Below are 72,089 nucleotides of genomic sequence, written 5' to 3'. Positions count from 1 at the left end.
AGGAAGAGAATTAGAATTCTGACCAAAATTCCTCGGCTGGAAGGCAGGAGTAGGGTAAGGAGCAGGTCTAGCAAAATGCCGATCGGTGCGGTCTACAAAGCCAGGGGGCCTAGATTGCCAGGGTCTCTGAACTCGAGCACTTTCCTTCTCATTTTCTTCAAGTTTCTTCAAGTTTTGGACCACCTGAGCATATCCTTCAAGAGGCAAGACAGTGAGATATGCCTTGATAGAAGGCCGCAAACCCTTGAAAAACTTTTTCTCCTTGGCTTCATCAGACTTAATGGATTCGGGGGCGAAGAAGAAAAGTTCTTCAAATTTTTGTTGATACTCAAGCACAGACAAAGTACCCTGTACTAAGGCCATGAACTCGGCCTCCTTGGCATCTTTCACGGCTTCTGGAAAGTAGTTCTTGCAAAATGCTTCTTTAAACTTCTCCCAGGAGACAACACCGACATTCAAAGTCTCAAGGATAGGCCTAGTGGAAGCCCACCATGCATCAACTTCATGCTGAAGCTTCTACTCGGCAAACAACACTTTCTGAGCATCAGAACATTGTAAATGTCTGAAGGCTTTCTCCAACTCTCGAAGCCACTTGTTTGGGAAGAGAGTGTCCTTTGTTACTCCAGTAAAAGAAGGTACTTGTAACTTTAGGAAGCTTTCCATCAAACGGGTGTGGGGTGTCCCGATGAATCTTTCCACAAGAGGGGCTGCGGCATTCGAAGTTCCAACTCCAGCACGGTTCACATTGGGAAGAGTAGCAAAACCAGCCATCATCTGGTTAAATTGGGCAACCTGCTGTTGCATCATGTTGCTCATGACGCTGGCGATATCTCTAAAACTTCCAATATCGGGGGCACCAGGAATGCCATTCGTGGTGTGGCTATCTTCCTATGTCTGCTGGTCAAAGCCCCCATCAAGGGTTTCCTCGTTTCCGGCGCTACCGGATCCAACGAAACGGTTTCTAAGAAGGACCATTCTGCAAGAATCAAAGATAAGGACACAAAAATTCAAATCCATCAAAGGCAACTTGATCAAAGGATAGGATATTCAAATCATGGTTAGAATTATCAATATAGCAATCAAATAAGTCAACATGGGTCAAAATTTCAAGGAATAAATTCAAAAATAAAAAATTTCCAAAAACAGCCCAAGGTAGCGAAATTACCAACTTTGGTCGATGCTTCTTGGTCGATGGCATCGACCAAAGAGGATCGACCAAAATAGTTCTCCGCGAAAAATCAGATTTAAAGGGCCCACTTCTCATTTCATTTTCATTTCTCACTCAACCATTTCGAGTTTGGCTCTAGGGAAAGCGATTTTTCTAGGGTTCTTAAAGGTTCTAGGACTTGATTCAAGGCTTCAACCACACTTGCAAGTCTCTCTTGATCATCAACACAAGTAGGTTCTCTTTCTTTCTCTCTTTTCTTGAAAACTTCATTTACCATTGACGTGTTCTTCATTAAAACTGAATAATGCCTGTTGCTAATGGTTAGAATCATGCATGTAGGTGTTTAGAAACATGTTTCCATAATTTTTCAAGTAAGACAAAGCTTCAAACACAAGATTGCACTCACTTTGGTTACCAAATCACTATTCATTTCACAAAAATCCAACTTTACAAAAACTAGTCTCATTTTCAAACCAAAATGAATTTTAGCATGAAATAAATTTCTACAATACTGATTTACTATAGGGGAGGTGTTCCCACTCTCTGTTCGGTCAAATTCCAATTTTTCAAAAATCACAATTGCAAGCCAAAAGAGGGATTTTCTCTCTTCTACTTGCTGAATTTTCACCTTGAGAATGTCAAAAAGATGAATTTTCACCAAACGAAGTATTCTAGCATGTTTGTACAGGTCTTATGCACATGTTAGAATAATCAAAACAAATTTTTACCAATATCGAAATTTTCCAAAAATTTACGAAAATGCCCTTCATCTAACAATTACACACTAAGACTAATCCAAATGAATTTCTTTCTTTGTTTCAACAGATTCACCATGCCTAGAGGAGGGCGACGGGTGGATAGAGGTCGAGGACATGCTCTGATACCATCTGTAACATCCCGCCTTAAATCCACCAAGGGGGGGTACCCTATTTGGATTACCCGAGGAGTGAATCACAGTCCCGCCGATCAAGTTTAGGAACGATCATAGCCACTTAGCACTCTAATATGATCAAAAGCAAGAATAATTCCTTGTATTCAAATAATTTAATAATAAAAATCTAGAAAAGATCTCAAAAGGTTTCACAAATAATATCAGAGTGCGGAAATGATACAAATAGGACAAATAGTCAAAGTGTGAAAAGGAGGGGAAAACCCGTCCTATTATAATAGCGGAAGGTAGATCGACTAAAATTAAGGGTTACAACCGGTTCCCAACATGACAAGGGAACAGACTAAACTACGGTCTCAACAAATTAACTAAAAGGTTAAAAAGAAAATGGGACGATATCCCAACACTAGCACACAAGTGCAAAGGCCGAACTGCTCCAGATAAGTCCCATTCTCGGACTACTAGTCTTTATCAACTTGTACACCGTGATCAGTGGGGTACGGGTCATCAACTTGGTCTTCAGAGTGTTGACCATCATAGTCAACAGTGGTGGTACCTGCAGTAGAGTCTAACAAAAATGTTGCAAAAAGGAGTGAGTTAAAAAGAACTCAGCAAGGCAGGTTATTCCACAATAACATAGATACATGATACAAACATAGCATGATGCAATAAATGAAAGGTTAGAAAAGAAATCGGGAAAATCGGAGGTCAAACGGGTCAAAACGGAGAAAGGTTGCTGTCAGCAACAAGTTTGGTCGATGGTCCTTGGTTGATGGCATCGACCAAAGAGGATCGGCCAAACTTGTCTTCGGGGCTGCATATTGGATTTTAGGGATTTTGGTCCGAAATCGGTCTTTCGGGGCTCGGATCGATCCGAAACTTGGAGGGGATGCTAGGAACAGTAGCAGGAGACTACGCAACAAGAAATAACATGATCCAATGGTCAAATTGAAAACCTCCAATTTGAAACCTTAGGTTCAAACTTGCAAGAACCATGTTCTTTAATGAAATCAATTCTAATAGCAAGAGAACTTAGGAATTCAACTAAGGGAATGATGGGCAGTAGATTAGAGATACATACTAACATATAATCAGACCTAATTGAAAGAGAAAATCAGATTAAAAGATGAATTCATGTTGTGAAGAAGAGAAAAATCAAAATAAGAAAGCAAGAACATCATGTATGAGAATCATAGCATGGAAAGGGTGAAGAGAGGTTTAATCAAAGCAAAAGAGCTTGTAGAAGAGGTGGTTGCAAGGTTGCAGCACCTTCTTCACGAACTCAGTAGCAAGAACAAGATGAGGTAGAAGTAGATTAGAGAGAGAGTGAGAGATTACATACCTTGGAGAAGAGATTAGAGAAGAGAGACAATGATTCTTGTAGAAGATCATCACCCAAGCTAAGGAGGAGCCTAAGAGGAGCTTTCCCACGTTCTCAGGTGTTGAAATGAGTAAAAGATCATTCTAGGTTCGAGGTTTCACTTAAATAGAGGAAGGAATATCCAAAAAGCATCTTTTTCTCAAATTTGGGCAACTTTGGTCGATGCTCTTTGGTTGATGCCATCTTTAAAGATGTACCTCACCCTTCTCCCTCTTCAGAGTTACGCCCAGGTGGTTCAGAATGCAAAGAAGCTGGAAGAAGCCAAAAGAGAAAATGCTCGAGTTCAGAGGCCTTGGCAGCCTAGGCATCCCGGTCTTGTGGATCGCACCGAGCATCAGTTTGTGAGGCCTTCATCATATCCCACTCCTACCTTCCAGCCTAGGAGTGTGGGTCAGAGTTCCGGTACTACTACTGTGGGCCCCCGTGGCCAATATAGTGGAGCTCGACCTACGGGATATGTGCAGCCTTCCCGGCCTGGTGTGGTTTCCCCTCGGCCTGCTCTTCAGAGACCCCCTTTGGCAGCCGCCCCTGTTGGACAGAGAGATCTTGTGAGCTTCCTTTGCAAGCAGCTCGGACATTTTGCTCGCTTGTGTCCGAAAAAGTCCGCCTTGCCTAGTGTTTCTGCTCCTACCATGAGAGGCGCTCCCGCTTCTGTTCCTGGCCCCGCCCCTCCTTCTGGCAGAGTATTTAGCATCTCCGATACTGAGCAGGACCCTTGCCATGAAGTTGTAACAAGTACATTGTTAGTCGCTTCTTTTCCAGCATTTGTGTTGTTTGATATGGGTGCATCTCATTCATTCATTTCATCTACTTTTGTTGTGAAGACTAACCTAACACCCAGATGTTTATCTAGTTGTTTGTCAATTTGTACCCCTATTGGGTCTGCTGTTAAACTATATAAAGTGTTAGAGGAATGTCCTGTTCTTGTTTGTGGGTTGAACTTGAAGACAAATCTAGTGTTGTTTGATATGAGGGACTTCGGTCATCTTGGGAATTGACTGGTTGACATCCTACAACGCTGTGATCTTGTGCTCTTCGAAGAAGATCCAGTTTCGATTGGGTAGGAATTCAGTTTTTGAGTTCCAAGGAAAGAAGGGAAGAGTGAGCAAGAAGACTTTGACCGCTTTAATGCAAGTCCACGCTTTGATAGAAGGTGCTTCATCTGGAAGCAAGGTCAAGGAAAGGAAGAGACTTGAAGATGTCAGTGTTGCTTGTAATTTTGGTGATGTATTTCTAGACGATCTATCAGGACTACCCCCTGATAGAGAGGTTGAGTTTTCCATAGACTTGATTCCTAGAGCATCTCCGATGTCTAAGGCTCCATATAGGATGGCACCTACTGAGCTTAAGGAGTTACAAACTCAATTGAATGAACTCCTGGATAGAGGTTTTGTGCAGCCAAGTGTGTCGCCTTGGGGAGCTTCGGTCTTGTTCGTTAAGAAGAAAGATGGTAGTATGCGTCTGTGCATTGACTACCGAGAGTTGAACAAGTTGACGATTAAGAATATATACCCGCTGCCCCGGATTGATGATCTGTTTGATCAGTTGAAAGGCACGGCTGTGTTCTCAAAGATTGACTTAAGGTCTGGGTATCATCAGTTGAAAGTAAAGTCAAGTGATATCTTTAAGACGGCGTTCAGGACAAGGTATGGACATTATGAATTCAAAGTCATGCCTTTTGGTTTAACCAATGCTCCTGCTGTGTTCATGGACCTCATGAACCAGGTATTTCACGATGTGCTCGATAAGTTTGTAATCGTTTTCATTGATGACATCTTGATATACTCGAAGAACGAAGAAGAGCATGTGAAGCACCTGAACTTCACATTGCAAAGGTTGAGAGAAAAGAAACTCTATGCTAAATTTAGCAAGTGTGACTTTTGGCTCTCAAGGGTTGTGTTCCTTGGCCATGTTGTTTCAGCCGAAGGTATTCGTGTTGACCCAAAAAAAGTGCAAACCGTTACCGATTGGGAAAGACCGAAGACCGTGACTGAGATAAGAAGTTTCCTTGGATTGGCTAGATACTATCGAAGATTTATTGAGAATTTTTCTAGGTTGGCTGCCCCTATGACTAAGCTAACTAGGAAAGATGAGAAGTTTTTTTGGACCGAAGCCTGTGAGAAAAATTTTGAAGAGCTGAAAGTTAGATTGACAAGCGCCCCGGTTTTAACTATACCTGATAGTTCCGGTGGGTTGACAGTCTACACTGATGCTTCCAAGATCGGTTTGGGTTGCGTGTTGATGCAACACGGCAAGGTTGTGGCTTATGTCTCTCGGCAATTGAAAGATTATGAGCGGAATTATCCCACTCATGACTTGGAGCTTGCCGCCATTGTTTTTGCTTTAAAGATTTGGAGGCATTACCTGTACGGTGAGAAAATCGCTATTTTCACAGATCACAAGAGTTTGAAATACTTCTTCACACAGAAAGAGCTGAATATGAGACAAAGAAGATGGTTGGAGTTGGTTTCCGACTATGATTGTGACATTCAGTATCACCCAGGTAAAGCAAATGTAGTTGCGAATGCTCTTAGTAGGAAAGATCAGAGGAAGGATTTGAACTTATGTGCTTTGAATCGGCCTTTTCTTTTGTCGATGGAAAGATTTGGTTTGGAAGTGGTTCCTGAGGGTTTGGATGGTATCCTTTATGCCATGACCGCAAGATCCACCCTTAGAGACCGCATTGTTGCCTTGCAAAGTTCTGATCTTGAGTTGAAAGAAAAGATTGAGAAGATCGCCACGAATTCAGAAATGGACCCTGCTTTTAGTACATCTTTAGATGGTACCTTATTGTTTAGAGGTAGACTTTGTGTGCCTGCTGTTGATGAAATCAAGAAGGAAATATTGAAAGAAGCACACCAGTTGATCTTTACAATACACCCTGGAAGTACCAAAATGTATAAAGACTTAAGGGAACATTTTTGGTGGAATGGTTTGAAAGCGGATGTTGAAGACTTTGTTACCAGGTGTAAGACTTGTCAACTTGTGAAAGCCATTCGTCAGCCTCCATCTGGATTGCTTCAGCCCCTTCCTATTCCTAGCTGGAAGTGGGAAGATATCTCCATGGACTTCATGACTAGCTTGCCGCGGACAAGTAAGGGAAATGACACTGTGTGGGTGATTGTCGATAGGTTGACCAAATCAGCCCATTTCATTCCGATGAAGATCACTTACACTTTGGATAAGCTAGCTAGGCTTTATGTGGACAATGTGGTTCGTCTGCACGGAGTGCCTGTGAGTATTGTTTCTGATAGTGATCCTAGGTTCACCTCAAGGTTTTGGAATGGTTTGCAGAAAGCCTTGGGAACCCAATTGAATCTTAGTACAGCCCATCATCCACAGTCTGATGGACAATCTGAGCGTACAATTCAAATTTTAGAGGATATGCTTAGATCCTGTGTGGTGGTCATGGGTGGAAACTGGGATGAACACTTAGCTTTAGTTGAGTTTTCCTATAACAACAGTTATCAAGCAACAATAGGCATGGCTCCATTCAAAGCTTTGTACGGTAACACTTGTAGGACACCTTTGTATTGGACTGAGACAGGTGAAAGAAAAGTCTTAGGTCCGGAAATGATTGAAGCTACAAGTGCAATGGTAGACATGATTAGAGAAAGAATTAAGTCTGCCCAATCAAGACAGAAATCTTATGCCGACAAGAGAAGGACCAATTTGGAGTTTTCAATTGGAGAAAAAGTTTTCCTTAAAGTGTCACCTATGAAAGGGGTGACGAGATTCAATGTAAAGGGAAAGCTTAGCCCTCGCTTCATTGGACCTTATGATATCCTAGAGAAGGTTGGACCTGTTGCTTATCGCTTGGCCTTGCCCCCATCTCTTGCTGGAGTTCACAATGTGTTCCATGTTTCTATGCTTCGAAAGTACATAGAGAACACAAAGCATATATTACAGCAAGCACCCGAAGGACTCAGTGCCGATCTTTCTTACGATGAAGGACTAGCCGAAATTCTTGATAAAAAGGACAAGCAGCTGCGGAATCGCACCATCCCTTTGGTGAAGATTTGGTGGAAAAACCATACCCTGGAAGAAGCCTCATGGGAGAAAGAAGAAGACATGAGAGAGAAGTTTCCTCATCTTTTTGGAAGCACAAGTATGCTTTCAATTTCAAGGACGAAATTTCTTTTAAGGGGGGGAGAATGTAAAATCCGGCCTTATCCTAACCCTGACCCGGCCCGGATTTTATACTGTTGCAGGTCTGAAGACCCTAAGTGGTGGTAGAAGAGACTTGTTGGCCTTCTTAGTGGATGATTCAATGCTTGATACAGAGCCTATGGACATTGACAATGATGCACTTGAGCACATTGTCAGTGTTGAGTGAAAATCTGCGCATCAATGAAGATTGAATTAGTTGAAGCACTTCTTGGAACCCCATGATCAATCTGAAGGTATTTTCTGAAACTAAACGTGTTGATTGACTTGTACGAGAAAACCCCGCTCGATTTGACCCTGTATAGCCTCCAGAATCCACTCCTGAAGTTGCTGTCATGGCTTGGTCGACTGCTTGGTCGACTGACAGTCGACCAGCCAGTCGACCAAGAGTAATGGAATTCGAAAATACACTAAATCTCTTCCCATTTTGCCCCTACCTTTTTGGAACTCGTGAATGAGGACCTAAACTAATCATTGGCACTCCAAAGCTTGAGGTTGGACACTCTCTTGGGCTATTCCTTGATGTTTGGGAAGATCTATGACTCCAATCATTAGTGTATACATTAATCATCAACTCAAGGTATGACTTCTTCTACTCTTCTTCTAATCTATTCATTTTTCTATCAATTGATGATCTTGAAACCATGGTTGAAGTGCTGCAACCTTGCAAACACTTAACCATGAGTTTCCCTCTTTCAATTCCTTGATCCTTCCCCACTCATGCTAGTTATTATTCAAATGAGATTAATTGCACTCCATCACTTTGATTCTATCCAATTTAACCTATTTTGATTCAAATCTGATATGTAGATGCATGTTAAGCTTAGACTATAATGAAATTAAGATTCTAACTTGATTCTTAACACTCATTTGATTGATTCCTATCATCCTTTACAATTTCTATCAATTCCGATTTATTTCTTGTTAAGTATCATATAGAACCTAAGATTTCGATTTGGGTATTTTTGATTGAACCGTTGGCTCATCATGAAAATTAGTGTGTAGTATCCTCTTACTGTTATAAACATGCCCGCCACATTTCGTGACGATCGGAGCACCAGAAGGGCAGTTTCGGATCAAGTTTCCATTGTTGTCCTGTAGTTAACAAGTCTTGGTTGACTGCTTGGTCGACTGATAGTCGACCAAGCCAGTGAACCAAGAGCTGTTAAGACCCATGTACTCAGCCGAATTGATCCTTTTGAACCCCGATTTGATTGCTTTCTTCTCTGACATTACTTGTATGTTATCTAGGGTATCAACACTGATTTTGGGACCATACTTGGTGATCATTAGATCTATTTACAACTTGATTAAGGTAAGGACAGTCGTTAACTTAAGTATGTTAAGTATACCAACATGATTACATTATGGGAACTTAATGGTTATGTTCATATGAATATTCCTTTACTATACATGACTGTTATATGTTTTCTTATCAGTAATAGAATGTATATATCATTTAGAATATCATGTTCAATTTTACTTTATGATTTTATATATGATCAATCATGTTATGATATGTATTGTTTATATGATGAATCATCGATTTAATATGATATGATGAGATTGAGTTTGTGATTGACTACGTATGACTTGGGATTGAGAAGTGTCCTCCCAACACTTCTGTCCTTGGACATCGGAGGGAGTAGTATGGGGTATTCCCCGAAGGTGTCCATCGACGCTTTCCCGGGTTGTTGGATGACATGTATAGAATTGTCTAGGTGTATGGTTAGGATATTTTCCTTGTCGTATCAGACCCGAATCGGAAGGGTATTGAGACCGAACGACCCGTGGTAGAGTATGGTTGAAGGGCGCTCAAGACCGGTATCCACTCCGTGAGAGGACTTGAACTATACTGTGGATACCCGAAAGGGGCCATTTATTGGTAGGGTTGCAAATGGATAGACCTGGGCTCATAGGCGCTCAAGACCGGTAACTAACCCGTGAGAGGACATGAGAGCTTCCCGTTTACCATTTGTGGATGACCAATATGGTTGATGAGTCCGTAGTCCAAGTTGGTCGGTGCCATAGGATACGCTGACTCTAGTGTGAAGGATACGGAACCGAGTTAGTCGGTGCCATAGGGAAAGTATCCAGATCTGACATGATACGACTAAGTAGATGACTTGCATTGGCCTAGGCTTCGCCGCGACATGCGCCAATACTTATACCAATGGTGATGTAAGAGAGTGGTGACTAAATCCCCAACCATGGCTTGATGAGGACCTTACCCAATTACCACTGCAGACCCAAGATATCTTATGATTGAGGGGAAGTGACTGACGACCCGAAGAAGTATGGTGCTATGGCTTAAAGCATGTCTACCTTAGAGACTAGCATACTTAAGATTAGAATCTTATTTCATCATTGTCTCATATCATATTGCATCATATTGTGACTTGTATCGAATGAACTGTGTATTATGAAACGACTTGCCTTGCTGAGTTCTTTTGAACTCATTCCGTTTGTGCAATTTGCTAGATTATACTACAGGTATAGAAGACCTCGATGGCACGTCCTATGACCCAAGCTATGATCCCGCATACTACCCTTCAGGTGATGGCTACGCGGAGAGTCAGGATTGCTATACCGAGGAGGATTATGGTGCGTACTAGGGTTAGCCCCACCTTAGTGAGGGAGCGGCCACGTTGGATTTACTTCATCCACACTTTTGAAGAAGAAATCATTAGGATAGAAGAAACCTATGTGTAGGCCCCATTTCCTTGGATGACTGTAATCATTTGGATATTTTCACTCTAGTTCTTATGGATTTGCTCTTGACACAGATTGTAATTTAACTTAACTAACCACTTTTCCGCTATTGCTGGAAGGAGTGACTTCGATCACTTCTTCTCTTTGAGATTACCTCTATGTGAAGTTGATACTTAATATTTCCGCACTCTGATTTACTATCTTTTCTTATTCAATTGATCTATTTATTGCTTGTTTTATACATTGATTATATTGTTCATGATTATGCTATCGTGTATGTGGGAGGCATGGCCGCTCGATTTGGATCTTTGGGCTGTGGATCACATCCTAGGTATGCCAGATAGGATACCGGCTGGGCGGATGTGACACCAGCGGTCGGGCCACATGTGACGTTCGTTTTTGCAGGTCATCCACAGGAGATCTAAGGGTTGAACAAATTTTGGACGCATCAACGAGTCACCAACTTGGTCTTCAGAGTGTTGACTGTCATAGTCAATAGTAGTAGTACCTGCAATAGAGTCTAACAAAAGATGTTGCAAAAAGGAGTGAGTTCAAAAGAACTCAGCAAGGCAGTTATTCCATAAAACATAAGCCATATGATACAAACCATAACATGATGCAATATGATATGACACATGATGCAAGTTTGATTCTAACTCTATGAATGCTTGTCTCTAAGGTAGACATGATTTAAGTCTTAGTCACTCAATCACTGGGGGGAATTGTGTTCTGCATCCCTCTCAGACAAATCCATGGTTGGGGTTTCAGTCACCGCTCTCTCACATCACCATTTGGTCTAAATATTGGCGCATGTCACGGCAAAGCCTAGCCCAATGCAAGTCATCTACTTAGTCATATCATGTCAGATCCAGATACATCCATTCCTCCCATCCCGGGATCCTTTCTGGTATCCTTCACACAAGAGTCACGAATATTAGCCACTAGACTCATACCCTATTGGTCATCCACAAATAGTAGACGGGAAGCTCTCATGTCCCCTCATGGATATGACCCACCAATCCTCGAGCGCTTGTGAGCCCAAGTCTATCCATTTGCAACCCTACCAATAAATGGCTCCCGCAATGAGATTTATTGTCACATCCTCCCAGCCGGTACCCTAACTGGCATACCCGAGAGTGTGATCCACAGCCCCGAAGATCAGGTATCGAGTAATCAACCTCCCACATAAACAATAATAATCGATGTGCAACAGATAAACCAAAGATCCAAATAAAGAAAGAGTAAATCGTATATATAATCAGAGTACGAATTATAATCAAAGTGTCTAAATCATTAAAGTAAAGTGAGGCGAAATCCCACTCTACAACCAGCGAAAATGTAGTTCTAAAAGAGAAAAAAAAAAAACAGAATGAAATCTAATCCCAATAGCAGGTACAATAGGTAACTAAATTGTTCTCAATCTTATAGACAACATCTCTATAAGAATAAATCTCATAAATGGCACAATGGCGCTTCCACTCTATGGTCGGACTAAGCATCGTACGGAGCATAACCACCCGCGGAATCTTCAGTGTAATTGTCGTAACCGTAATCACTTTCCTGGAGATATGCCTCTTCTCCTTGCGCTTCTTCATACGAGTAGTCATGATACTCAGAACCTGTAGAGTAATCTAACAAAACATTGTACAAAAGGAATGAGTTTCAAAGAAACTCAGTAAGGCAGTTAAACCATGACAACAGATATAACAGGATTTCAAACAGAGTAAATGCTATATGGTATGAAGCACGTGATGCAATATGATTCTAACTCTATGTATGCTGGTCTCTATTGGCAGACATGCTTTAAGTCATAGCACCGTACTTCTTTAGGAAAGTCTCATTCACTCATCATCAGTGGGTAATGGGTCCTTCATCCCTCAGGATATTCCATGGCTGGGGGTATAGGTCACCACTCTCTCACATCACCATTGGTCTAAGTACCGGCGCATGTCAGGGTCAAAGCGTAACCAAATGCAAGTCTCCTACTCAGTTACATCAAGTCAGATCCAGATACGTCCATTCCTGGCCCCTGGCTGTCACGCCCTCCCAGCCGGTACCCTATCTGGCATACCCGAGAGTGTGATCCACAGCCCGAAGATCAGGTATCGAGTGATCATCCTCCCACATAAACAATAACATAATCATGAACAATCATAATAAAAGTGCGGAAGATAAACCATAGATCCAATAAGGAAAGAATGAATCATAAATGAATCAGAATAATAGATATAATCAGAGTGTCAAACAGATAAGTAAAGTGAGGCAAAAATCCCACTCTACAACCAGCGGAAAAGTAGCTCTAAAAGAATAAACTAGACAAAATCTAATCCCAATAGCAAGTACAATAGGTAACTAAATTGTTCTCCACTTTATAGACAACATCCTTATAAGTGTAAATCTCATAAATGGCACAAGGACGCTTCCACTCAATGGTCGGACTAAGCATCGTACGGAGCATAACCACTCGCGGGATCTTCGAGTAATTGTGGTAACCGCAATCACCTTCCCCGGAGATATGCCTCTTCGCCTTGCGCTTCTTCATAGGGACCGTCATAGTACTCAGTAAGACTGCAGGGATAGTCTAACAAACATTGTACAATAAAGAAATGAGTTTCAAAGAAACTCAGTAAGGCAGTTAAAATCCATGATAACATAAATGGCTCCAGAACAATCATAAATGCAATATGATATGAGACAAGCAATGAATGAATGAATCTAACTCAATGTATGCTGGTCTCTATTGGTAGACATGCTTTAAGTCATAGCACCGTACTTCTTTAGGAAGGTCCACTCACATCCTCAACCATTTAAGATATCTTGGATTCTCTCACGGATCATTTCACCGGTCTTGAGCAGCCGATTGGTAATGGGTCCTTCATCCCTCAGGACAAACCATGGCAGGGGGTTAAGTCAACACACTCTCTCACAACCATTTGGTATAAATACTGGCGCATGTCAGGGTAAAACCTAGCCAAATGCAAGTCTTCTACTTAGTTACATCAAGTCAAATCCAGATACTTCCATTCCTCGTCCCTAACGATCCTTTCCGGTATCCTTCACACTAGAGTCCTCATAGTCCCTGACTACGGACTCATCAACCCTATTGGTTATCCACATATGGTAAACGGGAAGCTCTCACGTCCTCTCACGGGTTGGTTACCGGTCTTAAGCGCCCGTGAGCCCAAGTCTAACCATATGCAACCCTACCAATAAATGGCCCCCACAATGTGATTCCTGTCCTCTCACGGGTTGGTTACCGGTCTTGAGCGCCCATGAATCCCCATTGCTACCACGGGTCGTTCGGTCTCAATACCCCTCCGATTAGGGTCTGACATAACAGGACATCCTAGCCAAACACTACTAGACAATCCTAGATATGTCATCCAACAGTTTAGGAAGGTGTCCAGAGGGCATCTCCGGAAACATCCCATAATATTCCCGTAGTAGTCCAAGGACAGAAGTGTCAGAAGGACACCTCTCCTTTACAAACCATACTTTAGCATTCACATGCATCAATTCATATCATCACATATATGGTAACTTCATATATGGAAAGAAATCAATAATTACAATCACTTGTATAACATTGGTAAGTAAATCATACATGAATAAATTTAATATGAATAAGTAATGCTATTGTAATCAAAGTTATGCAACAGTAGTATATCATTGTAAGAATCTAATTTAGGAATCATATCAATGATATGCAAATATAGAAACTAGATTCATGCTATCTATGTAATTAAGGAAATAACCATCCTTACCTTTTATAACTCGCAAAGGAATCCTAAGAAATCAAGTAAAATCTTGGCAAACTTGAGAAGAAGGTCCTAAACAAGTATATACAACATATTAGGAAAGATTCCTAACAGAAAAGATACCAAAACATCCAACACAGACCAATTCTGAGTTGTTTGTACTCATTGGTCGAGTGGATTGGTCGACTGGTTCAGTCGACCAATCAGTCGACCAATGCAGACAGTAGCCTAAAAAAAACAGAGTTTCAAGATATGAAATCCGAATTTGGTGGTTCAAAAGGGTACTAATCAAGGGGTAAACTACATCAGTAGTATTCTAACATATAGGGGACCTCAAAACACCAATCAAATCAAGATATCAAGATCCAATTAGGAAACAAAAAGTTACCATAATTAGATCAACCATGGATCTTGATGAATTCGAAATAGAAATCAAAGACAAGAACAATAGGAGGATGGATCATTGCTTCAGGTAAAGGTATCATGAAAACATACTTAGATCTTCAAGGAAAAAGCTTAGAAGCATAAATCTAAATAAGGAAATAAAACCTACCATATATGTAACTACCATGCTTCATGAAGAACACATAGTATGGTAGAAGAGAACAACTAGAAATTGATAGATTATGGATCATGGAAAGAAAACACAGTAATTAACTACTAACATGATCAATATCGAAGATCCAAAGAGATCAGAATTCAAATCAGAAGTTTAACAAGACTAGATCATGGTTTGATCATGATTCCTTCAAAAGCTTGCAATTATCATGGTTAAGATCATTGTTCTAGCCTCAAATCCTTAGGATGATCATGAGAACATGTTCAGAGATGTTTGCAACAGAGAATGCAGCATCTCTTCTACTGTCTCAACTCAAAAAGGAAAGAAAAACAAAGATGGAGGAGAAGAAGAGAGAGTAGACATACCTTTTGATGCAAAAGGAAGAGTTTCGACGAAGATCCGTCAAGAAAACACCAAGGATGCAAGGGAGATGACTTGCAGAGGTCTTTGGTTAGTTCCAGAGAGTTTGGAGGCAGCAAATACGAAGTAGACTCGAGATTGGGCTTAAATAGAGCAAGAAAAACCTAATTGCCAAAGACAAGACTCATTGGTCGAGTGGATTGGTCGATCGGCCCGATCGACCAATCAGCGACCAATGCCGACAACAAATCCAAAACGAGGGAATTGAAGGCCCAGATCAAATCCAATCCTAAAGGGGTTTTGCACACAAGTCAAGTGACTTACCTAATAGGTAGAAATGCCTTCAAACCAAGATAGAGAGCACTCCAAGTCCATCAACTAATCAGATCTTCATCAAGATTCAGTTTCCATAAATAGAACTTCATCATCAACTTTCATGGATTCAAAGCCAGACACCAAGTCCTCCACTGGGATGGCCCAAAGCTGACTTCTTACTTTACTCCGGGTCATCGGACCTACAAATAACAAGGTTTCCGGGTCAAGGTTAGGGCTGGGTTTTACACTGGCGATCCTTTCTGGTATCCTTCACACTAGAGTCCTCATAGTCCCTGACTACGGACTCATCAACCCTATAGGTCATCCACATATGGTAAACGAGAAGCTCTCACGTCCTCTCATGGGTTGGCTACCGGTCTTAAGCGCCCGTGAGCCCAAGTCTATCCATATGCAACCCTACCTATAAATGGCCTCTTTCGGGTATCCACAATGTGATCTATGTCCTCTCACGGATTGGTTACCGATCTTGAGCGCCCATAAATCCCCATTGCTACCACGGGTTGTTCGGTCTCAATACCCCTCCGATTAGGGTCTGACATAATGGGACATCCTAGCCAAACACTACTAGACAGTCCTAATATGTCATCCAACAGTTTAGGAAGGTGTCCAAAGGGCATCTCCGGAAACATCCCATAATATTCCCGTAGTAGTCCTAGGACAGAAGTGTCAAAAGTACACCTCTCCTTCCCAAACCATACTTAAGCATACACAAGCATCAATCCATAACATCACATATATGGTAACTTCATATATGGAAAGAAATCAATAATAACATTCAACTTGTATATAACTAGTAAGTAAATCATACATTAGTCAATTTAATATAAACAAGTAATGCTACTGATATCAAGACAGTACAACAGTAGTATAACATTGTACTAATCTAATTAAAGAAATAAACTAACAAGATTCAAATATAGAAAATATACAATTTATGTTGTTAAGGGAGTAACCATCCTTACCTTTTATAACTTGCAAAGGAATCTTAAGAATTCAAGTAAGATCTTGACAAACTTGAGAAGAAGGTCCTAAACAAGTGTATACAACATATTAGGAAAGATCCCTAAAAGAAAAGATATCAGAACATCCAAAACAGACCAAATCTGGAGTTGCTGTACTCATTGGTCGATTGGATTGGTCTACTGTCTCAGTCGACCAACAGAGACAGTGGCCTACAAAATCAGAGTTTTAAAAATAAAGAACCGAATTTGGTGGTTCAAAAGGGTACTAAACTAGGGGTAAACTACAATGGTAGTATCCTAACATAAAGAGGACTTTAAAACACTAATCGAATCAAGTTTTCGAGTTACAAATTAGGAAATAAAAGTTACCATAATTAGATTAATCATGGTTCTTGAAGAATTCAAAATACAAATCATAGACAAGAACAATAGGAGAATGAATCATTGATTTTGATAAAGATATCATGGAAGGCATACACAGATCTTCAAGAAAATAGATCTAAGAACATGAATCTAAATAAGGAAAGAAAACTTACCATAGATGTATCAGTCATGATTCTTGAAGAAAGCATGGTATGATAGAAGAGAAACAGCTAGAGATTGATAGATCATGGATCATGTAAGGAAAACACAGCGATTGACTACTAATATGATTAGTAAAATAGATCTAAGAAGATCAGAATTTAAATCAAAGACGAACGAAGACAAGATCATGATTTAGATCATGATTCCTTCAAAAGCTTGCAATGATCATGATTACGGACATTGCATTTAGCCATTAATCCTTAGGAAGATCATGAGAGATAAGTTCAGAGATGTTTGCAACAGAGAATGCAGCATCTCCTCTACTGTCTCAACTCAAAAAGGAAAGAAAACAAGGATGAAGAAGAAGAAGAGAGTGTAAACATACCTTTTTGTGTAAGAACACGAGTTTTGACGAGGATCCGTCAAGATAAACACCAAGAACGCAAGGGAGATGACTTGCAGAGGTCTTTGGTTCGTTCCAAAGAGTTTGGAGGCAGAAAATACGAAGTAGACTCGAGATTGGACTTAAATAGAGCAAGCAAAACCTAATTAGCAAATACAAAACCCATTGGTCGATTGATTGGTCGACTGGTTCAGTCGACCAATGAGTCGACCAATCAGTCAGCAAGTTCAAAACAGGGAATTGAAGGCTCAGATCAAATCCAAACATAAAGGGGTTTTGCACACACACCAAGTGACTTACCTAATAGGTAGAAATGCCTTCGAACCATGATAGAGAACACTCCAAGTCCATCAACTAATCCGATCTTCATCAAGATTCAGTTTCCATAAATAGAACATTATCATCAACACTCATGGATTCAAAGCCAGACACCAAGTCTTCCACTGGGATGGCCCAAAGCTGACTTCTTGCTTTACTTCGAGTTGTTGGACCTACAAACAACAGGGTTTTCCGGGTCAAGGTTAGGGCTGGGTTTCACATTTATGACCTCTCATGGATCATTTCACCGGTCTTGAGTGCCCACAAATCCCCACTGCTACCACGGGTCGTTTGGTCTCAATGCCCTTCCAATTCGGGTCTGATATGACAGGGACATCCTAGCCAAACAACTAGACAATCCTATGTATGTCGTCCAATAACCCGGGAAAGTGTCGATAGGCATCTTCAGAGAACATCCCATACTATATTCTCTGCGATGCCCAAGGACAGAAGCGTCAATAGGACACTCCCCAATCCCAAGTTATACCTAAGCAATCACATACTCAAGTCCATCATATCGCATACATTTGATACATCATCATGATAGAAGTTAAATCATAACATCGAAATGATCCATCATATATACAAGTAGCAAGAATAATAACTCATTATGACAAGAGTATATGAAATCACAATACTACTGTTCTAAAATATGTATAGCAGTCCTATGACATCCAAAAGCAATTAAAAGGCTATGTTCACTAAGTTATGAGCATCAAGACATAAGTATATAGCCTATGTATTTATGGTGATAACCATCCTTACCTTAAGTTGAGTCGATGACTATCCAAGAGTCACAAAGGAATGATCCAATAATAGTGTTAAGACCCTAAACAAACATAAATAAGAGATTAAAGAAGAAATCGGGAAGATCGGAAGTCGAACGGGTCAAAATGGAGCAAGGTTGATGTCAATAGCATGTTTGGTCGATGCCCTTTGGTTGATGGCATCGACCAAAGAGGATCGACCAAAAGGGTTTCGGACAGCAAGTTGGATTTTGGTGATTTGGTCCGAAATCGGTCTTCCGGGGCTCAGACTGATCTGAAACTTGGAGAGATGATTAATAACAATGTAAGAACACTACCTAGCAAGTATTATCATAATCCAATGGTCCAAATGAAAACCCCCAAATTGAGGTCCTATGTTCTAAGGACAAGAAACCTAGCATTCATGAGAAGTCGATGTAATTGAAAGGGAAGCTAAAGAATTAGTTGGGAAATGGGTTAGGAACAAGATTACAATCATTTGCAAGCCAGAGATTTGACTAATCATACTCCACGATTCAGTCTAATATAAGAAATCAAGTTGCTAAGCAAGGAATCATGGTAATGCATATGTAAGGATCAAGATGCAAGTGATGCATAGCAAGAATGGAGGAAAATCAATGTAAATGGGAAGAGACCTTCATGGCAAGGTGTTTGCAAGGTTGCAGCACCTTGGCCATGGTCTCATCAAAAAAGAGAAGAAGGGAAGTGAGTAGAATAGAGAGCAAGAGAGAGAATCATACCTTAGAAGATGATAATGGAGCCAAGAGACAATGATTGCAATGATTGGGGGCAAGAATCCTTCACAAACACCAAGAGAGTGCCTTGAGAAGCTCCACTCTCATTCTCAGTGGTCTAAATGAGTGTAATAGGGCTCAAAACACGAGGCTAGCATATATAGATGAGAGAATATTCCAACAGCATCTTTTACTCGAATCTGGGAAACTTTGGTCGATGCTCTTTGGTTGATGGCATCGACCAAAGAGGATCGACCAAAACAGGTTTCAGCAGAAAATCCAGAAATAGTTAGCAACTTCGAATAGGGATTCGGAGGGCTATACGGGGTCAAATTAAGTGGGGTTTCTCCTACAAGTCAATCAAGAAGTCTAGTTTCAGGAAATATCTTTGGATTGTGCATGGGAGTTCATTAGGTACTTCAAATAGTTCACCCCTCTTCGATGCGCAGGTTCTCACTAAACACCAACAATGTACCCAAGTAAGGGGTATCATCGTCAATGTCCATGGGTTTCGGGTCAAACACCATGTCTTCCACAAAGAGGGCCCACAAGGACTTCTTCCTTCACTTTGGGACATTGGATCTACTCTAAGGAAAAGGTCAGACATAACCTCCTAAAGCTTTCAAAGATAAAAACACTGAAATCAAGGTCTAATATTAATGTCTAACATCAAACAAGTCTTTCTTTATCTCAAAGCAATTAGGGTGTTCTAGTTAGGTTTGGGCTGGATTTCACACATAGCACCATACTTCTTTAGGTAGGTCTCAAATCACACATCATCGGTTGGTAATGGGTCCAGCATCCCTCGGGACATTCCATGGCTGGGGGTTAAATCCCCGCTCTCTCACATAACCATTGCTCTAAGTACTGGCGCATGTCAGGGTTAAGCCTAGCCCAATGCAAGTCATCTACTCAATTACATCAACTCAGGTCCAGATACGTGCATTCCTCGCCCCTGGCGATCCTTTCTGGTATCCTTTCCACTAGAGTCCTAATAGTCCCTGACTACAAACTCGTCAATCCTATTGGTTATCCACATATGGTAAACGGGAAGCTCTCATGTCCCCTCACGGGTTTCTTACCGGTCTTGAGCGCCCATGAGCCCAAGTCTATCCATATGCAACCCTCCAATAAATGGCCCCCACAATGTGATTCCCGTCCTCTCACAGGTTGGTTACCGGTCTTGAGCACCCGTGAATCCCCATTGCTGCCACAGGTCGTTCGGTCTCAATACCCTTCCGATTCAGGTCTGATATAACGGGGACATCCTAGCCAAACACTGCTAGACAGCCCTAGGTATGACAATCAATGATTCGGGAAAGCGTCAATGGGCAACCCCAGAAACATCCCATACTATTTCCGATAATGTCCAAGGATAGAAGTGTCAAAAGGACACCTCCCAATCCCAAACCAAACTTAATCAAGCACATTCTCAGATCAGTCATGACATACATAATCAACAACTTATCATACAATGAGAATGAAACAACATAACCTAATCATTAAACAATATATAGTAATAAGCATTTCATATAGACTTAAGAAATGAAAAAGAATAAACAAGTGAAGTGGTACTGTACTTACAGCAGTACATCAGAAATATAAAATACAAGAACAGTAGTTAAACTCAGAGTTTCTTAAAGTAGAAACCAAAGAGTACGCGATCTATGTTATTATGAAATAATTGTCCTTACCTCAATTATCGTCGAAGATAATCCAAAGATCAAAGAGAGAGACTCCAAACTTAGCAAATAAACCCCTAACAATCATAGATGCAACATTAGGAAAGATGCCTAAAAGATCAAAGAGCAACGAATCAAACTGAGCGAAAAATGAAGTTACTGCCTTCATTGGTCGATTGATTGGTCTACTGACCCAGTCGACTAATCAGTCGACCAACAGAGTCAGTACGAAGCAAGTACGAGAATTCTGATCCGAAACTCAACTACAGGGTTTGGAACTTCACAAAACTTGGAGGAAAACTATATGATAGTATTCTAACACTAAGGGAATAAAGATCGGGCACTAATAGTGATCAAAAACATTACCTTCAATTAAAATCATGGTTTTCCCCAATTGAGAGAAAAACCCAGAATTCGATGAAAATACACTATGGAAATCACAGCAAAGGCAAAGGATGATTTAAATCTCATCCAAGAAAAAGGTAATCAGAATTAGATACAAGTACACCATGAAAATTAGATTCAAATAGTTACAAAATCAGATCCATGAGAAGAACTAGGGTTTCAAACGGATCTGACAAGAATTAGGGTTGAGATCTCTATGCTGATCATAAACCCTAAAGAAAAGAATCAGATTACGGAAGAGATGGTTGCAAGAATGCAGCATCATCTTCCCAATCTCAGTCAAGAACAAGATCGAAGAAAGAAAAATTACAGAACAGAAGAGATACTAACCTTAGTGTAAAATCCGGCTTTATCCTAACCCTGACCCGGCCTGGATTTTGTACTGTTGTAGGTCCAAAGACCCGAACTGGAGGTAGAAGAGACTTGTGGACCCTTGTAGTTGAAGATTCAATGCTTGATCCAGAGCCCATGGACATTGACAATGATGCCCCTTACTTGAGCACATTGTCAGTGTTTAGTGAAAATCTGCGCATCGAAGAAGATTGAATTAGTTGAAGCACCTATTGGACCCCCGTGCTCAATTCGAAGGTATTCTTGAAACTAGACTTGTTGATTGACTCGTAGGAGAAAACCTAACTCAATTCGGATCTGTCTGGCCTTCCAAATCCACTCTTGAAGTTGTTGTCAAGCCTTGGTCGACTACTTGGTCAACTGACAATCGACTAGCCAGTCGACCAACAGTAATGAAATTCGAAAATTCACAAAATTACTTCCCATTTTGACCCTACCTTTTTGGAACTCGTGAATGAAGGTCTACCCCAATCATCGGCACTCCAGAGAACGAAAAGTGTCACTCTCTTGGGCTTTCCTTGGTGTTTGTGAAGATCCTTGACCCCAATCATTAGTTTTACACCTCAATCATCAACTCAAGGTATGATTCCTCTTATTCTTCTTCTAATCTATTCATTATTCTATCAATTTATGATCTTAAGACCATGGTTGAAGTGCTGCAACCTTGCAAACACTTAACCATGAGTTTCCCCTTTCAATTCCATGATTATCACCCCACTCTTGCTATGTGATGCTCCCATTAGGATTGCTTACATTTCATTGCTTTGATTCCCTTCATTTTAACCTATTCTTTAGTTCAAACTGATATGTAGTTGTATGCTAAGTCTAAATTACAATGAATTCATGATTGCAATTTAGTTATTATCATTCCCTTAATTGATTCACCATCATTCCTTACAATTACAATCAATTCCAATTCGATACATGATGTTTAGCATATAGAACATAGGGTTTCAATTTGGGTATTCACAATTGGACCATTGGATCGTGATAATTTTTTGTGTGTAGTGTCCCCATATTGCCATAATCATGCCCTCCAAGTTTCGTGTCGATCGAGCACCCGGAAGATCAGTTTCAGGCGAAATCCTCAATTCTGCCCATTACTATCAAGCTTTGGTCAACTACTTGGTCGACTGAAAGTCGACCAGCCAGTCGACCAAGATATGACAGCAAGTCTGTTTGTTGCCGAAATGCTTCGTTTGACCTCCGATTCGAATGCTTTCTTTTCTAATGTTGATTCTATGTTGTCTAGGGCACAAATACTAACTTTTGGGCTATTCTTGGTGACTCTTGATTTATTTCCCGACTCGATTAAGGTAAGGATGGTCATTAACTCAAGTACATTGATTATGCAAACATACTTATACTTTGAGAACTCAGTAGATATACTTCCTATGTGTACTCCTTAACCATGCATGATTATTATATGCATTTTTATCAGTAATTGTATGTTACATGTCATTCGGAATATCATGCTTAATTATCCTTTATGATTATGTATATGATTAATCATGTTATGACATACCTTTAATTATATGATGAATTATTTGTCACATCCTCCCAGCCGGTACCCTAACTGGCATACCCGAGAGTGTGATCCACAGCCCCGAAGATCAAGTATCGAGGAAATCATCCTCCCACATATACAATAACATAATCATAAACAAAAATAAATCAAGGTTTAATATTATAGACAAAGGTTCAAAACAAATAATGAACAATCAGTATAATCAGAGTGCAGAAAGATACCAGATATCCAATGATATCAAAAAGGAGTAAAGTGAGGCGGAAACTCACTTCACCAAAAATAGCGGAACATAGTATGAAAATCAAAAGGAATTACAACTGAAACAAATGTACTAAGAAATAAACTAAGATCAAGCGTCTTCAAGTTTATAGATAACGTCTTCATAAGTATGGACTTCGTCAATCCAATGAATCCGTTCTAACTCTATGCAGTTATCAAAAGTAGTGTGCAGCTTGATCCGTCGGGGAATCATCAAAGTAATCTTGATCGTTGCCAGCACTTTGCGTGTAATACGCTTCATCAACTTGTGCTTCGCTGTACTGCTCGTCATAATAATCTGTACCTGCAAGATAATCTGAACAAAGAATATACAAAAAGGAACGAGTTTCGAAGAAACTCAGTATGGTAGTTAATCCATAACATCATAGATAACATGTGGCAAAACATAACATGATGCAATGCAGTATGAAACAGATAAAGTATGAATGCATCTAACTCTATGTATGCTAGTCTCTATGGCAGACATGCTTTAAGTCATAGCACCGTACTTCTTTGGGTAGGTCACGCATACAGCTCCTGTTGGTAGTGGGTCCGGGCATCCCTCTCGGACAAACCATGGTAGGGGGTTAAGTCAACACACTCTCTCACAACCATTTGGCATAAGTACCGGCGCATGTCAAGGAAAAGCCTAGCCCAATGCAAGTCATCTAGTCAGTTACATCAATTCAGTTCGAGATACTTCCATTCCTCCCCTCTCGGGATCCTTTCCAGTATCCTTCACACTAGAGTCACGGATATTACTAACCGGACTCATCAACCCTATTGGTTATCCACATATGGTAAACGGGAAGCTCTCATGTCCTCTCACGGATATAACTCACCGGTCTTGAGCGCCCATGAGCCCAAGTCCAGCCATATGCAACCCTCCAATGAATGGTCCCCACAATGTGATTCCCGTCCTCTCACCGATATAACTCACCGGTCTTGAGTGCCCGTGAATCCCCATTGCTACCACGGGTCGTTCAGTCTCAATACCCTTCCGAATCGGGTCTGATATAACAGGGGTATATCCTAGCCAAACACTACTAGACATCCCTAGGTATGACAACCATTGATTCGGGAAAGTGTCGAGGGGCAACCCCGGAAACATCCCATACTATTTCCGATAATGTCCAAGGACAAAAGTGTCAAAAGGACACCTCCCAATCCCAAACCAAACTTAATCAAACACATTCTCAAATCAGTCATGACATACACAACCAGTAGTTCATCATATAAAAGAGAATGTAAAAGCAACATCAGATTAAGCAGTAATAAGTAATTCATATAACATAAATAATGAAAAAGATGATATAAACAAGTGCTATTGTTCCCACAGTAGGAGATCAGAATTAAAATACAATAACAGTAGGTAATCTCATAGTTTCATAAAGTAGAAACCAGAGAACAAGTAATCTATGCAGTTAAGGAATTAACTGTCCTTACCTTCTAACTTGGATAGGATCTTAAAGAATCAAGTATGATCTTGACTAAACCTGAGAAGACAGTCCTAAACAAGTGCACACAACATGTTAGGAAAGATGCATAAAGGAAAAGATCATAAATCAATCGAAACAGACCAAGATTGAGGTTGATGTACTCATTGGTCGATTGATTGGTGTGCTGGACCAGTCGACCAATGCAGACAGTGGCCTGCAAGAATCCGAATTTTGAGAATCTAGAACCGAATCCGATGGTTCAAAAGGGTACAAATCAGAGGGGAATTATCATGGTAGTATTCTAGGGTATAGAGGATATCAAATCATAAATCAAAACAAGTTCTCAAGTTACAACCTAGAAATCATGAGGTTAACCTAATTAGGTTGAACATAGGTTAGGAGGGAAAAATAGAAAAATTAAAGATAATGAACTAGGATATGAAAGAATTCATATCTAGTAAAGAAAACATAATAATTGGGTTAACATGATTAACAAGGGGGTTCCTTGGTTTGATCCAAGAAAATTAGGGTTTCACCCTTTTTGGTTCCCTCGGAAAATAATTGTGAGATCTGGTTGAACAAAGACAAATCAAAACAAGAGAATATAGATGATTAAGTTTTAGGTTAACACAATGTTACCCAAAAAGGATTTCCCTTTCACAAGGTAGGTTACCAAAAGTTCTCCAGACAATCACACAGGTTAGGGTTTCAAAGAATTAGGGTTAGGTTTTCAAGAATTCAACAGTCAGGGTTTAAGATCATGATGATGATCATGAGTCTTAAAGAATATGGTGAGATCAGAGAATTGATGATTACAAGAATGCTTCATCATCTTTCTGATCTCAATGAAGAACAGAATAAAAGAAAGAAAATCAGAGATAGAAGAGAGAGTGAGTGAAATCATACCTTTGCCGTAGGAAGATGAAGAATTCTTCAAGTCTTTGCAAGAAATCACCAAAGAATGCAAGGGAATGGGTTAGATTAGGGTTCTAACTCGTTCCAGAGGCTTAGGAGGCAGAGGAGGCGGAGTATTCCCGAGATTAGACTTAAATAGAAGAGACAGGATTCAAATTTCAAAAACAGAATCAATTGGTCGATTGATTGGTCGATTGGTCCAATCCACCAATGAATCAACCAATCAAGACAGCAACTTCAAAACAGGGAATTGAAAGCTCAGATCAAGTCCAAACATTAAGGGGTTTTGCACACACCTAGAGTGACATACCTAGGAGTTAGAAATGCCTTAGAATCAATACAGAGACCACTCCAAGACCAACAACTAATCCAATCTTCATCCGAGTGTAGTTTCCACCATTGGGACACTAGCATCAACACTCATGGATTCCAATCCAGCCATCAAGTCTTCAATAGAAATGGCCCAAAGATGACTTCTTGCCTTACTTCGGGTCACTGGACCTACAAACAACAGAGTTTCCAGATTAGGGTCAGGGCTGGGTTTCACATTATTGATTTGATATGATATGATGAGATTGAGCTTGTGAATGACTACGTATGACTTGGGATTGAGAAGTGTCCTTCCGACACTTCTGTCCTTGGACATCGGAGGGCATAGTATGGGATATTCTCCGAAGGTGTCCATCGACACTTTCCTGGGTTATTGGATGACATACATAGGATTGTCTAGGTGTATGGTTAGGATTATCCTTGTTGTATCGGACCCGAATCGGAAGGGTATTGAGACCGAAAAACCCGTGGTAGAGTATGGTTGATGGGCACTCAAGACCTGTAACCACTCCGTGAGAGGACTTAAACCATACTGCGGATACCCAAAAGGGGCCATTTATTGGTAGGGTTGCAAATGGATAGACCTGGGCTCACGAGCGCTCAAGACCGGTAACCAACCCGTGAGAGGAAGTATGAAACCCAGCCCTAACCTTGACCCAGAAACCCTTTTGTTTGTAGGTCCGACAACCCGAAGTAAAGCGAGAAGTTAGCTATGGGCCATCCCAGTGGAAGACTTGGTGACTGGCTTTGAATCCATGAGTGTTGATGACAATGTTCTATTTATGGAAACTGAATCCTGACGAAGATCGGATTAGTTGATGGACTTGGAGTGCTCTCTATCATGGTTCGAAGGCATTTCTACCTATTAGGTAAGTCACTTGGTGTGTGTGCAAAACCCCTTTATGTTTGGATTTGATCTGAGCCTTCAATTCCCTGTTTTGGACTTGCTGTTCTGATTGGTCAACTGGACCAGTCGACCAATCCAATCGACCAATGGGTTCTGTCTTTGCTAATTAGGTCTTGCTTGCTCTATTTAAGTCCAATCTCGAGTCTACTTCATATTTGCTGCCTCCAAACTCTTTGGAACGTACCAGAGACCTCTGCAAGTCATCTCCCTTGCGTCCTTGGTGTTTATCTTGACGGATCTTCGTCAAAACTCGTGTTCTTACACAAAAAGGTATGTATACACTCTCTTCTTCTTCTTCATCTTTGTTTTCTTTCCTTTTTGGGTTGAGACAGTAGAAGAGATGTTGCATTCTCTGTTGCAAACATCTCTGTACTTATCTCTCATGATCTTCCTAAGGATTAATGGCTAAAGCAATGTTCTTAATCATGATCATTGCAAGCTTTTGAAGGAATCATGATCTAAATCATGATCTTGTCTTCGTTCATCTTTGATTTAAATTCTGATCTTCTCAGATCTATTTTATTGATCATATTAGTAGTCAATCGCTGTGTTTTCTTTACATGATCCATAATCTATCAATCTCTAGTTATTTCTCTTTTATCATACCATGCTTTCTTCAAGAATCATGACTGATACATCTATGGTAAGTTTTGTTTCCTTATTTAGATCCATGTTCTTCAGTCTTAGATCTATTTTCTTGAATATCTATGCATGCCTTTCATGATTTCTTTATCACAATCAATGATCCATCATCCTATTGTTCTTGTCTATGATTTGTACTTTGAATTCTTCAAGAACTATGATTGATCTAATTATGGTAACTTTTGTTTCCTAATTTGTAACTTGAAAACTTGATTCGATTAGTGTTTTAAAGTCCTCTATATACTAGGATGCTACCATTGTAGTTTACCCCTTGTTTGGTACCCTTTTGAACCACCAAATTCGGTTCTTTATTCTAAAAACTCTGATTTTGAAGGCCACTGTCTCTGTTGGTCGACTAAGACAGTAGACCAATCCAATCGACCAATGAGTACAGCAACTCCAGATTTGGTCTGTTTTGGATGTTTTGATATCTTTCCTTTTAGGGATCTTTCCTAATATGTTGTATACACTTGTTTAGGACCTTCTTCTCAAGTTTGTCAAGGTCTTACTTGAATTCTTAAGATTCCTTTGCGAGTTATATAAGGTAAGGATGGTTACTTCCTTAACTACATAAATTGTATATCTTAGTTTCTATATTTGAATCTTGTTAGTTTATTTCTTTAATTAGATTCTTGCAATGTTATATTACTGTTGTACTATCTGGATATCAATAGCATTACTTGTTTATATTAAATTGACTCATGTATGATTTACTTACCAGTTCTATACAAGTTGAATATTATTATTAATTTCTTTCCATATATGAAGTTTCCATATATGTGATGTTATGGATTGATGCTTGTGTATGCTTAAGTATGGTTTGGAAAGGGGAGGTGTCCTTTTGACACTTCTGTCCTTGGACTACTACGGGAATATTATGGGATGTTTCCGGAGATGCCCTTTGGACACCTTCCTAAACTGTTGGATGACATATTTAGGACTGTCTAGTAGTGTTTGGCTAGGATGTTCCGTTATGTCAGACCCTAATTAGAGGGGTATTGAGACCGAATGACCCGTGGTAGCAATAGGGATTCATGAGCGCTCAATACCGGTACCCAATCCGTGAGAGGACAGGAATCGCATTGTTGGGACCATTTATCGGTAGGGTTGCATATGGTTAGACTTGGGCTCACGGGCGCTCAAGACCGGTAACCAACCCGTGAGGGGACGTGAGAGCTTCCCGTTTACCATATGTGGATGACCTATAGGGTTGATGAGTCCGTAGTCAGGGGCTATGAGGACTCTAGTGTGAAGGATACTGGAAAGGATCGCCAGGGGCGAGGAATGGACGTATCTGGATCTGACTTGATGTAACTGAATAGGAGACTTGCATTTGGCTAGGCTTTGACCCTGACATGCGCCGGTACTTAGACCAATGGTGATGTGAGAGAGTGGTGACTTATACCCCCAGCCATGGAATGTCCCGAGGGATGCTGGACCCACTACCAAAAGGCGTTGTGTGATGAGACCTTCCTAAAGAAGTACGGTGTTATGACTTAAAGCATGTCTGCCAATAGAGACCAGCATACATAGAGTTAGAATCATATTGCATCATGTGTTTCATATCATATAGCAATTTACTTTGCTTTGAAATCCTGCTATATATGTTGTTATGGATTAACTGCCTTACTGAGTTTCGTTGAAACTCATTCCTTTTGTACAATGTTTTGTTAGACTACTTTACAGGTTCTGAGTATCATGACTGCTCGTATGAAGAAGCGCAGGAAGAAGAGGGATATCTCCAGGAAGGTGATTGCGGTTACGACAATTACACTGAAGATTCCGCGGGTGGTTATGCTACGTACGATGCTTAGTCCGACCATAGAGTGGAAGCGCCCTTGTGCCATTTTTGAGATTTATACTTATAGAGATGTTGTCTATAAGATCGAGAATAATTTAGTTACTTATTGTACCTGCTATTGGGATTAGTTTTCATTCTTTTCCTTTTCTTTAGAACTACTATTCCGCTGATTGTAGAGTGGGATTCCGCCTCACTTTACTTATTGATTTAGACACTCTGATTATCTTTCGTACTCTAGTTTGTAACTTTAGTCATGATCGGGCAGATGATGAAGTGGTGATACTTGACGATAAAGAGATTCCTCAGAGTGATTGTTTTAGGTACCTAGGTTCAATCATAAGTAAAAGAGGTGATTTAGAAGATGAGGTTTCCCAAAGAATTAAAATAGGGTGGATGAAGTGGAGAGGTGCATCCGGGGTCTTATGTGATCGGCGTATTCCATTAAAGCTTAAAGGAAAATTTTATAGGACTGTTGTCCGACCAGCTATGATGTACGGTGCAGAGTGTTGGGCTGTTAAGAAGAATCATATAGATAAACTCAGTGTAGCAGAAATGAGGATGCTAAGATGGATGAGTGGCAAAACTAGGATGGATAAGATAAGAAACGATCATATTAGAGTTGGTCTGGGAGTTGCTCCTATAAGTGATAAGCTTAGAGAAAGTCGTTTGAGGTGGCACGGCCACGTTCAACGGAGACCTATAAATGCTCCTGTTCGGAGAAGTGATATAATCCATATTGAAGGAACTAGAAGAGCTAGGGGTAGACCTAAGATGACCTTAGGAGAAGTGGTGAGAAATGATATGTATAGCTTAGGCCTTGTATCTAGCATGGCCTTGAACAGAACCGATTGGAGGGCAAGAATCCATGTAGCCGACCCCATTTAGTTGGGAAAAGGCTTATTGTTGTTGTTGTTGTTGATTATCTTTCGTACTCTGATTATATACATGGTGTATTCTTTCCTTATTTGGATCTTTGGTTTATCTTTTGCACATTGATTATTATTGTTCATGATTATGTTATTGTCTATGTGGGAGGTTGGTTACTCGATACTTGGTCTTCGGGGCTATGGATCACACACTTGGGTATGCCAGGTAGGGTACTAGCTAGGTGGATGTGACAGGACGTGAGAGCTTCCCGTTTACCATTTGTGGATGACCAATAGGGTTGATGAGTCCGTAGTCCGAGTTGGTGGGAGCCATAGGATATGCTGACTCTAGTGTGAAGGATACGAAACCGAGTTGGTCGGTGCCATAGGGAAAGTATCCGAATCTGACATGATACAACTAAGTAGATGACTTGCATTGGGCTAGGCTTCGCCGTGACATGCGCCAATACTAATACCAATGGTGATGTGAGAGAGTGGTTACTTAAACCCCAACCATGGTTTTGATGAGGACTTTACCCAATTACCCCAGCAGACCCAAGATATCATGTATGATTGAGGGAGAGTGACAAACGACCTAAAGGAGTATGGTACTATGGCTTAAAGCATGTCTACCTTAGAGACTATCATACTTAGGGTTAGAATCATATATCATCATTGTCTTATATCATCTTGCATCAGATCGTGACTTGTATCGAATGAATTGTGTATTATGAAATGACTTGCCTTGCTGAGTTCTTTTGAACTCATTCCTTTCGTGCAAATTGTTAGATTATCCTGCAGGTGTAGAAGACTCTAATGGCGCACTCTACGAGACGAGCTATGATCTCGCATACTACCCTTCGGGTGATGGCTACGATGAGAGTCAGAATTATTGTGCCGAGGAGGATTATGGTTCGTCCTAGGGTTAGCCCCACCATGGTGAGGGAGCGGCCGTGCTGGGTTCACTTCATCCACACTTATGAAAAACAATCATTAGGATAGAAAAAACCTTTGCTTAGTGCCCCATTTCCCTGGATTATTGTTAAACACTTGGTTATGTTGTATTAACTCTTTGAATTTACTCTTGATATTGGGATTTGTAACTAAAGTGATTAACCATCTTTCCGCTGCTTTTGAGGAAGAGTGACTTCTGATCACTTTCTTTCTCTTTTGAAACTTTATTGATATGTATTTGATCTTTGATAATTTCCGCACTCTGATTGATTATCTCTTATTCACTTGATCTATTTATTACTTACTTTAAACATTGATTATATTGTTCATGATTTTTTATCGTGTATGTGGGAGGCATGGCCGCTCGAGCTTGATCTTCGGGCTGTGGATCACATCCCGAGTATGCTAGATAGGATACCGGCTGGGTGGATGTGACACTTAGACTGGCAGATGGGAGATGAGAGGCTTCAGATCTGGTAGAGGGATCTTCGAAATCACCGAAAAGAGTTTCAAACGAGTCTTCCCACGTTCTCAAAGTGTTCGGAGGCCAGAGGATACTAAGAAACACGAAGTGTGTTTAAATAGAGAGTGAAAAACCCTAAAATTGGAGTTTCTCGAATTTAACAAACCATTGGTCGATTGATTGGTCTACTGACCCAATCGACCAATCAAGTCAGCAAAGTTCAAATAGGGAAATGAAGGATCAAATGGACACTAAACCTCAAGGGCTTTTTCACACACATCAAGTGACATACCTAGGGTGTAGAAATGCCTTCAAACCAAGTCAGATAATACTCCAAGTCCTTCAACTAATCTCATCTTTAGACAGGTGCAACTTCCTTTCTAAATCTGCACTGACCTCCAAGTATGGAACTCCATCATCAACTCAATGGGTTCAGAGTCAAACACCATGTCTTCTATTGAGATGGCCCATAGTTGGCTTCTTCCTTTACTCCGGGTCTTCGGACCTAAAAACAACCGGGTTTTCGGGTCAGGGTTAGGGTTAGTTTAGGGCTGGGTTTCACAACTCCATTCAAATGGAGGATTCGTCACCAGGAGATTATCTTGAGAGAGAGATTGGAGAGGAAGTAGATATGAATGAAGCTTCGTGCTCGTGTCGTGGCTACTCCTATGGAATTAGATTCCAGTAGAGACCTCGGCATGCTTAGGGATTCTCTAGTGTCATTTATGGCACTATTTTACATTTATACTTTGATATCTTTTGAGAGAAACAAGGGTATCTTCTATCAAGATATTTAATCATTTTCCACTGAAAACAACTATTTTCTTATTCCAAACTCTGATATTTATTTGAGTAACATTAGACATGGATGATTGTAAACTTAATATTTCAAATTTCATGATAGGATATCTAAACTTGATATATTCTTGTCCTTGGATTATACTATATCGTATACTTGTATTGGTTTGTCACTGAATGTTGGTCTTGTAGTGTATCACCCCACGGGTATCGGGCATGACCAGATCTAGTTGGGTGGGGTGTGACATACACCCCCATGAGATTCTAAAGGTAATGAATTGGCACTAAATCGTAATGACTCACCTCCCTCACAAAGGGGAGAATCAATTCCCTACTAATGAAGAGTCAATAGACTTGTCCCTTCTCCACTAATGAGAATAAATCATGTTGACATAACCTCCCCAATAAATGGATAATTAATTATCATATTCAGTCTTTTGCATGAATTGGATTTAATCCATTCATTAGCCTCAACCCCACTCATGGTAATGGTCGTGAAGGTCATGAAGGTGCAATAAGAATTTAATATCAATAGCTTGAATTTTAGTAAATTTCACCTTACTAGTATGTCCATCTCATCACCATGATCAAGGCCTTTAAGATTCTCAAATCAATTGCAAATGATATTCATAACCACCTCACACCCCATGATCAATGTCATGAAAAGCCTCATAATCAAGGTCATTAAGGGTCTCATTTACCCATGGGTGCCTCATTACCACCCTTAACTCATGGGTCCCACACACTAACAAACAATTAAAATAAAATAAATGCAAAAACTAATTTGAAACTTAATATAAAACTAACAGGTACGGACTGCATGGAAGGGGTTAGGAAAATTCTCCAAACGTAGGATGAAATCGAATGGTGTGGAAATCAGAATTATTGTCATAATAGGCTACTTTCTTCTTTCTTGAAGACGATGAATCGTTGAGGACTATTGACCTTCAACGGCGGGGTTATATCACCGGCGTGCCCTATTTCTTTCGGAATCATGCTCCCAAATAGCAGCATTGGTGTGCGAAGTTTGAATGAGAGAGAGGGTTTTGGGTATCGGGTGAATAAGGGACTTAAGGTTGTAAATTAATAAAATTTAATCCTTTTAAGTGTAAAAAAAATTTAATATTTACACATAAACCTTCATTAATTAAATCTCAACTATCCATTCAAATTTCGCTGATGTGGCAAATTCAGGGCTGTCGGCAGCCACAAATGAAAATCCGTGTTACACAGCAGTTATTGCAGCTGGTATTCCAGGAAAAAACATCAAAGAGGGCAGAGGAGGTGTTTTAGCATCATCCACCTAGGGGATGCGTGAAATTAAATACTAATGGCTGCTCACTTGGAACCCAAGTAATGCTGAATCGTTGGTGTCTTCAGAGATGAGAATGTTAATATAATATCGGCATTCTGTATTTTTATTGTGAAGAGGACTAACTTTGAAGCGAAGATTGAAGTGGTGATAAAAGGCTTGAAAATGGCCACAAGGAAAATTTGAGTGTTGACAGATTCAGTGGCAGTAACTCACTATTGATTTCAAAGAGCAAACCCCAATCGTTATATTGCAACAATGGTGGGCTTTACAATCATACATTGAGACCGAAAAACTATGCATCGTTATAAAGAAACAAATGGGTGCTAATTTTCTGTATAATCTGCACCGCACGAGCTAGTGCCTTACCCTGTACAAACATGGCCCATAGGGACTGTTAATGAGTTGAAAATTGATGCAATGTATTGACCCTATTCCAGGTTGGTTGGTTAAATTGTCGACAAATTTGGGCAGTTGATATGATCACAAGATGCTACTTGCTTCTATATTTTTTTCCTTTCATTAATACAACTGATATCTTACCTAAAAAGAATGAAGCCAAAATAGAAAGGTTTGATGTTTGTCCATCCAAAGTTACTACGTTGGCCGTATTGCTACGTGTCCCTTCTTCCCTGCTTGAATCTCTAACTTCTTCTTTCCTTAGCTCCAAGATTGGAATCTTCAGTTGAAAGTGGTTAAAAACTTGGGCGGATGGCTTTTTTCTTACTCCCTTGACTCTTCCTTTTGTTCTCCACATCTTCTAAGTTAGCCTTCCGTTCTTTAATGATGGTAACAACACATCAAATGGTTGAAAAGAAATCTTATGCTATTTGCTATTTACAGCTGTGCATTTATATGCAAAATAGAAAGCCGAGGTTAAAAGTTTGACTGTAAATTAAAAATAAAAATAAAAAATCTCAATAGCTTCTAGTTGATTTTAATCCGAACCAATTATCTGATATACAGGTCACTGCAGTGTAAAAGAGAGAGATGCGACAGCAGAGGATCGTTTCCCCGGCCCAATGGTTCTTCATTTCAAAGCTCGAGATGCTATCGCCCCTTCAAAGCAGAAACCAATCGAATTTATTTCCATCTTCATTAATTAGCTGTGCTCATCTTTGGGTACAACTTCAGTAAATACTTCTACCTCCCAAAACTTGAAAGCTGTATGTCAGATCAGAGTCTTCATAAAGTCTCCTCAATCTGTCATCACAATTCTCAACGCTATTAATATCGATTGACACCCATCATATCAATGGAAGAAACTAAACATTCTGTGCAGTTAATGCAACTTATTTCGTGCTCTACTTTCTCCTTTGAAATTAATATACCAAATCACATGCAACGGTGCAACCTTTAGATGTTATATATGATCAGTCTTCTTCTACCGATTTTAAAGATTGACCGGTCAGAATGACCCGTTTCTAAGATCAATTATGGGCTTAGGCTTTCAACTCAAAAAAGGGGAAAAAAATTATAGGCTTTAATTAGCAAACATTCCCTTTTTCTGTTAGAACCATTTATTCTAAATAGAAAAAGATATCTCTATTACAAATAATATTTATTTATGTATATCTAATATCCTAAAAGATATAATTTTCAAATGAAAATTTCAGTCATTTCAGCGTGCAATCTTAGTGATCCGCATTCTTATATTAATCAAAAAACTTAATAATTCATTATTTCATATCAAGATCATCTTAATGTATGTGATAATCATATATTGTATTTATTTGTAGACTTTGATATTTCTATATCAAAGAAGATGTTATTTCTACTATAAATATGTAATGCATTCAACTCAATAAAGAGTTTGATTGATCTCGTTTTAGTTTTATTCTTTGTCTCTAATATATTTTATTTGTTTTATGACACGTCATTAGCACAACTCCGCTCAAAGTATTGTGTTTTGAGAAGAATGATGACATACTATGTATCAATATGTTTTCTCTTCTAAGATAAAAATGATGATTGACTTCCCCGCGCATTTCTACAAACAATGGAGTTTGTCTTACCCATCTTGTAATGTAAGTGCATGGTGATTTATTAAATCTGAAAAGCAAACAAATTATATATATTAAGTTGTCTTAACAATTGTAGTTTGCCATTAACCAATTTCAACATGATGGTTTTATTTATTGTATACAATGCTTGTTAGTTTTGCACCACAAATATTGTTTGATGCGCTTGAAGTTGCACCACAAATATTACAATAGCAATATCATGAAAAATGTTTTAAAAGATATGTTAAATTAATCTTATGCCTCATTGTGACTGAGCAAAATAATGAATTATTAATGAAAAATTAAGAAGTTCATCCATTCCCTAAAGTGAATATAGTAATTCATAATAAGCCTGAAAAATGGCAAAATTATAATCATAGTTATGACTGTGGACAAGAACGAGGCAAAAGACGGAATAATTATCATTCTTATGATAGAAATAAATAAGAGAATAATAAAAATTCTCAATATAACTCTTTAAGGAGTACATAATTTGTTATTGATGTTGTATGAAAGTTATTAAGCATGTACTTGTCGTACTCCAAAGTATTTCGTTAAGCTATGTCAATATTTAATTAAATTAATGAAATAATATGGAGATAAATTAAAATTTTCAAAATAATGATACTGGAGCAACTTTTGCCTATAAAGATAATGATTTTAATGGCGTCACAGATACTACACATCTAGATATTGCAAACTTCTTTAAAGATAATAATTGAAGATTTGGTTATGTTAGTGGAGTTCAAATAAAAATAAAATTGATATTATATAAGTTTGTAAATCTTTTCTCTTGAAATGTCATCTCATATGTTAATTTATCTTAAATTTAATATTTTTCCCTTCTAATTTTCTTTTGTTACCTTTCTATATATCTTTTGATGTATTTTGCTTCATTTTGATAAAAAATGTGAATATTCTCCAATGTGCTATAACGCATATTATACTAAGAAAAAATATATATTTATCTTATTTTATGATGCAAAAATCAATATTTATACAATAATTGATAATAGAACATTGATTGAGGGCTCTGGAAGAGCTAATCTATTATTACCTAGGAGATCCAATTGGCTATAGATAATGCATTATTTTGTAATAAGTCTTAAAGAAAACCTTTTAAGTTTCAAAGCTATTTGTTAAAATGATTATCTGATTGAGACTACAAATGATGGTAAAAGTGAATATCTATAGATTACTACAAAAGTGTTAGATTTTTTCTCCCACTTTATACTACACGAATATTCGTTTGGTTGAAACACATGTTTAGGTAAATCAAAAAAACATTGATTCTAATAGTTTTATTATTTGGCATTACCGATTGGACCATCCGGATCAAATATGATGTGAAAATTTATTGAAAATTAATATGATTAGTCATTAAAGAGCTAGAAAATTCTTCAATTCAATTAATCTTCTTATGCTGTCTATTCCAAAGAAAATTTATTACTAGATCATCACCAGCTAAAATTGGGATTGGATCTCCTATATTTTTTGAATGTATAGAGGGTGAAATATATGGCTCATTCACCAATCATGTGGACCATTCAGATAATATATGATTTTAGTAGATGCATCTATAAAATGATCATATATAAATGTTCATTATGAACTCACAATTGATATTTGCAAAATTGTTTGCTCAAATAATTAGATTAAGAGCATAATTTTTATACTATAAGATAAAGATAATTTGTCTTGATAATGCTGGTGAATTTATGTCTCAAACTTTATGATTCATGTATAACAACTGAGATACAGTTGAATAGTCTATTGCTCATTTTTTTTATATCCAAAATAGTTTGGCAAAATCATTTACTAAATGTCTCTAATTAATAGTTAAACTATTATGAGAACTAAATCTCATGTCGGCATGAGAATATGTTATTTTATATGCAACACTACTTATACGCATTAAACTAATAAGTTGTCATAAATTCTCCCCATTATGATTGGCTTAAGGTCACAAGTCAAATATTTCTCATCTTAGAATTTTTTGGATGTGCGGTTTAATGCTCCACCACAATGCACAAAGAATAAAATATGGCAAAAAGAACGGGGAGTGACGATCTTGATGCCTAAAATATCCCCTATTTTCAAGGAGAAAATATAGTCATCCATCAATGTTTCCATACTAAGGTTAAGAAGGTAAAGTCAAATAAAAATAAGGATAGTTTAATTATCCTTTCATGACTTACATAAAATGCTGATACTTACATAAAATGCTGATGCAATGTATTGTGTACAATTTTACTTGACATTTTGGGGGTGTCTTGTGTCAATTTGATTTACTTATATATATATATATGTTCTCTTCTATCTAGTTCCACCCCTACCATATTTTACTTCATCTATTATTTCATGGAGAGGAAAATAGTGTATTTGTTAGTATCTTACTGGCAATTCTCCCAAGTTGTGATCTCTTGAATAGATCAAAAGTGATATATATCGTTAAAAGCATGGTGAGGGTTAAAAGCATTGTGAGTATATCTTCCTTGCAATTGTGGGTCTTCATAGTTAATGCCACTGAGTGAGTCTTTTGGATTCTCACTAAGTTAACATTGCACAATTGGGGCTTAGAAAGGCCACCACAATGTTTGGTTAGATAGTTATTTGAGAGCCATAGTACAGGTGTAGGATATGTCTTGGGTGGCTTGTTGTGAGAAGTGTTATCATTTTGAGAATAAAAAAAAGAAAAAGAAAAAATTGGGAGAAGATGTTTGCAAATGTAATATGTTTTGCGGAAGACAGAGAAAAAAATGGTACTTCAATCTTATCATCTCCATATATGTATTTCATCCATCTAGCCCCCTTCCTACATTATTTCCACCTTCACAAGTCCTCTTGACATGGCATTAGTGGTTTCTTCTTCATTAGTGTAGAAAGGGATGATAGGTTAGACATATGAGAAATGATCTTGAACTAGGGAGCTATAGGTTGAATTTGGGATCTCAAACGTGCATAACTTTATTGGTTAAGGTTTATACACATACGGGTCAAAGTTTGGATATTGTGATCTATATACTCACGTCTTATTTAATCTATTTTATACCCTTTTTGAATTATGGTTGAACTTGACTAAGATGAAACATTCAATTAAGATGATGATTTGCCTGATCTTGATGTTTGCTCGAGGACTAGAAAACTCATAAGTTGGGGGTAATTTGATAAGTTTATTTTATGCATATTATTTTGAGTAATTAATTGGATATATTTTCACGCATTCGCACTCGTTTTGTACCATTTTATCCTAATATCGCATGTAAATGAGCATAAGATGCACACTCCCCAAATTTAAGTAATTTTGGTAAGTTATATTTATCATGGTAAATACTAATTCACAAATTTATCTATGTTTGTAGTGAGTTCTTGGACTCCTTCAACAACAAGGATTTGTTTGGAGCAATTAGTGGAGTTTGAAGGTTGATCAAAGAAGGCAAAAAGAGGAAAAGGAAGAATCCCGTTTTTGGGTGAACTTTGTCCAATTTTGATCAAGTCATTTATCGGATGGTCATCTAGCGTCCAATCAAGCTGATTTTTATATAGAATCTTCATGACTTCTTGTCCTTTGGATCCAAACAGTAGGATTGTGCATTTGAGCTCTCAAAATCGATGCGATCTATATGCCACATAGACAATGAATTTCTTGGTTAAGTCAGATTTGGAACTCATAGTTTGTTTCAAACTATATCAGGAATCATATCCCATGTAATCTATGAAATCACTTTATAAAAGGAGAGCATACTTCAGCAATAGAAAATGTTTTTGTGCACCTTGGAGAATTGCAAAGAACAAATTTGGAGTTGCTGGAGTTTCTACTTCATGTTCAACAAAGGATGTGCTTCGGACTATTTTCCCTACAGGCTCGTTCTTAAAGAAAAAAAAAAGAATTGTTTTAACAGATGCTTCTAATATGTTCCATTAAGAATGGAAGAACGCAAAAAACATCATAAATGGGTCCTACAACTCTCAACCAACTAGATTAACTTAACAAGGATTGCAAGCTGCTCTCCAACTAGAATTTTTTGGGCTAATAGTTCCATTAAATATTCTCTCCACCCAAGGTAGTGTCCAAGCATTTGCCCAGGCCTCTCGATGGACAACACGGGACCTATGCAATATACCAAGCAGTCACGTGTCGTCATCCAAGGGACTAGGCAAATGGACAAACACTATCCATGGGGGAGATCTAGGATCAGGATTACAATCCTGCATAAAAGGAGAACTTTTCAATTATATTTTTATCTGTTGTGCATTACTGGTAACGCAATTTGCTCAAGACGTTTAAATTGCAAACAAAGGGGTCATGACGAGACTCTACCAAAAAAAGAAAAGATGAGAATCCAGACTTGGCTTAAGATTCTCCATGTTGAAAACCTAATTCGGCTTGATAGGCACCTCCCTCTTTACAACTCCAGATCATCTCCCCCGACCGCTATTGACCACACATTACAGGGCCCACAGGATTAAGGTGATGGAATTTATTTTTTAAATATTTTATTATTTTTTACTTGGGGTCCACATGATTTGTGTTATAAAGCTGTTCCCATCAGGAGAGATGATCCACACTCCCTCTTTACTGTAGCATTAAATACATTTTACTAGAAGGTAACGAATACCATTAAGTGGTTGACGGGAACAAAAAGAAAAACGAATAGCATTAAGTGCAACGTTAAGGGATCTTAAGAGCTCAGCGAAGGTAGCATATCGCTGGTCGAATCTCTGCTTCTCTGGCTATAATAATAGGTCACCCAATACATGTCACGAACCCAAAAATAAAAGAAAGAACAGAAAAACTTCTCTAGAAATCCATTTTATCAGTGAGTTTCAAATGGGTAGCCTTAGAACTTACTTTCCCGAACCTCCAGTGGGTGAATTCAAGCCATTTGACATCGAGGAATTCCGAAAACAAGCCCATCAGACTCTGGATTTCATTGCTGATTATTACAAAAATATCGAGAGCTATCAGGTTCTCAGCCAGGTTGATCCGGGTTTTCTCCGTGATCGTCTTCCAGATGCTCCACCTTACAACCCTGAACCCTTTGAAGCTGTGCTGCAAGATGTGCAAAGAGAGATAATCCCTGGTACGACACATTGGCTTAGCCCCAACTTCTTTGCCTACTTCCCCGCAACGATGAGCACAGCTGCGTTTATGGGTGAGATGCTGTGCACTTCGTTCAACTCGGTTGGTTTTACCTGGCAAGCTTCACCTGCCGCAACCGAGCTCGAGATGGTCGTCATGGACTGGCTTGCTGGGATGCTTAAGCTGCCCACATCTTTCATGTTCGCTGGAACTGGTGGTGGTGTCATAGAAGGCACCACCAGTGAAGCAATACTCTGCACTCTCGTCGCTGCCAGAGATCAAGTGCTCGAGCGCATTGGCCAGGAAAACATATGCAAGCTCGTCGTCTACGGCTCAGATCAAACCCACTCCACGTTCGCAAAGGCATGCAAGATCGCAGGAATCTCCCCTGGCAATATACGAGCAATTCCTACGACGATGAAAACCTATTTCTCTCTAGATCCTGTTCTTCTCCGTACGACAATACAAACAGACATGGCAGCAGGATTGTTTCCACTGTACCTCTGTGCTACTGTGGGTACGACCTCGTCTACTGCTGTGGATCCGTTGGAGCCTTTGGCGAAGGTGGCAAAAGAGTTTAATGTGTGGCTACATGTGGATGCAGCTTATGCCGGCAGCGCGTGCATCTGCCCCGAGTTCCGTCATTATCTAGAAGGCATCGAAAGAGCAGACTCGCTGAGCCTGAGCACACATAAATGGCTCCTAACTCACCTGGATTGCTGCTGCTTGTGGGTCAAGTCGCCGAGTTTACTTGTGAATGCCCTCAGTACCACACCGGAGTACCTGAAGAACAAACCCAGCGAGTTGAAATTGGTAGTGGATTACAAGGATTGGCAGGTGGGAACTGGGAAGAAGTTCCGTGCACTTCGGCTGTGGATGGTGTTACGTTGCTATGGCGTGGCACAACTTCAAGCTCACATCCGAACAGACATCCAAATGGCCAAAATGTTTGAAGGGTTCGTAATGGCTGATCCACGGTTTGAGATTGTTGTTCCAAGAAGATTTGCATTGGTGTGTTTTAGATTGAAACCCTACCGTCCTGGAATCGGAGGAAATACAGCTGAGGCCTAGTTGTTGAACAGAAAGCTGCTAGAGCGGATCAACTCCAGCGGAAGGATTTACATGACACATTCGATCATTGGTGAAATATACATGCTTAGGTTTGCCGTGGGAGCCACACTCACGGAGGAGCACCACGTCGTTGCAGCCTGGAAGCTCATTCAGCTGGAAGCTGATGCAGTAATTGGGGAGGAATTAGGGTTGTCGAATCATAAGATGGAATTACACAGTGAAGTGAATCATAATGTGCAAGACCAGAACCCGAACTGCTAGAAACTTGGTTTTTGATTGGTATAGATTTAGGTTTCAATGGTTTCAATTTTTTTTGGGGGAGGGGGGGAAAGGGGGAGGGGGGGTGCAAGTTGGCTTTTTATTTATAGGGGATGGGAATATTGCATATGTTTGTTTTCTTTTGTTTTCTTTTGTAGGTAAATGTTATCAACATTTTCCATCATTGGATTAATATTGGGAGGCACTACTCCGAGTAGTGAACGACTGGATTTAAATGTTGCATAAATCCTTGATGATATATTTATTGCATTTGTACTCGCAAGTGCACAAGGTCGTCTAAGTAATATAAATGTAAGAAGGATATCATTTTCGCGAGGATAGAAAAAAGTTAAAACCATGTACACACCCTTAATTATCTCACTAAACGAATTATCAAGAATTAATTAACTATTGGTTAAATTAACAAAACATGAAGGAAATAATTAAATTGCTAACAAAAACACAAATCAAATTCAATAGATGAAATTACTAAGGATTCGATGTCACCAAACATAATATAGTTTATTGATCTATTCATACAACCAATTTAATCTCCTACTTATCGACGGGATTCCATCTATTAGATATCTCATCTATTACGCATGAGGATCCCAAATACGTTAAACCCCTGTACCAATTACACATAGAGGATAGATCAATTTAATATATCACATTATACGCAAGAAACATACAAACAAAGTCGAACAAATCACTTAACCTATTATGCATTAGATGCAATTCTTATTCTTTAGTCCAACGTCTAGCATGCATTCCTCATTATTACATGAATGAAAACACACCATGGAAAAAATCAATTTAATATATCGTATTAAACAAAAGAAACTCACAAACAAAGACGAACAAACCTCCCCTTATGCAATAGATGTAATTTCTTATTCTTCAATCCAAAGTCTAGCATGCATTCCTCATTATTACATGAATGAAAACACACCATGAAATTCATGAAGTTTGGTCTGGCATTCAAACATTAAGATAAAATTGAACGAAAACAAGAGAGATTATTGAATTATATGAAAAGAGAATAAAACAAAGAACTATTCCATGTAAGGGTCCATCTAACCTTAGTAAAAGAAACTTAGAACATTACAGAAGAAGAAGAAGAAGAAGAAGAAGAAGAAGAAGAAGAAGAAGAAGAAGAAGAAGAAGAAGAAGAATAAATAGTTAAGGGAAACATCACTCTAGGGTTGAAGAAGTAAAGATTTCAACTCTCCAAAATTCGCCCTTTGTAATTCTCCAGAGCAAAAAAAAACAAAAAAGTTTTTTTATGGCTGGAGTATGCTCCCCTCTTACAAAATGATTTCCTAGATTATATGGGATTTGACTCCAACACAATTTGACACAGTTTGAAACAAACTTTGCGTTCCTAATTTGTCTCAACTAAGAAATTCGTTTGTCTAGGTAGTGTATAAATTGCATTGATTTCAAAAGCTCAAATATACAATCTCACCGTTGGATTTGAAGATCAAGAAGTCAAGAAGCTCCGATGAAGTACTTGATTGAAACTAGACATGACACACTCAAAAACGGGATTCTCCCTTTTTCCTTCTCTGAATAGGATTCTTTTTCCTTTTTCCTTTTTTTATTTTTTGTTTTCAACCATCAAACTCCGCTAATTTCTCCAAGCAAATCCTAGATGTTGAAGGAGTCCAAGCACTAAGACGATTCACTATAAGCACAAATAATAAATTTGAATAAAAATTTGTCAGGATAAATACAAATTACCAAAATTATTTAATATGGGAATAATGCATTTGATGCTCATTTGCATGCAATTAGGGTAACATGGTACAAAACGATTGTGAACACATGAAAATGTATACAATTAATTACTCAAAATAGTATGCACAAAATGAACTTATCAAATTACCCCCAACTTTTGAGTTTGCTAGTCCTCGAGCAAACATTAGGATTAGCCAAACCCTCATCTTAATCAATGTTCTATCTTTAGTCAAGTTCAATCATAATTCAAATGAAGGTATAAAATAAACTAATCAATAAATGAGTATACTGATCACAAAATCCAAACTTTTGACCCATGTGTGTGTCTAGACCTTAACCAATCAAGTCTATGCATGTTTGAGATCCTAAATTCAACCTACAACTCCCTAGTTCAAGATTAATTCTCATATGTCCAGCCTCTCATCCCTTTCTCCATTAATAAAGGGCATCCACTTATCCATGGTTAAGAGGATTTGTGAAGTTGGACGTAATGTAGAAAGGGGCTAGATGGATGAAATACGTATATGGAGATGATAAAATTGAAACACCATCGTTTTTTCTCTTTCTTCCGCAAAACATATAACAATTTCAAACATATATTTTTCTTTTAATTCTCAAGGCGATAACACCTCTCCCAAGAAGCCGCTCAAGACATCCTACACCCATAACATGGTTCTCAAATACTTATTGTCCAAGCATTGTGGTGGCATTTGTCCCTAAGCGCCAATCATGCAATGTTAATCTAGTGAGAATCCAAACGGCTCACTCAATGGCATTAACTACGGGGACCTGCAAATGCAAGATAGATCTACTCACAATGATTTTAACCCTTACCATGCTTTTAATAATCCAAGTTACCTTCAGTCTATTCAAGGGATCACAACCTAAGAGAGTCCCCAATAAGAAACTAACAAATACACCATGTACATCTCCATGAAATAATAGATGAGTGAAAAATGGTAGGGTTGGAACTAAATAGAAGATAATATGTTGTTTTCAAAATTTTAGTTCAAGAAGAATGGTCTTTATCATATCCTGAACAAGTAGTACTAAAAGACTTGCTTTTGTTGTTGAGTAATTTACTTGATTACTTTCATGTTACAAGTTTTGTTTATATACAGCAGAGAGAGTTTTAACTCTATTGGAGACTACAGTGGTTACAAGGTAGATGAGATGAAGTATAACTGGTCAAGAGAGGTTTGAGTCAGGTGAAACTCAATAGTTGAGATAAGGTGAAACTCAAGAAGACTGGGTAAGGTTGGATTTAGAGACCCAGTGCTTCACGTTTCATTGAGTTGGTTAATACCCTCTCTCAAACTGATGGAACTATCTGTCACATTGAGTTTGGCCCATAACTTCTTGAACCGTGGTGCAGTTAAGCCTTTGGTGAATAAGTCTGCAATTTGATCATGAGTGGAAACGTACTGCACCTGCAAATCCTTGCGAGTCACACGGTCCCAAATAAAATGATAATCCACTTCAATGTGCTTTGTCCGTGCATGAAAAACAGGATTGGCCGCAAGATTGGTAGCACCTATATTATCACACCAAATGAGTGGTACATTGTAGATGAAGATGCATAAATCCTTAAGAAGTTGGCGAATCCAGGATAATTCGGCAGCAGTGACAACAAGGGCACAATACTCAGACTCTGTACTTGAGGGTGAAACGATAGGTTGTTTCTTTGTTGCCAAAGATATTAGGTTTGGCCCTAAGTAAATACAGTATCCAGTGACAGATCGTCTGTCATCAACATTGCCCGCCCAATTGGCATCAGAATAAGCAGTAATGGGGAAGGACGAGCCCTTGGTGATTAGAAGTCCTTGATTGATAGTCCCTTTAAGATAGCGTAGTATCCGTTTACAGCTTCCCAATGAGGAATGCGTGGAGATTGCATATGTTGGCATACTTGATTAACCAAGTAATATATGGCCGTGTGAGACTCAAATACTGTAGAGCACCAATTGTGCTTCTATAAAGAGTAACATCATCATAGGGATCACCATCATGGGCTTATAACTTGGAACCAGTAGTCGTAGGAGAAGCTATTGGTTTTGCTTCAGTCATTTTTGTTTTTGTTAGTATATCTAAAACATATTTTGATTGAGAGAGATGAAGACTGGTAGAGGTACGTGTTGCATGAACTCCCAAAAAATAATGGATGTTGCCAAGATTCTTCATAGCAAATTCAGTCCCTAAGTTGTGGAGGAGAGATGCTATAGATGCAGATGAGTTACCTGTGAGTATTATATCATCAACATAGAGGAGAAGGTACATCCGAATATTGGCTTGGTTGTAGACAAACAAGGATGAGTCTGCTGTAGATGCATAAAATCCTAGCCCCAAGAGAAATGTGGTGAACCGTTGGAACCAAGCACGTGGTGCTTGTTTGAGACCATAAATTGCCTTGTGTAAGTGGCATACATGATTGGGGTACTGTGAATCAATGAATCCTTGTGGTTGGGTCATAAATACCTCTTCATCTAAGACACCGTGGAGAAAAGCATTTGTAACATCCAATTGATTAATTTGCCAATTGTTACTCACTGCAATTGATAAGATGGTGCGAACAGTGGTTGGTTTGACAACAGGGCTGAAGGTATCATCATAATCAACACCAGCTTGTTGATGAAAACCTTTGCCACTAGGCGTGCCTTGAATCGATCAATGGTGCCATCAGATTTTTGTTTGACACGATATACCCATTTGCACCCTACCACATTATATGTTGGCTTTCGTGGGACAAGAGACCACGTTCCATTACGAAGAAGAGCAGCAAATTCTGTGGACATTTCAAGACGCCAATTTGGGTATTTATTTGCCTTTGAAAAACAACTTGGTGCTGCTGGTACAGATGCATTCAAGGCCATTATAAGAGGATACTTTGAAGCACATAGCACCTTGGCTTTCCTTGTTCCATCCTTTGATCGAGTAATCATGGAGTGGGTATTGGTGGTGGTTGTGGTTGGTTCAGAAGCAATGGTGGATGAGGGAATGGTGTTAGAAGATGGAATGTGGGTAGAACTAGGTGCATTTGTAGAGTTGGGAGGTACTGCATGATTGGTTGTATTTGTGGGTGGGGTAGGAGGTAGGGAGGTTGGTATAGTTGGTGGTGAAGAATTAACAGTAGAGGGACCTACAAAGGGTGAGTGGGGTTGGGGCAAAGGGATGGGAATTGAAGTGGTGCCAAGTTGAACCCGATTAAGCCCAAGTTCTCTAGTAGCCAATGTTAGGGGTTGTTGCTCGGAGCGAAATGGGAATGTCTGCTCACCAAATACAACATGCCGTGAAGTATAAAATTTTCCATTAGTGGGGTTATAGCACCGATAACCATGATGATTTAAGATGTACCCAATAAAATGCATTGTGCACTTCGATAGTCCAATTTATCATTGTGATATGGCCGCAAACATGGATATGATGCACATCCAAACACCCGCTGAAATTGGTAGTAAGGACATCTTGCAAAAAGAATTTCATAAGAAGTACACATTTTTGTAGTGCGAGATGGGAGCCGATTGAATTGGTAAACAGCAGTTTGAAAAGCATCGACCCATAATTCTTTAGGAGCGCCTACATAAGAGAGTAAAGCCAATCCAGTTCTGACTACATGCCGATGTTTGCGCTCAACTTGACCCACCTGTTGAGGAGTATGAGGACAAGAAAGTCGATGTAAAATTCCAGGAGACTGAAGGTAATGATGTAGGGTGATATTTACAAACTCAGTTCCACAATCAGTTTGAATATTCTTTATGTGTGCATTAAATTGCGTTTCAACCATTTTCGCTAAAGTCAAGAAAATTGAAGAAACTTCATTCTTTGAAAATAAAGGAAAGAGCCATGTATATTTAGAAAAATGATCAACAATGTAAATAATCACGATAACCATAGGCAGAAATAACCGGAGCAGGACCCCAAACATCCATAAATATTAAATCAAAAGGTTTCTAACTAACAAAATTTGAACTAGAAAATGGTAATTGCTTGCTCTTGCCACATTGACAAGAAGAACAAATTTTAGTAAGTGAACCCGAAGTGCAAGGAAGTCGGTGATGGCGGAGAACATGACGAAGTATTGGTAGTGCAGGATGGCCTAGACGATGATGCCAAATGTTGGAGGAAACTCGTTCACCAAAGCAGACAACGAGCTTGGAGATAGATTGTGGTTGCTTTGAGTGAGAATTGGGTAAGCGAACATTATAGAGACCATTATGTGTTGGCCCTAGAAGTAGAACCTTCCCTGTGCTCAAATCCTTTACAAGAAAACAAGAAGGATAAAATTCAAAAAAACAGTTGTTATCCTTACTAAATTGAGACACAGATAAAAGATTTTTGGAAATGGTTAGAACATGCAAAATATTATGCAGCTTTAAAGAATTAGGTAAATGATGGGAACTAGTGTATAAAATTTTCAAACCTATGCCATCACCAACCATTACTGTATCGGAACCAGAGTAGTCAAAATGGAGACTTAACTTGGATAAGTCATTGGTGATATGATGAGTAGCGCCAGAATTCGGGTACCATGTCTAAACTTCAGCATTGTAGGCAGCAAGTTGCTTAGAGGGTTAACGACCTTGATATGCAAGGTTCAACCGATTGTAACAATCAACAGCAATATGTCCTGGAGTGTTGCATATCTGGCATACAATTCGACCACTAGGTTGATTAGGTGGTCTACTTCCTTGGGAGTGTAACACCCAGCCCAAATCTGGCCCGAAGACCCGATCTATTTTGGGTGAAGTAGAGTTTGTTTAATGTTGACTTTGAAGTTTGACCGTGATTTCAGTTTGACTATCTTTGAAAATATTAGGAAGATGTCTTTGTGGGCCATCTCAGTAGAAGATATGGTGTTTGACCCAAAACCCATGGATATTGATGATGGTGTTTCCTTATGGAAACCTTATTTGATTTGGTGTTGAACTATTTATTTGTGAAGAAGAACTTGATTGATGGACCTAAAGCTTAGTTGGACCTGGTTTGAAGACTTCCCTCCATACTAGGTAAGTAGTATGATGTGTTGAAAGAAGCCCATCCAAAAATATTGAAGTTAGGCCCATTAAATCCCTATTTTTGAACAAGCTGTCCAGGCAGTGGCATTTTGGTAAATATCTGTTTTGAAGGTTTTCAAAAGCTTCATTTCTTTTAATTTCGTGGTAAACTATTCCCATTATGTTTCTAAACCTCTAGATAGTGTGGGATCGACCTTTGAACTTCCTCTTTGGCAATCAATCAACCATCGGGGTCAGTTTGGTCAGTTTGGTGAAACCCTAGTAACTCTTGAACTCTTTGTGCTATTTAAAAGGGGGAACTCCATGTGTTTCACTCTCAATCTGTTTCTAAGCCTTGGGAGAACGTGGGAAGATCCCTAGAACCTCTCCTTCGAAGCCAAGGAAGATCCTCAAGTATCTGTTCAGGTTTCTTCATCGGTTCCTCTTCTAAAAGGTTGGTATTCAATTCGCCTCTTCTTTAATTCATTCTTTCTTCTCTACTTCTGATTTTCTGATCATGAGAAGGGTATTACACTACTGTAATGACCTCTTCTTTAATTCTTTTAGCCCTAGAGTGAATTCCACAATTCACTCTATGTTCTTGAAAGCCATATGGCGATGATTCTTGAATTTGATTCCACCAAAGCTCTTAATGATACTTTCCCTAATTTTCTACCTATCTTTATGATTGTGGGGAAGGTCTCATATTATTACCATAACCTTCCGTTGTGTCCTCATGATTGAGGGGTTGATCCTTGTTATTCCTTGGACCATTGAAAACCAAAAGGGTGAGATTTTGAAGAGAAATTCTTGGGTAACTCTCATGAGAGGGTAACCAATTGGCAACCCTTCTATTTTCTATTAATTCTTTGGACTCTCCCCAAAACCTTTCTTGATTGTAAATTCTTTGTCCTAAGGGTGAATCTTTATTCTCCCTAGTCTTTTCGTGGGATACACGGATTCTTGTTAGTAATCCCTAATTGTATTATTTGAATTTCTTTCCCTTCACTTTAATTGAGAACCTTATTTTCTCTCATTGGTAGACCCTTTCTAATTCCATTCTTTATTTTGAAATACTAATAAGATGTTCCCTTATCTATCTTGGGTTGTTTTTGTGGGAGTTAATTATGGGTAACTCTCATGGGAGGTAACCAACTCTCATGAGAGGTAACCATATCTGAAACCCTAATGTTCTTTTATCTATTGGAAACTTCCCAACACCTTTTCAGATTGTGCATTCTTTGTTTCTCTTTCCCATGGGTGAATCTTGATTCGTTGTTTCTCTTTCCCTTGGGTGATATTTGTGTTAACCTAAACTTGATCACTATATTTTCTTCATGATCCATGTTTAACCTAATTAGGATTTCTAATTATTCTTTCTTCGTTCTTGTTCTTGTTTGAGATCAGGAAAAAGATGATGCATCCTTGCAACCATCTATTCCATGATCTCATTCTATTCTTTGAGATCTATGATCATCATCATGATCTTAACCCTAGCCAAATAAATTCCTTGAAACCCTAATCCTTTTATGATCTTTCTGGAAACCTCTTGTAACCTTCCATGTGAGGGAAACCTCATGGGTAATGTTTCTATTAACCTAAACTAGATTTCCTATGATTTATTGTTATTTTCTTGATAACAATCATTCCCTCTCTTTCCGTGATCATAACCTTTTCATGAGCCATATGTTATAATGAAACCCTAACCTCTTTGTTACAAACCTATTATGATTGATTTTCGCACTAAGATCTCCCCATGTCTTCATTTGAGTTAGGTTGTACTTGGTCTTCAACCCCATGAGCAAAGCACCCTTGTATAGCAATATACATGGGGGCAGTTGCTAGTGGCGGTCGATTGAACCAAGCGACCGCTTGGAGCGATCGCCCGGTCTGTTTTCGGGGTTTTGCCCTATTTTGCCCCCTGTTCGTTATAAATAGCATCCCTCGCCCTATTAACGCATTATTATGTTTGGGATTGCTATTTTGGGCGATTAGGCGGCTGTGGAAACATACGGGATTCAGGTCTGAAGTGTTGTTAATGATATGAAACATTTTCTCTTCTATTCTTGGTGATTCTGATTAAGGTAATGAATCTCCATCTGCAATTCTCTTCTTTTTAACCTCTAATTGATATGAACCCATCTCCTTTTTGTTAGTGGTTATCCATTTGATTTGTTGTACTCCCTTTCCAATGTTCTTGATGAGATCCTGTCCAGAAACGAATCCCCGCATTTGTTAATGGATGGATCTAGTCAAGGGGAGAGTTTCTGGGTAATCCATTTGTGATAATTGTTAGGTTTCTTTTCACCTAGTGTCTCTTGGAGTGTTAGATTCGAGACTTTGGCCATGATCACTCGAAATCCGGATTGAAAATGGATGATCAGAAGCCTGAGTTTCGGATTTGAAACTCTCTATTTTTGGGGCGGTCACTAGTGGCGGTCACTCAACTTAAGCGACCGGCTCAAGCGACCGGCCGGTTTCCAGTATCTGTGTAAGTTTGATTTTGGATTTGTTTTGACTCTTGACTCTTATATATTCTTGTAACCCTATGCCTAGGTGTTCTCTGTTTCAAATAAAAGTCTTATAATAGTTTCTGGAATTCAAGTTAGAAGGATTTTACATAATTGCAGGTAAGGACATGCATTCTTATTTATATGCAATTACATATACATGATGATTCTATTGTTCTATTTACTATTCTTTGATCATGTAACTTGCTGTAATTGTATAAAGCATGTGAATCTTATTATACACTTGCTGTTTGTGGTATTCCTTGATGTACTTCATCTTTCATGATATTGCACACCTGTTCATGGTATGATAAAGAGTGATTGTAGTGTGATTGTGATGGAAGGGGTATTCCTTTGGGATATCTTAGCTTGGGATATCGAAGGCCGTGGGAATGGGACACATGCCTACTGATGTCTCCAGCACTATCATGATTACTGGATGACATATTTAGGAGAGTCTAGAATTGCATGGCTAGGTACCCCACATGCTATTACCCTTTCGGCAGGGGAATTGAAGCCGGGTGACCCGTGACAATGGTGACGTGACTATGTTTCATCCAACAGCGGTAACCAGTTCGTGCGGAGACTCAGTGGTCCACTATTGGTCATGTAATGGTAGGGTTGCATATGTTAGGGTTGGGCTCATGGACGTCCAAGGAACGGACTGGGTGTCATGAGGAGTCATGAGAGCATCCGCCCCAATAATATGTGGATGACCATAGGGTTAAGGAGTGGAGTCCAACAGAGGTAGCCAGTCCGTGAGGATTCTTACTCCTAGGTTGCGAAGGATACTGAACCGAGTTGGTCGGTGCCATAGGGGAAGTATCTGGACTCCATATAGTATGTTACCATTATGACCTTGCATTGGATTAGAAACCTTGACATGCACCAGTACTCATTGTAAATGGTTGTGGTGAGAGAGTGTTGACTTAACCCCTTGCCATGGTTTGAGAGCCAGTGTGGACTTACCCCTTTGCCCAGGATCCCTACAGAGGTAACCAGTCCTTGCCGGATCAGAGTGATGAGACTTACCCAGAGGAGGGCTGGTGTATATCTTAAAGCATGTCAGCTACTAGAGACTTGCATAGTTAGATCTTAGTAGCATTCATATTTCTGCATACCATCCATATCATTTCATCTGTGCATTCGTGGATTGTATTGATATATATATGAGAATTGCTTGTTCCTTACTGAGTTCGTTGGAACTCATTCCTTTCATTGTATGTATTATATAAATTGTACAGATGGTTCCACAACGTCGGAAGTTGGAGATGATTCGTATGAAAGAGCCTTCTCGTTTGAAGCTGATGTGGCACAGACAGTGATACATGAACTTGCAGAGCATGAAGCCTCCTGAAGATGAAGATTATTTAGTTATTCTTTTTGCTTCCGCTGAACTCGATATTACATTTGATTCTTAATTCTTTCCTTTGATTATTTCTTGGATATTTATCGGAGTATTTGAACTCCTGTAACCTTTTTATTAATTATTGCACTATTCTTGCTCTTGATTATCTGTATTTGTATTTATTATTATTGATAGACTAAAACCATAGATCCTGTGCCGGTTCGCACCCACGGGTTGTCTGGCGGTTAACCGGGCCCGGCGGGCGGGGTGTGACAAGGAGTGTGTGCGCCCTTGCCACGGTTATGACCACGATTGAATGAAGGTGCAGCCTGCATCTCATTGGGGTGACTGTTTGAATGATAAGAGTGCTGACCTTGAGGATGCTGCGAGACCAGTTGGTTAGTAAGAAGAGCTATAGTTGAGGGCTCAGAGATTGGATGAAACTGGGCCTGATGTAACTCATGGCTAATGAGAAGATTGAGAAGTTCATCTGAAGATACAGGATCTGTTCGAGTCATGATGGCAGTAACGAAGGATTCAAAACCAACACCAAGTCCGCCAAGAACATATAAAACAAGGTCACTGTCAGGAATAGCGTGGGAGGCAGCAGAAAGAGAGTCTGTGATGCTCTTCATACGGCTGAAATAATCTGCTATAGAAAGAGATCCTTTCTTGAGTGTTTGTAACTGATAGCACAATTGCATAATTTGAGTGCGTGATTGAGATGAAAATAATCACTCAAGGGCATTCCAAACAGTAGCAGATGTCTTAAGGCCAACAACTTGTGCTACCATAGGTTCCGTCAATGTTGCATTGATCCAGCTGAGAAGAAGTTGATCACCAAGAGCCCATTCATCATAAGCTGAGTTTCTTGTTTGGACAGCAGGATCAGAAGAAAGAGGAATCGTCTTTGCTGGGTAGGCAATCGATCAGTCCAGATATCCATACATCTTTGTGGCACGAAGTATAGGTTAAAATTGGGAACGCCACAAGATAGTTTTGGCGATCAAGTTTGATGGAAACCAAATTGGTGATGTTGGATAGAGGATTTAAGGGAAACTGAAGAGTTGCAGTAGATTGGCAGCCATGGAGAATAGCGGAAGTGGAAGAAGTCAACTAACAACTTGGGAATCACTTCTCACTTCTAACTCCCAGACTCTGAGCACTCGGGCTACCCTTAAGCCTGCTATGACAGCCTCATATTCGGCTTCATTATTTGAGGCTGGGAAATTGAATCTTAATGCATAGCTGACTGTGAAATCCTCGGGACTTTTAAGAGTCAGTCCCGCTCCCGAGCCAGAGGTACTACTTAAGCCATCTACATGTAAAATCCACAGGTCTGATGTCTCAGCTGCTGCCCCTTGGTCTTTATTTTGTGGTAAGCTATTTTCCACAATGAAGTCAGCTAGAACCTGAGCTTTTATGGCCGTTCTAGGTTTGAACTTGATCTGGTACTCACTTAGCTCCACTGCCCACCTGACCATTCTTCTTGCTACATCGGGTCTTTGAAGGATTTTCTTGAGTGGAAAATGGGTTGGGACAGTGATTGGGTGAGCTTGAAAATAAGGCCTTAGCTTCCGCGAGGCCACCAAAAGTGTCAAAGCTTGCTTATCAATATCCGGGTATCTTGTTTCTACATCAATAAGCACGTGACTCACATAGTAGATCCGGTTTTGAGTTGTTTCTCCTTTTACCAATACAGCACCTACTGTAGTTGGTGAAATGGCAAGGTAGACAATTAGATTCTCCTCAGTCATTGGTTGTGCTAAGACGGGCGTTGTTCCGAGAGACATTTTTAATTGTTCGAATGCCTTTTGACATTCTTCCATCCACGTGATTTCTCCCAAGCTTGGTGTGGCCTTCAATGCTTTGAAAAAAGAGTTGCATTTTTCTCCCGCTCAGGATATGAACCGATTTAGTGCTGCCACCCTTCCCGTTAAGCATTGAATTTCTTTTACTGTTCTGGGAGGTTGCATTTCAATCAAGGGTTGAATCTTCTCGGGATTGGCCTCAACTCCTCTTTGAGAAACCATGAAGCCGAGGAATTTCCTAGAGGAAACTTCTAAGGCACATTTCTCAGGATTTAGGCGCATCTGATAAGTTCTCAAGACATCAAATGTTTCTTCTAGGTCTGCCAAGTGCTGGGCCCGAGCTAGACTTTTTACAAGCATGTCATCAACGTATACCTCCATGTTCCTCCCGATCTGATCTTGGAATATTTTGTTGACGGCTCTTTGGTATGTGGCACCTGCATTCTTCAAACCGAATGGCATTGTGAAATCTAGCCCAAACCTAGCTAGGACACCCTATCTGTTTTGGGTGAAGAAAGGTTTGTTTAATGTTTGACCTTGAAGTTGGACCTTGATAACAGTGTTGATATCCTTGAAAGTATTAGGAAGTCATGTCAGACCTTTCCCTTAGGGTTGATCCAATGTTCTGAAGTGAAGAAAGTGGTCTCTGTGGGCCCTCTCAGTGGAAGATATGGTATTTGACCTAAAAGCCATGGAGTTTGATGATGGTGCTCCATACTTGGAAGCATTATCAGTGTTTGATAAGAAATTGTACCTTGATGATTAAGAGCTTAGTTGATGGACCTAAAACCCATTTGGACAAGGTTTGATGGTGCCCCTATGTGCTAGGAAGGTTGCTTGATGAGTTAGGAGAAGCCCATGTGAATTTGATGAAGTTTGGGCCTTGATATCCCTAATTTGGGCCTTGCTGACATGCTTGGTCGATTGGGTGGTAGACTGAGCCAGTCGACCAACCAATCGACCAATAGGGTGTCAGAATCCGAGAAAATCTTCTGTTTAGGGTTTTTAGTGTTCTATTTAAGTAGACTTCGTGTCCCTTAGCCCCTTTTGTTTCTAAAACCTATTGTGAACGCGGGAAGCCTCTCTCAAAGCCTCTCCTTGGTGATTTTGAAGAACTCTTGCAAGATCTAAAGTTTCTCCTCTCTTGTTCGTCTCCAAGGTTGGTATTCTACCTCTTTCTTCTCTAATCAGTATTAGACATTCTTATTCTTAGTCTTCATTGCTGATATACTGTATTCAATGTCTTTGAATGAATCTCCATTCATTCCATTGACACTATGATCTTCATGCTTGAATTCTTAGCCATGATCAAGTGATATCTTCATGATCATTCCTTTAATCTGATTTCTCAATCATATTAGATCTGAATTCATGTCAGTATTCATCTTTAATCTGTTGCTAATGATCCTCTTGAGTGAATCCTTAATCCTCCTTTGCAGTCATGGTTGCTTTCATTGAAAACCATGTTTTTTTTTTATCAAAATAGAAAGTCATGTTTCTAAATTAGAAAGTCCTTGATTTTGATCATGAATGGTGTCTAATCCAAGCTAGATAGTCTTAGTATGTTTATGTGGAGTTCCCCTTCGAATTTCGGATCAATCGGACTTCAAACGAAGGAGTTATGATCGATTTAGTGTTTGCTGTCGCGTACTGTTTCAGGTGGTCGATTGGACCAAGCTACCACCCAATCGACCAAGGTAGTCAGCAACTCCAATTTTGCTCTGTTTCGACTCCTATCACTTGGATTTACTTCCTATGACCTATACATGTTTTGTCAAGCTTGTTTAGGTGGTTTTGGATCTGTTCTCTGATCTCTTATTTGAAGACTATAAGTTCGGATTTCGAGGTGAGTATTCCAACTCACAATATGCCTATTTACATGTCTTATTGTATTATGACATGAATGCATGACCTAGTTACTGATGTTTTATTTTCTTTACATCATGATACTTCTGTAACTACAATAGCGTATTCATATTGTTATTTACATATTGATGATATAGTATTGTGAATATGATTTGTATGGATCATGATGTGATGTGAATGCGTAGGTTGTGGTTGTGGAATGGGAAATGCCCTATTGGCGTTTCTGTCTTTGGACATCAATGGAAGTGGTATAGGACGCTTTCCTATGGTGCCCCTTGACTCTTTCCCTAACTACTGGTTGACATACCTAGGATTGGTTTAGTAGTGTTTGGCTAGGAAACCCTATTATATCAAACCCGATTTGGAAGGGTATTGAGACCGAACGACCTGTGGTAGCAATGGGGATTCATGGGCGCTCAAGACCGGTAACCAACCCGTGAGGGGACATGAATCACATTGTGGGGGTCATTTATTGGTAGGGTTGCAAATAGTAGACTTGGGCTCATGGGCGTTCAAGACCGGTAACCAATCCGTGAGAGGACATGAGAGCTTCCTGTCTATTATTTGTGGATGACCAATAGGGTTGATGAGTCTGTAGTCCGAGAATATGCTAACTCTAGTGGAAAGGATACCGGAAAGGATCGCCCGAGGTGAGGAATGGACGTATCTGGACCTGAGTTGATATAACTAAGTAGAAGACTTGCATTTGGCTAAGCTTTACCCTGACATGCACCAATACTTAGACCAATGGTGATGTGAGAGAGCAGTGACCTAAACCCCAGCCATGGAATGTCCCGAGGATGCCGGACCCACTACCAACCGATGATGTGTGATTTGAGACTTTCCCAAAGAAGTATGGTGCTATGATTTAAAGCATGTCTGCCAATAGAGACTAGCATACATATATAAAGTTAGAAGCATATTTGCATTTATTGTTTCATATCATTGCATAAATGTTTGTGTTGGTTATACTCCAAATATATCAATTCAATTAATTGACGGGGGAAAGACTCCTTACCTGGATTCACTTTCCCTTTTATGAAGTATTCGCAGCAGAAGTAAATCTGAATCCACGTTCTCGTTCCACCACCAAATCTCTACCGGGATGATTCCACAATCACAAGGAAAGCGAAGTATTTCCACAACCCAAATGCCGTGTGGAAAAATGATGGAAGAATGATCTAAGGCAAAAGAAGAAAACCTCCACTAGGTTTCTCCTTCCTGCGTTTCTTGGAGAGAGGGAGAGAGAGAGAGATATGGGAGCCGCCGTATCTCTGGCAGAATTCACGTACTAATGAATCACTCTTACTCAAGTGATGCAGTGGTTACAAATATATAGCCTATATTCTGTAACCGCCCTAATTGTAGGTTTCCAGATTTGCCCATGGGCATGTATAAGTTCCAACAGCTCCCACTTGCACAAGGTCAAGTGTTAATCACTCAATGTGTCCCAGACACACATGTATATCCTAGATATACACATTCAATCTCTTTGCTATGTATCCCAGATACATAGACCTCTTGTGTCCTAGACACACATGTATATCCCATATATATATATATATATATATATATATATATTGATCTCTTCAATATGTATCCCAGATACATAGTGTCACATCCACCCAGCCGGTACCCTACCTAGCATACCCGAATGTGTGATCCATAGCACCGAAGATCAAGTATCGAGGTAATCAACCTCCCACATAGACAATAACATAATCATGAACATAAATAATCAATATACAAAGTATAAACAAAAGATCCAAATAAGGGAAGAATAAATCATATATCATCAGAGTACGAAAGACAATCAAAATGTCTAAATCATAAGTAAAGTGAGGCGGAAATCTCACTCTACTAATCATCGGAAAAGTAGTTCTAAAAAGAAAAGGAAAGGGAAAAGGAATCAAAACTAATCCCAGTAGCAGGTACAATAAGTAACTAAATTGTTCTCAATCTTATAGACAACATCTCTATAAGTATAAATCTCAAAAACGGCGCAAGGGCACTTCCACTCTATGGTCGGACTAAGCATCGTACGCAGCATAACCACCGGCGGAATCTTCAATGTAATTGTTGTAACCGCAATCACCTTCCTGGAGATATGTCTCTTCTCCTTGCGCTTCTTCATACGAGCGGTCATCATACTCAGAACCTATAGAGAAATCTAACAATACATAGAACAAAAGGAATGAGTTTCAAAAGAACCCAGTAAGGCAGTTAATCCATAATAACATAAATAGCAGGATTTCGAAGTAGAGTAAGATGCTATATGATATGAAACACATGATGCAATATGATTCTAACTCTATGTATGCTGGTCTCTATTGGCAGACATGCTTTAAGTCATAGCACCGTACTTCTTTAGGAAGGTCTCAATCACTCATCATCAGTTGGTAATGGGTCTAGCATCCCTCGGGACATTCCATGGCTGAGGTTTAGGTCACCGCTCTCTCATATCACCATTGGTCTAAGTACTGGCGCATGTTAGGGTCAAAGTCTAGCCAAATCCAAGTTTCCTACTTAGTTACATCAAGTCAGATCCAGATATGTCCATTCCTCACCCTTGGCGATCCTTTCTAGTATCCTTCACACTAGAGTCCTCATAGTCCCTGACTACGGACTCATCAACCCTATTGGTTATCCACATATGGTAAACGGGAAGCTCTCACGTCCCCTCACGGGTTGGTTACCGGTCTTGAGCGCCCGTGAGCCCAAGTCTATCCATATGCAACCCTACCAATAAATGGCCCCCACAATGTGATTCCTGTCCTCTCACGGGTTGGTTACCGGTCTTGAGCGCCCATGAATCCCCATTGCTACCATGGGTCGTTCGGTCTCAATACCCCTCCGATTAGGGTCTGAAATAACAGGACATCCTAGCCAAACACTACTAGACAACCCTAAATATGTCATCCAACAGTTTGGGAAGGTGTCCAAAAGGCATTTCCGGAAACATCCCATAATATTCCCGTAGTTGTCCAAGGACAAAAGTGTCAAAAGGACACCTCCCCTTTCCAAACCATACTTAATCATTGATAGACATAAATCCATCATATCACATATATGGTAACTTCTTATATGGAAAGAAATCAATAACAACATCCAACTTGTATATAATTGGTAAGTAAATCATACATGAATTAAATAGCATAAACAAGTAATGCTACTATAATCAAGGTAGTTGCATCAGTAGTATATCAGTGTAAGAATCTATTTAAGGAAATAAATCAAAGAGATTCAAATATAGAAACTAGATCATGCAATCTATGTAATTAAGGAAATAACCATCCTTACCTTATATAACTCGTAAAAGATCTTGGGGATCAAGTATCTTGTCTAAACTTGAAAAGAAAGTCCTAAACAAGTATATATAACGTATTAGGAAAGATACCTAGAAGGAAAGAGATCAAATCATCCAAAACAGACCAAATATGAGGTTGCTGTCCTCAATGGTTGATTGATTGGTCTATTGCCTCAGTCGACCAAGTAGTCGACCAAGCAAGACAGTGACTTACTGTCACATCCCCCCATGTCACATCCTCCCAGCCGGTACCCTAACTGGCATACCCGAGAGTGTGATCCACAGCCCCGAAGATCAAGTATCGAGGAAATCGTCCTCCCACATATACAATAACATAATCATAAACAGGAAATAAATCAAGTTTTAATATTATAAACAAGGTTCAAAACAAATAATGAACAATTAGTATAATCAGAGTGCGGAAAGATACCAGATATCCAATGATATCAAAAAGGAGTAAAGTGAGGTGAAAACTCACTTCACCAAAAATAGCGGAACATAGGATGAAAATCAAAAGGAATTACAACTGAAACAAATGTACTAAGAAATAAACTAAATCAAGCATCTTCAAGTTTATAGATAACGTCTTCATAAGTATGGACTTCATCAATCCAATGAATCCGTTCTAACTCTATGCAGTTCTCAAAAGTAGTGCTCAGCTTGATCCGCCAGGGAATCATCAAAGTAATCTTGATCGTTGCCAGCACTTTGTGTGTAATACGCTTCATCAACTTGTGCTTCACTGTACTGCTCGTCATGATAATCTATATCTGCAGTATAATCTAACAAAAAGAAATATACAAAAGGAATGAGTTTCGAAGAAACTCAGTAAGGTAGTTAATCCATAACATCATAGATAACATGTGGCAAAACATAACATGATGCAATGCAGTATGAAACAAGTAATGTATGTATGCATCTAAACTCTATGTATGCTGGTCTCTATGGCAGACATGCTTTAAGTCATAGCACCGTACTTCTTTGGGTAGGTCACGCATACGGCTCCTGTTGGTAGTGGGTTCGGCATCCCTCTTGGACAAACCATGGTAGGGGTTTAAGTCAACACACTCTCTCACAACCATTTGGCATAAGTACCGGTGCATGTCAAGGAAAAGCCTAGCCCAATGCAAGTCATCTACTTAGTTACATCAAGTCAGTTCCAGATACTTCCATTCCTCCCCTCTTGGGATCCTTTCCAGTAACCTTCACACTAGAGTCATGGATATTACTCACCAGACTCATCAACCCTATTGGTTATCCACATATGGTAAACGGGAAGCTCTCATGTCCTATCACGGATATAACTCACCGGTCTCGATCGCCCATGAGCCCAAGTCCAGCCATATGCAACCCTCCAATAAATGGCCCCCACAATGTGATTCCCGTCCTCTCACAGATATAACTCACCGGTCTTGAGTGCCCGTGAATCCCCATTGCTACCACAGGTCATTCGGTCTCAATACCCTTCAGAATCGGGTCTGATATAACAGGGGTGTATCCTAGCCAAACACTACTAGACATCCCTAGGTATGACAACCATTGATTCGGGAAAGCGTCGATGGGCAACCCCGAAACATCCCATACTATTTCCGATGATGTCCAAGGACAGAAGTGTCAAAAGGACACCTCCCAATCCCAAACAAAACTTAATCAAACACATTCTCAGATCAGTCATGACATACACAACCAGTAGTTCATCATATAAAAGAGAATGTAAAAGCAACATCAGATTGAGCAGTAATAAGTAATTCATATAACATAAATAATGAAAAAGATGATATAAACAAGTGCTACTGTTCCCACAGTAGGAGATCAGAATTAAAATACAACAACAGTAGGTAATCTCATAGTTTCATAAAGTAGAAACCAGAGAACAAGCAATCTATGTAGTTAAGGAATTAACTGTCCTTACCTTCTAACTCGAATAGAAACTTAAAGAATCAAGTATGATCTTGACAAAACCTGAGAAGACAGTCCTAAACAAGTGCACACAACATGTTAGGAAAGATGCATAAAGGAAAAGATCATAAATCAATCGAAACAGACCAAGATTGAGGTTGCTGTACTCATTGGTCGATTGATTGGTCTGCTGGACCAGTCGACCAATGAGTCGACCAATGCAGACAGTGGCCTGCAAGAATCCGAATTTTGAGAATCTAGAACCGAATTCGATGGTTCAAAAGGATACAAATCAGAGGGGAATTATCATGGTAGTATTCTAGGGTATAGAGAATATCAAATCATAAATCAAAACAAGTTCTCAAGTTACAACCTAGAAATCATGAGGTTAACCTAATTAGGTTGAACATAGGATTGGAGGGAAAAATAGAAAAATTAAAGATAATGAACTAGGATATGAAAGAATTCAGGTCTAGTAAAGAAAACATAATAATTGGGTTAACATGATCAACAAGGGGGGTTCCTGGGTTTGATCCAAGAAAATTAGGGTTTCACCCTTTTGGCTCCCTGGACAAATAATTGTGAGATCTGAATGAACAAAGACAAATCAAAACAGGAAAATATAGATGATTAAGTTTTAGGTTAACATAATGTCACCCAAAAAGGATTTCCCTTTCACAAGGTAGGTTACCAAAAGTTCTCCAGACAATCACATAGGTTAGGGTTTCAAAGGATTAGGGTTAGGTTTTCAAGAATTCAACAAGGCGGTTTTAAGATCATGATGATGGTCATGAGTCTTAAAGAATATGGTGAGATCAGAGAATTGATGATTACAAGAATGCTTCATCATCTTTCTGATCTCAATGAAGAATAGAATAAAAGAAAGAAATCAGAGATAGAAGAGAGAGTGAGTGAAATCATACCTTTGCCGTAGGAAGATGAAGAATTCTTCAAGTCTTTGCAAGAAATCACCAAAGAATACAAGGGAATGGGTTAGATTAGGGTTTTAACTCGTTCCAGAGGCTTAGGAGGCAGAGGAGGCGGAGTAATCCCGAGATTAGACTTAAATAGAAGAGACAGGATTCAAATTTCAAAAACAGAATCAATTGGTCGATTGATTGGTCGATTGGTCCAATCGACCAATCAAGACAACAACTTCAAAACAGGGAATTGAAGGCTCAGATCAAGTCCAAACATCAAGGGGTTTTTCACACACCTAGAGTGACATACCTAGGAGTTTGAGATGCCTTTGAATCAATACAGAGACCACTCCAAGACCATCAACTAATCCAATCTTCATCCGGGTGCAGTTTCCACCATTGGGACACTAGCATCAACACTCATGGATTCCAATCCAGCCATCAAGTCTTCAACAGAAATGGCCCAAAGATGACTTCTTGCCTTACTTCAGGTCACTGGACCTACAAATAACAAGGTTTCCAGATTAGGGTCAGGGCTGGGTTTCACACCCCAACTGGTACCCTAACTGGCATACCCGGGAGTGTGATCCACACCCCCGAAGATCAAGTATCGAGGAAATCATCCTCCCACATATACAATAACATAATCATAAACATGAAATAATCAAGGTTTAAATATTATAAACAAGATTCAAATCAAGAAATGAATAAACAATATAATCAAAGTGCGGAAAATGATACCAGATATCCGAAGATATCAAAAGAAGTAGAGAGAGGCGGAAACTCCCTCCACAAATACAGCGAAACGTAGTATAAGTCTAAAAGGAATAGCAACTGAAACAAAAGAAAATAAGAAAGATAACTAAACTTAAGAGTCTTCTATCCTATAGATGACATCTTCAAAATTGTGGACTTCATCAATCCAACAGACATGTTCCAATTCTACGTTGCCTTTAATCGTAGTACGAAATGTGATCGCCTGAGGGATCATCAGAGTAATCTTGATTGTCGCCAACACCTTGCGTGTAGTACGCTTCATCGGCTTGCGCTTCATTGTACTGTTCTTCATAGTAGTCAGTACTTGTAGAATAGTCTAACAAGAGATTGTACAAAAAAGGAATGAGTTTCGAAGAAACTCAGTAAGGTAGTTAATCAATAACAGCATAAATAACATGTGGCAAAACATAAAAAAATGCAATGCAATATGAAACAGATAATGTATGTATGCATCTAAACTCTATGTATGCTGATCTCTATTGGCAGACATGCTTTAAGTCATAGCACCGTACTTCTTTGGGTAGGTCAGTCACTCGGCTCTTGTTGGTAGTGGGTCCGGCATCCCTCGGGACAATCCATGGCTGGGGGTTAAGTCACCTCTCTCTTCTCTCTCACATCACCATTTGGTATAAGTACTAGCGCATGTCAGGGTAAAGCCTAGCCCAATGCAAGTCATCTACTTAGTTACATTAACTCCGGTCCAGATACTTCCATTCCTCGCCCCGGGCGATCCTTTTCAGTATCCTTTCCACTAGAGTCCTAATAGTCCCGGACTACGGACTCATCAACCCTATTGGTTATCCACATATGGTAAACGGGAAGCTCTCATGTCCTCTCATGGGTTGGTTACCGGTCTTAAGCGCCCATGAGCCCAAGTCTAGCCATATGCAACCCTCCAATAAATGGCCCACAATATGATTCCCGTCCTCTCACGGGTTGGTTACCGGTCTTAAGCGCCCGTGAATCACACTGCTACCACGGGTCGTTCGGTCTCAATACCCTTCCGATTTGGGTCTGATATAACAGGGACATCCTAGCCAAACACTGCTAGACAGCCCTAGGTATGACAACCAATGATTCGGGAAAGCGTTGATGGGCAACCCCGGAAACATCCCATACTATTTCCGATAATGTCCAAGGACAGAAGTGTCAAAAGGACACCTCTCAATCCCAAACCATACCTAGTCAAACACATTCTCAGATCAGTCATGTCATACACAACCAACAATTCATCATATAAAAGAGAATGTAAAAGCATAGGCTAATCGTTAAACAATATAGTAAGCAATTCATATAAGCTTAAATAATAAAAAGAAAACATAAGTGAAGTGCTATTGTAGTTACATTAGTACATCAGAAGTATAAAATATAAGAACAGTAAACAAACTCATAGTTTCATAAGGTAGAAACCAGAGAGTATGCGATCTATGTAATTAAAAAATAACTGTCCTTACCTTATAACTCGCAAAGAAATCTTAGGGAATCAAGTAAGATCTTGACAAAACCTGAGAAGAAAGTCCTAAACAAGTGTATACAAAATATTAGGAAAGATATCAAAACAATCAAAACAGACAAAAAATGAGGTTGTTGTACTCATTGGTCGATTGGATTGGTCTACTGCCCAAGTCGACCAATGATTCGACCAACCGAGACAGTAGCCTTCAAGAATCCGCATTTTGGGAAAATAGAACCAAATTTGGTGGTTCAAAAGGGTACAAAATCATGGGAAAACTACAATGGCAGCATACTAGTATATAGAGGACATCAAAACACTAATCGAATCAAGCTTTCAAGTTACAAATTAGGAACCAAAAAGTTACCCTAATTAGGTTAATCATGGATCATGAAGAAAGTAATGGTATGATCAAGGATAAAGAACTAGAGGATGATAGGTTACAAATCTTCTAAAGAAAACACATTGATTGGATATTAACATGATCAAAATATGGGTTCTTGATTTGACCCAAGAAACTAGGGTTTCAACCTTTATGACTCTCATGAAAAGGTTGTGATCATAGGATGAAAGGGAATAATTTGTTTGGCCAATTATAACAAGAAAATCATAGAAAGATCAAATTAAGATTAACATAAATATTACCCATGAGGTTCCCTCGCATGGGAGGTTACCAAAGGTTTCCAGAAAGATCATACAAGGGTTAGGATTTCAAGAATTAATTCGGCTAGGGTTGAGATCATGACGATGATCATAGATCTCAAAGAATAGAATGAGATCATGGAATAGATGGTTGCAAGAATGCAGCATCTCCTTCTTGATCTCAATCAAGAATAATATTAAAGAAAAGAAATTCAGAGATGTAAATGAAAAAGAGAGCGTAGACATACCTTTGTTGCAGGAGGAAGGAAATTACTTGAGTTCTTGCGAGATATCAACCAAGGATGCAAGGAAATTGATTAGAATGGAGTTCTAACTCGTTCCAGAGGCTTAGGAGGCAGATGAGGTGGAGTAATCCCGAGATTAGACTTAAATAGAGTAGGCACGACCTAATTAGCAAAAACAGAACCAATTGGTCGATTGATTGGTCGACTGGTCCAGTCGACCAATGAGTCGACCAATCAGGACAGCAAGTTCAAACAGTGGATTTGAAGGCTCAGATCAAGTCCAAACATAACGGGGTTTTGTACACACCTAAAGTGACTTACCTAGTAGGTAGAAATGCCTTCGAACCAATACAGAGAGCACTCCAAGTCCATCAACTAATCCGATCTTCAACAGGATGCAGTTTCCATAAATGGAACATTGACATCCACACTTATGGATTTCAATCCAGCCACCAAGTCTTCTACTGAAATGGCCCAAAGCTGACTTCTTGCCTTACTTCGGGTTGTCGGACCTACAAATAAAAGGGGTTTCCGGGTCAAGGTGTGAAACCCAGCCCTAACCTTGACCCGGAAACCCTGTTGTTTGTAGGTCCAGCAACCCGAAGTAAGGCAAGAAGTCAACTTTGGGCCATTTCAGCCGAAGACTTGATGGCTGGAGTGGAATCCTTGAGTATGGATGTCAGTGCTCCTGCTATGGAAACTGCAAACTGATGAAGATTGAATTAGTTGATGGACCTGGAGTGCTCTCTGTATTGGTTCGAAGGCATTTCTACCTACTAGGTATGTCCCTTTAGGTGTGTGCAAAACCCCTTGATGTTTGGACTTGATCTGAGCCTTAAATTCCCTGTTTTGAAGTTGTTGTTCTGATTGGTCAACTCATTGGTCGACTGGACCAGTCGACCAATTAATCGACCAATTGATTATGTTTTTGAAATTTGAATCGTGGCTACTCTATTTAAATCTAATCTCGGGAGTACTCCGCCTCATTTGCCTCCTAAGCCTCTTGAACGAGTTAGAACCCTAATCTAATCGTTTCCCTTGCATCCTTGGTTGATATCTCGCAAGAACTCAAGCAATCCTCATCCTCCTGCAACAAAGGTATGTGTATGACATCTTTCCTCTCTATTTCTAATTTTTCTTTTCTTGAATCTGTTCTTGATTGAGATCAGGAAGATGATGCTGCATTCTTGCAACCATCTATTGTGAAACCTGGCCCTAACCTTAACCCTATACTCTTTGATTGTAGGTCCGAAGACCCGAAGTAGAAGTGAAAGTCTACTATGGGCCATATTCGTAGAAGATATAGTGTTCGACTCTGAACCTATGGAGATTGAAGATGATGCCCCATACTTGAAGACAGTGTTGGATATAGAGAAGAGACTGCACCTTGATGAATAGAAGATTAGTTGATGACCTTAGAGCTTGGTGGGATATGATTTAAAGCCATTTTTCCATGCTAGGTATGTTATAGAATATGTGCTTAAAGTTTCGTTTGATTCTGAGTAGTGGAAGACCCTCAAATCCCTATTTTTGGCCTTGCTGTTAGCCTGGGTCGAGTGCTTGGGTCGACTGGCCAATGCTACCCAGCCAATCGACCCAGAGTTGTTGAACTCGAACAAAATCTTCTGTTTTGAGAATCTTGCTATATATACCCCATAACTTCGTGATTTTAGTATCCCTAGCCTCCATAACACTTAGAGAACGAAGGGAAACCATCTCCAAGCCTCCAAGAGTGAAGAAGAAGACCTAATCTTGCAATCTTGCAAACTCTCTCTCTTGTTCTTCAATTAAAGGTTAGTAATCTATCTTTTATGTTAATGATTTATTCTTTCCATGATCACTCTCATCTCTAAACTAAGATTATGATGAAGATGCTGCAACCTTGTAGTCATATCTTTACAATCTCTTTTCATTCTCTTGTACTATGATCATCTCATTCATTCTTAACATGATTCTTATGATTTCTTCTTAAACTATGATAATATCTCCTATTTTGATTCATTCTAGCATTATAGATGCTTCTCTATGATTATTCATACCTCTGATCTACTGTGTTCTTGTACTAGAATGAGATCTAATCATCTCTTTCATTCATAGCTTGTTTCTAATGAAAACTATGATTTTTACCAAAATAGAAACTATGGTTCTAAATTAGTAAGTAATGTTTTAATGGTGGTTTGATGTCTAAATTATGCTTTCTAGGCTTAGACTATTGTGTTAGACAATCCCTCCAAGTTTCGTCGCATTCCGGTTTGTGTAGCATAGGTTTCGGATCAAGATTCTATTTTTACTTTCGGATTTGCTCTTGGGCAGACTGCCTGGGTCGATTGGCCAATGCTACCCAGCCAATCAACCCGCAACAGCAGAATCTGTTTTCTTCGTCCGATTTGATTCGATTCATGCTTATTCTTTTAGGACTACTTCCTAATGATTGTGTGATGCTATTCTAGGGATTATTTGCTAACTTTGGACTCATCCTCTTGTCCGTCCGGAATATTCTCGGATCTATTTAAGGTAAGGAAAGTTGTTACCATATTAACATAGATTTGCATAGATTTAGTTTCTAATTTGGGAACTAATTAGATTTGCTACTGTTATGATAGTTTCTATTATGATATGAATGCTGCAAGTACATTAGAATCTTATTTCCTTATTTACTTTATGTACTTGATTATGTATGAATACTTACTCATGTATGTTTTCCTTATATATTTAATCTTGTCTTATTATACTCTTTCATATGATGAGATATTTGTCGTGGATGATATGACTGAATTATGATTGTGATTGCTTAGGTATGATTTGGGATTAGGGAATGTCCTTTTGACATTTCTGTCATTGGACCTCATTGGGAGTAGTATGGGATATTTCCAATGTTGCCCTTTGATGCTTTCCCGGATTATTGGTTTTCATACCTAGGACTTGTCTAGCAGTGTTTGGCTAGGTTATACCCCTGTTATATCAGACCCGAATCGGAAGGGTATTGAGACCGAACGACCCGTGGTAGCAATGGGGATTCATGGGTGCTCAAGACCGGTGAGTTATATCCGTGAGGGGACATGAATCACATTGTGGGGACCATTTGTGGGTAGAGTTGCATATGGATAGACTTGGGCTCATGGGCGTTCATGACCGGTAACCAACCCGTGAGAGGACATGAGAGCTTCCCGTTTACTATATGTGGATGACCTATAGGGTTGATGAGTCCGTATTTGAGAGAGTCGGATACGCTGACTCTAGTGTGAAGGATACCGGAAAGGATCACCAGGGGCGAGGAATGGACGTATCTGGATCCGAGTTGATATGACTAAGTAGAAGACTTGCATTGGGCTAGGCTTTACCTTGACATGCGCCAATACTTAGACCAAACTGTGATGTGAGAGAGAGGTGACTTAACCCCTAACCATGGATTGTCCAAGATGGATGAAGGACCCACTACCAACTGGCGTTGTGTGATGAGACCTACCCAAAGAAGTATGGTGCTATGACTTAAAGCATGTCTCCCTATAGAGACCAGCATACATAGAGTTAAACTCATACATGCATTGTTGTCTCATATCATATCACTTATTGCTTTGTTTGTGATACTATGTTATTTATGCTATTATGGATTAACTTGCCTTGCTGAGTTTCTTTTTAAACTCACTCCTTTTTGTACAATATCTTTTGTTAGACTATTCTACAGGTTTTGATGGCTATGAAGCGCAATATGAGGAAACGCAAGATGAAGAAGCGTACCATACGCAAAGTGTTGGCGATTACGAAGATTACTGTGAGGATTCCTCGAGTGGTTTCTCTTATTTCCAAAATTAGCCCTACTATGGAGTGGGAGCGTCTGAGCATCATCGATGAAGTCTAGGTTTATGAGGACATCCTTTATAAAGTAGAAAAGACTCTAGTTTAGTTAGATTATATCTTTCTTTCCTGTCTTTAGAATCGGTTGTAATCTCATTTGATTTTTGAACTACATTCCGCTGTACTCGTGGAGTGAGATTCTGCCTTACTCTACTTTTGATTTATATATCTATTGGTATCTTTTTCGCACTCTGATGATTATCTTGTTACTTATCTATGATTCATTTGAATAATATTGTTAACATTGATTTAGTCTTGTTCTTGATTATATTGTTGTGAATGTGGGAGGATGATTTCACTAACTACTGGATCTTGTGGACTGTGGATCACACACTCGGGTATGCCAGATAGGGTACCGGCTGGGTGGATATGACAGAGTGGTATCAAAGCCCACAGTTCCAAGTGAAATCCTAACCACAGAAACAATGATAGAACATTCCTAAGTCATAAATCCAAAAGTGACTCAAGTATTCTTAGAAGTGAATAATAGAACACTTGAATTAGAAACTTAAAAGTGAAGAATAATATACTCTGAATAATACACAATAATTCTGATTTAACAAACATCACTTAATACAACAAAAGAAAATGCATAATGTACAATAAGATGGTGAAACAAAAGTGAATTTCATTAATTCTAGGAAAGTTCTACCACAAGTTACATTGAGAAACATAAAAGGAAATCCTAGTACAATCTATCTAAGACTACTGTCTCTGCTCTCTCAGTGCTCTAACATCCTCTACAACCTGAGTCAACTGTGACTCCATCCTCTCCTGTCTCGCCTCTATCCTCCCTAACATGGAAGTCATAGAGCGCATCTGTGCACACAGCTCCGCAGTCTCTGGAACTGTTAGTGAAGGGCCTCCGGTCTGAAAGTGTGATGATGTGGGAATATCCTGATGACCTTGATCTGCCTCACGCATCTCAATGTCATCTCCTGCCTGGTCATCTGTATCTGGATCTGCATCGTGATCACCATCATCTGGCTCATCATCATCCTCATCAGTCTCAAGACCATCCTCATCATCTGACCTCTCGGTCTGAGTAATCTGCATCTGTCGAATAGTCTTGGTCCCAATGGCATAGCCAAGCAATCGTCTCTGCATCGGTGTATCCTCCAGCCTCACACCGAAATGCCGAAAGATAAGTGTGAGTAGGCGACCGAAGCAAAGGTTCCGTACACTGGTGACGTCACGACCTCTAGCATGACGTTCTAGATGATGAAGGAAAGATCAATCTCGAAACCCTGATATATGCGGTAAATCAGTAGAGCATCCATCACTGATACTCTCTCGTGATGCCCTGCCTTTGGGATGATATTGCGACCCACAATGCGACCGATGATTCTAGCCGAATCTGTCATCTGTGCACTAGTCCGTGGTGTGTAGCACCTATCATCTCTCCAAAGTGTGATGCAAACCTCATGCAGCTCATATGGTAGTAAGAAAGCATCTATCTCTGGCCCAGTCGGTATCCATACACACTTATGAGGATAGTGTAGTACCCTAAAGATTTCTGCCAGTGTGCTAGTAGAAAATCGAATCCATGTCTCTCGAACTCGACTCTCTAGGATCAACTCGAATGGACCTCGTCTCCGACCCTCCTCGACTGATGTAAGGTTGCTGTAGAACAACCTCACTAAATCCGGATAAACTGGAAGATCCTCAGTGAAAAGATGCGTCCACTCCATCATATTGAATCTCTGACGGACCCGAAATGTGCTAAGCTGTCGTAGCCTGAGTAATTTGCCATACTCAATGAAGCACCGCTCAAAGAAGGCCTCATATAAGTACTCCGCTCGGGGTGTACTGAATAAGTCTCTGCGGTTAACTTCGTCTCTCGGCTCCAAAAGTGGAACCTGACCTCTAATTCTGCCTCTCCTCCCAGCCTGACGTCCGCGTGGAGGCATGATATCAATATAGCTGTAAGAAGACAAGAAGAGAATTGACATTAGTAGAATTTAAAAAATTTAGCATGAAGGGTATTTTCGTAATTTTTCAAAAATTTTAATTTTTTGGCGAAATTTCAGTTTGAGCATACTAGCATGTGAATGATACTTAGAATAGTGTGTTAGCATGTTTTATTGGAGAAAAACTTATCAATTTGATGGATTAAAGGTAAAAATTCAGCAAGCATAGAAAGGGGGAAAATTCTCAAATTAGGTCAAAATGCGATTTTTGAAGTTTGGAATTGGCTTAATCGATTTAGATACGCATGTTCTTCATATCATTGCAAGTATGTAGGAATTTATTTGAAGGAGAAACTCTTTGTGGTTTGAAAATGAGGGAAGATTTTCAAAAAAAGGTTTTCGGTTGAGAAATCGTTAGCAAGAAACCATGAAATCGATAGCAAGCGTTGTAAAGACGTGGCATTGTAGTAAGATCACCTAGAACACATTTCTATATGTTCCTAGACATGTTTCCTAGCAATCCTAGCAAGTAAATCATGATATTTGGAAGAATGCATCTCAGTTTTGAAGTTGTAAAGCAAGGAAAAGATAAATCTTACCTTAGATGATGTTGCAAGAATGTTGAAGACTTGTTCTTGAAGTTAAATGGACTGGAATGACTCTTGAAGACCTTAGAGAACCTTGCCCTAGAGCTCTCCCACGAAACTTGG

At 39.5% G+C, this 72,089-nt stretch overlaps 1 protein-coding gene across 1 annotated transcript; it reads left to right on the top strand.

The window, feature by feature from the left end:
• The first annotated feature begins 40,524 nt into the window (after window positions 1-40,524).
• On the top strand, window positions 40,525-42,108 carry LOC149028896 (tryptophan decarboxylase TDC2-like). Its single transcript, XM_089169318.1, is given in 1 exon segment — window positions 40,525-42,108. A coding segment is annotated over 1 exon segment (1,584 nt).
• Window positions 42,109-72,089: the final 29,981 nt, after the last annotated feature.

The sequence above is a fragment of the Hakea prostrata genome, chromosome 1 (assembly GCF_041222555.1).
Source record: "Hakea prostrata isolate BN-2017 chromosome 1, UWA_Hpros_2, whole genome shotgun sequence".
NCBI lineage: Eukaryota > Viridiplantae > Streptophyta > Magnoliopsida > Proteales > Proteaceae > Hakea > Hakea prostrata.
The sequence above is the reverse complement of the archived record's forward strand: the minus strand, read 5'-3'. Positions and strand labels throughout refer to the sequence as shown.